We start from the raw sequence: 72,089 nt of genomic DNA on the forward strand, positions 1-72,089 counted from the left end.
CGTACCGAGATGTTTATTCTCACCTTCTCCCACAATAACCTGACAAAAGGAAATGACAAGTCCAGAAAGATATCGTTAGTCAGCACACAGATTCTAAAAATGCTATTAGGAGCTCGGATGGGGCCAAGGGTGCACATGTAGAATAAAAGCCTACTATGCTGAAGGATGTACCAGTCCTCCCAGTAGATCCTAGGATGGGACTGAGCACCAAAACAAAATGGCTAGGCTTTCCTGGGCTGAAAGCGGTAAAGCACTTCAACCCAACCATGAACAAGCAATCCAAGCATTTCTACTACCTACATAGCTGACAGGCAGGCAGACTGAAGGGTCCAAGGAAAGAAAACACCTTAAATAGACTGAAATGCTCAACTGTTTTTGCTGAATAACAAGTACTGCCTGGAGGACATAGTCCTTACTAGCAGCTCTGGCTTGGTTTTGGTTACCATATAAAGAATCCCCCAGGGCTCAGAATGGTTTCAGGAACTCGCATGCTATACAAATGTGCAGTCTCCTTCCTTGAAGCCACGTCATCAGGCGCAAGAGATGAGCAGCCCAAAAATAATATTTTGGAAAGAGCGCTGCCAATCCACCCTTCATGTGAACACTTTTCTCACTGGCTTGCCTTGAGGTATTAAAAGTTATGATACAAAAGCCCTCCGGGCAATCTTCCCCTCCTGGTACCCTTAGCTTGTACTTTTACTAATTTTAGTCTGCTGCGACCACCTCTATCACTTACTAGGCAGGGTTTTGATTTCAATTAGTGCATTTGGCCATCTTATTCCTAGCCTGTAGCTTTTTCTAAATCTGCAGTTTTCTTATCGCACCCATTCAGAACAGGCTATTCTATTTCTTCTACTCCTCTTCCTCCCCCCAAAATGTATCTGTTTGTCAAAAAAATATTTCCCTTCCCCATGTCAATTATTTCTAAGTGAGTGCTTCCTCTTTTTTTTTGTTGTTGTTTTCATGAGGCATGGTCCAGAGGAGAAATGCTGGTTCCTGGCTGCAGGGAAAAAAAAAAAAAAGAAGAAAACAAAATCCAAAGCCACAAAGCCACAATTTGTCCTTCCCTCTCCTCATGCCCTGCTAGCCACCAGACCATGAGGCCATTTTCCATTTGTCTGCTGATAACCATGAAAAATGCCTCTTTGTGCTCCTACTCCAGAGTCAAATCCTGCACTAGGTGTGGAAACCCTCCCGCTGTGGGGACCACGCTCGCGGAGGAAAGCTGGGAGGCTGAGGGCGCTAGTTGAGGCCGTATAGTACTTTTTGCAAAGAAGAAGTAAAACCACCATCATCTCTATGCTTTTAGCGGAACATGCCTTGAGAAACATGTTAAATGTTAGACCTGGCTGGGTAGTGAAAGTACCTTCAGAGGTGAAGATTTAGGTTGCAGCTTCAGGCAGACATACTGGAACGGGTACGCGGAAGACGGAGTGTGTGTTACCGCTGAGTAAGTGAGCTAAAATAACCCTCAGCTCCAGCGGTGGCGAGCGGTAAGAGGACTGCTGAACTCACAGCGCTGAGAAAAAAAAAAATGTAACTGCTGAGACACTAAGTGCAAAGCAAGACAATAGAGTAACATTAGAGAGACAAGTTTTCACCTTTAAACTGCAGAATTGCCTTACTCTGAAAACATGCAGAAAAACTTTAACCCACCGCCATTTGGAACAGTAAGACCCAAGCGAGCCAGAATGCCAAGGTTTCCCAGAGCACCTCAGAGTGCCCACGTGCAGCCTTCAAACGCTATATGAGCATCACAGACTCAGGGCCTTTCAAACTAATACTACTGGTGGTACAGGTCTGGGATATCCTTAATCTTAAAAAAACAAAACAAAAAAAAAAGACACAACCAAAATACAGTAAGAAGAGGAGAGAGAAGAATGAGCTTTATTACATGTGAACACAGATCAAAACAATTTTCTATGCCTACAGGGGTTTGAGGAAAAAATACAACAAAACATAACTTTCAATGAGATGTAACTGACAAATGATTTATGGGCTATTCGTGTAGAAGTACTGAGCACGATAAAGCCTCATCTTGATAAATCAGCTCAAATTCCACTAGTGCCATTAATAAATCAAGAGCAGGTCAGGTCCATTCTTAATGTTATTATTATGGTGCCTTCTGTCTGCTAATGCAAGTTTTAACATCTTCTTCACACATTAGTATGAGACAAAGATACATCTATCTCCTTAGTGAATTAATTAGATAGCAGGATTTTGCATCCTTCGTTTAATAGGCAAGACATCTCCCCACTCCTTTAGCTTTCTGAAGGGGACATCTGTAATACACAGAAGGACAAATATATAACACTCTGGTAAAACTGAGCCAAATGAACATGCCGGCCCTGCTACAAATGGAAGGCTTCCCTCTCCCCTTCTGCAACATCTCTTCTCAACCCGTTCCCTTCCCTCCCGAGCTGCGCAGGTCACCCCCTCCCTTGTGCTGACACCAGCACTTGTCCAATTGCAAAGGTGGTTGATGCAATTTACTATCCCAGCAGAACTTAAAAAAAACAACAAAAAACAACAACAAACCACCCAACACCCCACCCCACGCTGTTTTGAAAGCAAGCCAGAATATCTGTGGGAACGTTCAGCGGAATAGAAAGGCATTTAAGTGCTTTAAATGGATTTAAATGCAGTCACGAACACCGAAGCCAGCTCAAGGTAAGAGGAGAGGACAGGATGATATCTGTCCCTTCTGATAGCAGCCAGTTGCTTATTTGGCTCATCCAGCTACGAAACTTTATCTTAAGACTCTAGAACACATTTGTGGGCTTAAGAATCATCAAAACTATCAATTAAGTCTGATTTGTAATTTGAGTTAGTCTGATCAGTTCCTACACACAAGTAATTCTCCACGTCTTCGCTATGCTGGTCAATGCTCACCTGCAGAAAGGGTTGGGCACTGTATTACATTTAATATTTATTATACTTCTTAAAAACATTCAACTCCTACTTGCAATATAAGGCATCTTTAAGATGACACAAGAATTAAATTTATTTCATAATATGTTGATAAGCTTATGTCTTCTGAAACAGAAGTGGGTTCTGGTCAGCATGCACACCCCACTCCTTACAGCTGATTTCTAAGGGTTTGTGACAGAGAGAGACAGAGTACAGTTAAAGACTGAGGAGAAATGGCTTCTACAGGCTCTTAGAGATCATTTGGAAAAGAAGGGGGACTGAGGAACATACTGAAAGATACACTGTGGAATTTAGAAACCTTAACACAAGTACTGGCATGCTATTCTGATTGGCTTTTTCTGTTTGTTTGTTTTTTAAAAAAAAACACAACACAGCAGTTTCAAAAAAAAAAAAAAGACAAACATTTTCCACAGAGCTATGAACTACTATTTAGTACTAATTTTGCCAATAACATGATTTTATGCACAGAAAATTCAGATCTAAAAACTACGCGTAAAGCTGTATTGGCCAGACACTGCCGTACACATGCCCCCTGCTCTGCAGAGTTTATGAGGAGCTCATAAGGCACCGCCCCCAAAATCAAACGACTTTCTATGTAAACTGCATATTTCAGCCCCAAATTTAAAAGCGCTTATTAAACCAAACATTCACCAACTTCCTATCTCTGCATTAATCAAATATTAAGCAGACTCAGGAATGAGATGATGTAGTACAAAGCTTTATTCCCATGTGTTTAATCTTCCCAGAGAATTCACAAATGGTTGAGGCATGACCAAGATTTGCAGGTGTTTATAGGCTTAGGTTCTCACTTGGCAGTCGCTGCCGCAGCCTCCGAGCACCTTGCAAGAGCTAAAAACAACACCATCAATCACCTCTCCTTCCTTCCTTCCAGTAGGTAGGCGTAAATTACCTGACTTGGACGGCTGGGCTGGAGGGGAGGGAAAGAGAAGCAGGGCAAACAAGGAAAGCTCACTGGAGGAGTTGAATGCTTCACGCCAAACCTTCAGAGCCTGTGGTCATTCTTGTACCTCTCTTGACGCACAGCTCCAAAGCCAAGGTCCAACTCGCACATAAATTCTGGCTCCTATATGCAAATCTTCTACGTTTACTGCACAGTGAAACACACCTGCTGCAGAAAGCCATACACGCAAAAGGACAACCATCTCAGGCTGCCAGGGCTAATCCCGCAGAGGGCTCGGAACAGCAAGACAGCCAACGTATGGGAAGAAGACCTTGTCAGCGTATGGGACATCAGTGTGATGATCTTACAGTGACCTGCATTGCTCAGCAGGCAATCTACAGCAGGTTTGGACCAGATGGGGCTTTTCAGGGTGTGATCTTGGTTCTTGCTAATGGAAATAGTCCCGCCTGGCTGTCTCAAGTGCATAGATCACTGCGGAGGATAGGATGAGATGCAAACTCCTAAGCAGAAGCAGATGGAAACATTTATTATTGTGGCTCTTCTGCACTCACAGAGCGGTGGGGGTCTAAAGGGTCTGAACGCTGGAGGCTGACAACATCCCTCTGCAGTGGGGGATGTTACAGAGCAGGCAACTTATCTCAAGCACACTCTTCTTTTCCGGCAAGAAATCGATCTCAGCTTTTGTCCACTGCTGTTACATCAAGAATTCCCAGTTAAACAGCAATAGGTAAACAGTTTTTGTCACATATTAGTCTTCCTTGGGATGGCACGAGGTAAAAAGAATATCTTATTCTGACTGCTTTATTTCATTACTATTACAACTCATAAAAATTTACTCCATGTTTTGTGACACAAAACCCTGTACGGCTTTGTCTTGTGACTATATATATATCTATGAACTGGGCATTTTGGTAATTATCTCTCACAGCCTTCCTCCCTCATTTACTTCTCCTCCCCAGAACAGATTCAAAACAGGAAAGATCTTATTTTATATCTGAACATGGGATAAAATGTTCACCAACTGTTTTCACTAAAGAACAAAGATAAAAATCATGAGATTACTTTATCATATAGGCTACACATTCTTCAGTGGCTGTGGAAATCACTTAACACTTCTTTACTCAATTATAAAGAGTGTTAATCTCTTTCACCCTTGCAAAGATTTCTGTTATTATTGAATGGAAGCTATCAGTAAAAACAATGCAATGGGAAAATACCAGGCTCAGTAGGAGTTGGCGAGCACCAGACATAACTGTGGGAGTGACTCCCATAGTGGGTTCTGCCTAAGATATGCCAGCTATGCGTTCTTATTTTATCTTCATTGTAAACTGTGTTTTTGACAAACAGCCTCCCCCCCCATACAAGGTTATTGAACTTATGAAGCGCACAAGGTATTTTCCAAATGAAAAAGGAGAAAAGACTGGCAAGGGAGGTTTTTCTTACTGATTTTTCTTAAGCTAATCAGTAAGGGCTAATCTTATTTTGTATCTTTAGGCCAATGCTTATTGGGAAATGGGAACTCAAGTGCTTGATACATATGAAGGCACTCTCCCTCGCCACAGGTGCCTGGGTGGTGACCCCACTTCAAGGAGAGGTGATGCTCTGGAGAAGGAAGAACACCACATCAGCAGCTGAACTGGAAGCCCAGCACACCCGCCTGGCCCCCGCTCTCTTTCAGCCACTCACCCCCTCCCTCACCACTTGGTCAGCTCGCTCACAACAACAGAAGTAATAAATCCTTGCTTACTTTACAGCTGCATTTTTAAAATTCAGCACAATGTTTCTGACTCATCAGAAACTGCAATCTCTATAAGCATCCCAAGTGAATAGAATCACACCTGAGACTGATCTGGCCTCTCTTTTTCACTTGCTATAGGAGAGATAGATTGAAACGAGTAAGTTTAGCTCCCTAACATCTGCTCAGCAAATGCTCACATAAATCAGGATGCAGAATATAGTATATTTGCCACACCCTGAATAGCAATAGTCATGCAAGATGAAGAGCAGAGTGAAATCCTGGACTTGCCAAAGTCCATGGCAAGACTCCCATTAATTTCAGGCAGGCCACTATTTTAATGCAGATTGTTACCACATGGTAGATTTTAGGACCAATTGACAAATGCAATTAAAAGCAAAAGAGAAATAACTGATGTGATAGCTGCATTAATGAATTGCATCAAAATTGCACTGGTATCAAAAACCAATACACAAAATTCATGTATCTACTAGCAACAACTATGACTGCCCTCTTAAAAGCACCCATTTTCACTTAGAAAAACCTGAAATTCTTCTAACCAATAAACATTCTCCCCCAAGCAAGCAGATTTTCCATACCAGTTTGACTTATATCATTAAAAAATAGCATTTTTCTATGTTTAGAAGTCACAAAGTTTACTTAGATAAATACACTATCTCACTCATGCTTAGATCTTTTTCTCCACATGTTGTATAAAATCTTATATATTGAAGTAAAGTAGCGAGGATAAAAGTTGAGAGTTGTTTCCGAGATAATACTGCAGTCTCTAAACCGAACTCAAACAAAACATCAGCCAATACAAGAAGCCTAGAGGTAATACTACAAGTTCATGCTCAGCTTCATAGTGTGTCTGTTGCTTTTTTTTTTTCCTTTAAGTCCTTACAAATAGTGTAATAAAGATATTGCCTCCAGACAGTTATTCCTAAATTCATGCAAGACTGAGATGAATTACTATAACTCATGCTTCTCTCAGTGTGATTGTTTCAGATCACCTGTATATTTAGGAAGATTAATTTACACTGGTCACATTATTAAAATTCTTCTATAACCCTAAGGGAGAATTAAAACACCTTTTTCTCCTACAGGCAGCATCTTCATGCTCCAGAAGTACGGTTAGTAGTTCACTCAGCTATTATGAGCAAAAGCAGTTGGACTGCTGGGCAGCGTGGTGAGAGACATTTTGCCCAGGACACACATTTAAGATACTCTCCCAGTTATTTTGAAACTTTTTTTTATGGGTTTGTTTATGATTCCTCATTGGCTCCATCTAACTTCCTCACAAAGTGAATAAAGGGATTGTTATTTTTAAACTGCTGGCCACAAACTCAATTTGACATCTCAAATGCAAGTTAGTCTTTCTCACTCATGCTACATCAACCATGAGGACTCGAGAATTTCAGCTTCAGTAAGCTATCTCATGTCCAGCTTTGCTGTCTTGGCTCTAAAGTAAAGGCAGACACTAAAAGATTATTAATATAAATGTCTGGGGTTTTTTTTAGCCACCGCTGTTAAGATTTTGCCTACATACAAAGAGGCAGAAACTACCTTGATTATACCATTGGCTTCCCTGAGACCTTTAAGATACTTGCAGCACCAGCAGTCAGGCATTTACCCTGACAATCCTGGCACGAGCCGCTCGAAGAGGGATGCTGATCAGCTTCCTCATTAAAGGCCTTCACTTAGCTATTCAATGCAAAGGAGAGACTGGAGTATTGCTGCGACTCCAAACTGTGGGTAAACATTAGTTTAGCATCTCCTGCAGACTCCTGCTTTACAGTCTTCTCTCCCAAACTACTTCCAGCAGAGCATCAGCCATGCACTGATCTAGAGAAAAATTTACAGTCCCAACCCCAGCCCAGTGCTCCACAGCACAAAATTGTAAGACAACAATGAATAATTTGACAGGAATGTCAACTAAAAGATAGTAGTGTCATTAGTGCTCTCTACTGGATAAACATGTAATTACTCCAAAATTAATATAGCACATCAGGGACCTCAGTAACAAAAGGGTGTAAAACCACTTACATTTAAGTTATAATACTTGGACTACATTTATAAAAGCTTATGCTACTCAAAGCAAGTTAAAACCCGACATCGTGATGTAACAAAGGATGTACAGAAGTCCTTGAAAATAAATCACAGCTGAAGGTGCAACTCTGATATCTGAAGTAGGTCAACTACAGAAAAAAAACAACACAGGCAAGACAGTGCAAGAATACTTGAGTCAGTAGTTTTAATCAGAAATATTCCTTCCCATTCTTCACATACTATATCCATATGCACAGATTAATTTACAGCTAACAACTGTGGAATTCAATTTCAGAAATTCCTCTGCCCTCAAAAGTAGTAATGCATTTGGAAGTCACGAAACAATTTTCGTCATCACTTTTCATAGCCTGCAAATACAGGGCAAGCTTCTACTTAGCAGTTGGACCAAGTGGTGTCACTTCGCTGACTGTGACTTCCAGGTGAAGAAAACAAAGTCAACATTTCTGTTACCCCCCCCCCCCCCCATCACCACCAGTACCTATGGCTCCATCTGAACAAAGAGCCATAATTTGCCATTCCCTCCAACCAACACCAAATCACCAAACCCCACCACCAGCAGAATGGACATGCTGCCCTGTGGTTCAGCGTTATTCAGAGCCAAATATAAAACACCTAATTTGGCATCGAAGTGTTCATGGTTTGAGCACCTGCAACCACAAGCCTTTGCATAAAAAGTGAGTAGTGATTGGCTTTTGTGAGAACCCCTTAATAACGCAATTCCCTACAAATACCTGATGCACACCTATTACTACGCTACTTCCTTCTACCAGTGGGCATACAGACGTCTTAGCAGGAGTTCTTAAAGGGTTGAAGAAACACAAAACCTTTTATGCAACTGCCACTTGCCTGAGTTTTCACATGCAAAACAGAGGCTTTACAGAAAGTCACATGAGGTTATGCAGATGCAATAGTAAATTTTAAGTTCTTTAATTGCATTTTTGTTATCACACATTTGATACATTTAGGAAGTAAGTTTATCACAGTAGCATTTAAAAGCTAACCAAAAAAGAAAGACTATTACATACAGCCTTGTACCGACATACATGCAGTGTAGAAGATAAAGTCTGCGTCCCAGAGAGGTGAACATCAGTTGACAAGGCAGCAGCAAGGGGCATGAGGGGGAGAGTGGATGCGAAGAGGGAAAACACCACAATACTCATGAAGCCATAGCAGGAAGCATTTCGTAAGTATCATGACAATTTATTCCACTGAATTTATTTAGTGGAGAATACACGAAGATGGGGCAGAACTGGTGAAAGCCATCACTAAACACAGAGCTGCGAGAAAGCTGTCTAAATTACTATTTTCCCTGCTTAGTGATATTGCAGTTTCTCTTACCCAGTGAGCCTCTGGCTGCATCCCCTTAGTTTTTCATGAAGGCACTTAAAGTAGGAGGGGAGTAAAGAGAATAACCTTGCTGGGTCCCAATGATCTGAAGAATACCCATCCTAAAAAATTCTGGGGTTAAGGAGGTTTCAGGGGTGAGGCATCTACGACCTAAAATAAGATACCTATCACATCAGATTGGACTAATTCTTATTATACACACCCCCCCCCCTTTTTCTCTAAGAGAATGTGCATCATCCTTTCAAAAAGTGGGGAGAATATTCAGGCAGAAGAATTATGTGGAAAAAAGCAAATAGCTATTTCCAAAGGAGATTAAGTTAGACAAAACCTCAAATATTTATTTTTGTCCAAAAAAAATCTGCTTGAATATAATGCAGACAGATAAGAGGCTGGGCATTAGTTTAGCTCAAATACTAATGAAAACACAAATAGGTCACAATTACCCTGACCAAATGATTGCTATACTTTTTCCCCACATGGTTTTTCTTTGTGTACACATGGCATGTGAAAGTTGGTAAGATTTTACTTAAACATCTCTTCTTTGGTCTCAAAAAGAGTAGGAAATCCACAGCTTTGCATACCCACACACTCTGAAGCTCTTGCTCACATTTCTTCCCAGATTCTCCCTGGCCCCCCTCAACTTTTTTTTTTTTTAAATCCTCTAGTTAAGTTCCTTTCATTAAATCCTCTCCAAATCTGAGCATTCCTGCCCATTCCCAGAATGTGAGCTGGAGAACACGAAAGAGCTGCTACTCTACATCCTTAGGACCAAAGGGGAGCAAGCAAGACGGAGATGAGCTGACTTCGAGTTTAAAAGCAGCCTTATCAAATCAGCAGTTACAAACTTACTCACTTGAAGTTTCTGCCAACTTGTGGCTTACGCTACTCATTCACAACTGGAGAAGAACTATTAACCACAATGTACAAATGTTAAGATTTGCTCCCAGGAAAATGAGAGGTTTCAGAAAGAAACACTCTGCTCCTCCATACCTGCGACAAAGGAAATGCTCTTTCTTCGTCTATGACTACACTGAAGTGTGTGGTCAATGACCAGAGGGTGCATTTCAGGCCCAGTGTACTAATCACATTTGTCTTTCCATACATGCCTTCCACCTTAACACACCCTGTGAAAGCATGGGAGCAGCAGTATTCTTGGAGGCTGCCATGCAAGATCACACTGACACTACCTAGGATCCCATTCCAGGAACCCATCCTTCTTCCACAAAAATGTTAGCAACTGCTTTTAAGAAATTAAAAAATTAACTACTTGAGGCCTGCTTGCTTTCTATTCCACATCCTCAGATTCATATTACTTATTGTCCTCACACGTCTTCATTCACATCAATCCCCAATGCAAAATACAGCCAACAAACCCAAAATGATGAAATCATCCACCTAGTTGCTTGTTTATACTGCAGCCAATTCCCTTCCCTGCGGAATTCTGTGTAGCTGCTGTTTTCTTGGTCTCATCAGCAAGAAACACCTCTTGCAGCCCTGGGACTTTAAAGCACAGCAGAGAACTAGCAGCTCCTACTGGAGCCAAAGCATTTATTTTTTTCCAAAAAAAAAAAATTATGATTAGGTCCTTTATTATGGTAAAGCTCGATCTGTCCTCTACCTTGACAGTTAGCAGGTTCAAGTTACTTAATGCAAAACTGAAATAGCTCAGGTTGAGATTAATTCTTCAATTAGCCTGAATAGGTCTTGGATGAAGGGGAGGTTCCCACGATTTTCTCCTCACAGGCAGCACCAAGCTTAATCCTGAGACCACATAAAGGCAGCTGTTTCTAATGCCAGAGGGAAGTGTGGGCAGCCAACTACAGGAGACTCAACTTCAAACTACACGTTCTAAGGGCAACCCAAACCTTTCCCTTCCCTCTCACACAATTCACCACCCAGGAGTAATTTACGGATTATTATCTGGCTGTTAATTGGTTTGAGTTTCCTAGGTATTTTTGTAGTCAAGAAAAACAACCAAACCCAGAAAAAAATCCTTTCAACTTTTAGTCTGAGGAAATTTGAGGAGAAACACACAAAAGTTGAAAACGGCCTTTGAGAACCTTGTCTTTATTTACAGGAGGGCTGAATGTTTCTGTGCCATAAGTTCCATGTTCATTGAGACAGCTACATTTTAACCACTGATGATGTTCTTTATTAATTCAACAAGCTGAAGGTAATTTCATCATCTTTGAAAATTTAAGTAACACCGATTGAGAAGACAACTCAAATGAAACACTGTCATATCACTGCAACTGAAATAATGAGTCAGCTACTGCCTAGACTTGGTTCTCCAGATCTAGTTGGCCCATTAGGAGTTCTCTGCTCTGACTATTTTCCATGTTTTTGCGTGAGATCCTTCAAGCTGATATTTACAGATATAATTTACAATTCCAATAAAGAAAACCCCACCACTGTTATATTTACTAGAACATCTATCATTCAACTCAAGTCAAACACATAATGACTTAGGTACTTTCAGACAGCTTCTGAGGCATTCAAAAATATATATTTTGACTTCTTTATGTAGCCCAACATGTGTACAATAAAACACCCATTTGCCCCATCCATTTTTAAAAATTGATATGAAATACTATTAAACATTTATGCCAGTTTACAACAACAAGATTTAAGAACAGGCATACTGCAAAAATTGTTTCAACCTTAGTTCAATAAATAAACACCATGAAACATACAGCAAGACAATTAAGTAACTTTCTCTTAAGGAGCTGAGCACTAAATACTGCAATTCTTTAGAGAACACTTGAAGAAGGGCGAGTCAGTTGAAAAATGGTACTAACCTTTAAAGCCAAGTACTAACACATTCCTGCGTTTGGCAAGGGATATGGCCTCCTCTCAGAACTGGAATGGCTTTGCATCTCTGCAAACCACCTAAGGCTGTTATTTAGTGCACACAGTAGGAAAACAAGTGGTAAAACAGTTCACAGCCCTTGCATCAAATTTTATAAGAACTTAGAATAACCACAGATAAAAACATGGTCATGCAGCATAAAGTAATGACAACAGCCTATATTCACCAAGTAAAAGAAACCACTATTATCAACAGGTCAATTCTGATACCTGTTCCCATCAAGTTAAAACTCTTTTCAAGACTATAGCCCAGAGAAATGGTCTCCAAAGTGAGGTGCATGCACCCCAGGGGGTGTGCAAGACAATCCATTTGGGTGCAAGAAGAAAGCATTTTTTGTACCATTAATAAATAGAATTTTAAATAATTTAAAAAGTGTTTATTTCATCTTCATCTCACACTTTTCCTATTTCTACTCTTGTGTATGTATATAATATATTAGGACAGTAGTACATATATAATTTATAAATAAATATAGATATATTGGGTGCACACTTGAAGTTCTTCCTGATAGGGCATGCAATAAAAAAAAAGTTTGGAGACCACTGGCCTCGAGGATGCTGTGTGACACTATAGCTGCTAGCACAATCACATATTCTGTTGCTCAATTAATTTTTTAATGTCAATCTGAAATATTCCCCTCAGCAGCATATTTTCAGTGTGGCCCCTGAGAGGCTTTTTTTCTGCTCAAGCACGCTGATATAATTGAAATTTTAGAAGGATTAGGCTTGGGTATAAAGCATTGTTGACAGAGTATCCTTTGGTGGAATTACACTACAGTTACAACTTTATAGCAGATACATGTAAAACTACCATTAAAACAGCCAACCTCTAAATCAGATTCAAGCCATGCTTTCCTTTTTGCAGTTCGGTAGTCTCATATCATTCTTGCACCAGCATCTCTCCTTCACCACTCCCCTGCCCATCCTTCCCACTCCACATGTTGCTTGCCACAGGTGCCGGTCTCTGTCAGGGCTGCAAGGGGTCCCCAAGTTACCTGCTCTGGGACTTGAGGTGTCACTGAAGGGGTTGGGGACTCTGCCCCACTTAAGCTAGCGCCTGAGCAGTGGGGCTGGCTGTTACACCTCAGACTCCTCTTGCAGCCCCCATGGCAGACACATGCTGAGGCAGCACCCCAGGGTGGCTGTCTCTGGCCACCCACAGATGATGGTGAAGGTCCTGAATGGCCACCCAGTAAGGCACAGTTCACAGGCGCCAGCTGCTCTTCCCAGTTAGCATCTGGGGAAGCCAGCCAGAAAGAATCCCAGCATTTCTGTGCATGTGGTAGCAGGCTGTTTACCAAGGCAGCAGTGGCAGGTTGTGTGTTTTGACATTCCTATTCCAGCACTTTTTCAACTGATTCCTAAAAATATTATCCACACTGAAAAAAAGGAACAAGAAGTGTGTGCCCTGAATCAACGTACCTGACTAGAATCCAGCAGACTTTGAAAAAAAAATACTTGTGTTTTAAATAAGAAAGCAGCATCTTGTATTTAAAGAGTGTTCACCTCTGCTTCACTCTGTCTAGGTTTAAGTTTGTTTGTTTTCCCTTTGATCTAGATACTTTCATTCAAGCAGAAGCAAGACTCACAGTTGAATGGGGGGGATGCATGTACATTTAAAAAAAATAAAAAGCACATGTGGTAAGCAAATGCCACCCTACACATCACAGCCAGCATACTGACCACAGCCAGAGCTCACCTTATGGGCCATGTCCCTTTAAACCACCTGCTGAAACAGGGGTACTCACTAGTTCTTAAGTCCATGCAGAACATAGTGTTATACACAAGCCAAACAGCATCACAAGTTTTCGGTTCTCAACTATTACATTTGACCTGGCACCTATATGATTTAAGAGCATATTACTCATAGTTGTGAATTCAGGTTAAGGTAGACCTATGATGACTGGCTGTAGGGAACATGGAAATTTTTAAGATCACCTGTTCTGATCTCATTTAGATTACAGATCATTTGCTCACCCACTGAAAAAGACCAAAAGTTTACATTTGATTACAGCCTACTGAGGATATCAAGTGCTACAACCCATTATATCCCATAGTAGGTTGTTAACTAGGGAATGGTCCTTGTGTTAGAAACTGAGCACGTTTCTTTGGATCACAAGTCTTCGTATCTTCTACTTTCTATTGCTTCATAATTCTTATGCCCCACACGCCTAAATCAGAGGCCAAGAGCACCCAAAATTGAGCAGTCAATCTTTGTTGTTATTATGTCACAGTTTAGTGTTCCCTTCATTTACACTTTCATCTTTGAGCCTCAAAAACAAAACTGGCAATGTGTCAAGCTGGGGAGCCCAACAGAAGTGCAAAACTCTAGGAAGAGACTAGAAGAGACCTCTGGTTTATCAAGTCTAGTTGCCTACTATTCAGACACCATTTTGCATTTAATTTCTTTCATAGACATACTTGGCTCTTCCTTCAAAGCAGGTCTCTGCCTGGAAGGCTGTTCCAGAATTAGTTCTGGTAATGAGGAACTTCATTTCTAATCTAAATCTTATTTACAGAGAGTTTATACCCACTTGCTTTTGTTCTGATGCTCCTTTAGCTCACAGTGCTTCCACCCTTCACCTGTCATTTGTTAAAAAAAAAAAAAGTAGCATTCTGACTCCATAAACAATCTTCCTGCTACAGGAAAAAAAAAAAAAGAAAGGCTTACCCATGGAATTAAACTTCCAAAGCATACAGAAGATAAGATATTTAACTTTCTAGAGTAGGGAACAAGGTGGAACAGGGGGAAAGGAAGGAAAAAGAGCGAGCCAGAAGGCATGATTTGTGTGGTTATCCAAAGCAGCCTTTTCTCTCCTCATCCTGGATAAATGGGCTTGTAGACATAGTAATCACTTTTTATAGGGGTGACATTCACAGTAATCTACTGTAATGCTCCAGATGGAAAAAAAGTGTACAAAATGAACTACAGGGACAAAAGTTAGTACAACTCCACTGAAACAAAGCCAAAACACAATTTGTCTTGTTAAAAGGAAACGTGATTTTAAAAGTCAAAAGTCTTTGAGTTTGGTATCTTTCATGAGAGGAAACAACAAAAACACCTAAGCTTCAGAAACAGTGTTATGTATTTTGTATCTTTCTACCAATTCAACTTAGAAAACAAATCAAGAATGGAGCCAAAAACATCAATAAACAAACCATCCAGCATTCATTCACAGGCAACAGAAATCAAAGTACCATATGTACATTGTTCTCTCACATTATGTCCAAAAGATAGGAGCATGCAACACCATTACTGTAAACAATGAAAAAAGTGTACATTTTAGAGTGTGAGATACTTCTCCACTTTCACTAGTTTTATTGAAACCTTCCAAGCTAGGTATGAATTGGCCTGTGACGGTTGTCAGGTCAGCAAGCAGACTTGTAAATAGTTATTTTGAATTTTAAAATCTATTTGTAAAACCCAAAGTAACTGAGTCAACAGAAGTCAACAAGGGGAAAGAAAGAAGTTATTTTCAGTTTGAGACATACCATCATTTTATACCTAAGGAGATCCAACCCTATTGGCATTACTCTCATAAAATCTCCATATTTAACACCTAATTTAGAACAGGCAAACAAGGGTGTATAAAGCCTTCTAAGAGCTCATGAAATATAGTACAATAGGTATACAAAACTCATACTGCACATTATTTTTAGGTAGGCTACATAATTTGTATTTTTACTGTGAGAACATAAAAACAAGACTGACCTTTACAAAATTATGATTTCATATAGAGTAAAAACACTTGCCCCTTCTTCTACTTACTAGTGCTTTAAAATGAATAGTAAATTCATACAGAGAGACAAAATACTCCCATTGTAATGCAAACAGTAGGCAGCTTTTTAGTGTGTCCTCAATTTCAGAGAGAAAAGACAAATTAACCTGTCATATAAAACATTTTAAAACCAGAGCTAACTGGCAGAGAAGCCTAAAAGGAAATAAAAAACCCTCTTAGACTGAAAGTTACAGAATTTCAAGGCGAAGTGAGTTTTCAAGAAAACCTCGTCCAAGGACAATGAAATGAGAACGTTCCTCACACTAGTCTCATAACATTCCACATTTCCACAGCTGAACCCCAGTTCAGAGACCTACAACTGAGATAGCAATGGAAGTGTAGGTCAAAGCCAAGGTACTACAGTCAAAACAAAGCTTGGAAACTATTAAAGAATGAAAGTGAGCTGCTCCAGCTTTCTTGAGCAGTAACATACAAACCTATAGCAGAGCAAATAGCATAGTTTTAGTGATAATATAAAAATAGCTTGCAAGCTAAGTTACCTTTCAGACTAAATTCCATATATTTGATACCATATGAACAAGGTTTAATTTTTTCAACTTACTTTATGCTTTTTAAAGGCATTTTCTAAGAAATTTATTTTGCACAGATAACTATCACCTGCCAGGTTCGCATGCTTTTTAAGGATGCACTTTGTCACCTAGTAGAATATAAAACCACAGTAAAACAGTGCAGAATTTTGTAAAAATACTTTAAATAAATTTACACTTCACTATAAGATTATTCAAGTTAAGAATTAATCACCAGATTAAACAGTGTAACTCCTTTACTTGTTATCCTCATTGCACATCAAAAAGAAAAGTTGCTATTCCTGCCAAGACTAAAAGAGGGGATCCTCAACCTCTGCTGGCCCAACGAGCAAACGCTGCTCCATATACAGCATCATTTTGGTCTTCCACAGACAGTTAAAATCTGAACTCACCAGAAACCTCTCACTACGAGCAAAATCAGAAGGCAAAACTTCAAAGGACTCTTAGAAGCACAGATCCTCAGCAAGGATTAATACAGATAGCCTCTCTGCGATTTCACAAGCAGTATTTATGACCGGCTTTTTCTTAGCCATGCAGGCCATGAAAGTTATAGATCACTAGGTATGTATTTTTTAATCAAAAAATAATGGGCAACACACTGCATTTCAAACTACCAGACTTTTTACTTCTGGAAACCTAATAGCTTTCTATAAACGCATTGATTTCTAATACTGACAAAAGAAATAATTCACTACTAACACATTTTTCCCCTTTTCTGCAGCCTCAGAAAGTTTGTTTTAAATTACAGTACTGCAAGGCACATACAGAATCTCTTCCTTTCCAATACAGAGCAGATATATTCCCTGAAATAATTTTAAAATCCTTAAAACAAATCAGAAATGCTACAAAGTTAATAATTTCTATTTAAAAACATTGTTCCTACAGAACATGCACTTTTTTGGAAAACAACTTAGCAAATATTTATAAATTATTTTTCCTCTTTGCATTTACACTGGAAATATATTGAATAATTTTTAATCTGGAAAGTACTGTCTCATGTCACATTTAAGTTATTGCCTTCATTATAAATTGCATCACCTCTGGAAATCCATAAAGGTACCAGATTTGAAAATAAGGTGGGGGTGAGAGACTATGTATGCAGTTTAGCCCATCTGAAAAGGATTTCTACATAAGACAATACCATCAGGAGTAAAAAAAAAAAAAAAAAAAAAGAGCTTTCTTCATTCAGTGGATGAGGACAATAGAAACTGATCCAAGTGCATTTGTTCAGTTTAATGCAGTGTCATTAGCAACTACTTAAAAAAAAATCTCCATTTTCTGTCTTTTGGGCAAGCATATCTTACTATAAAAGCAACTGAATTTTTAAGAGGTAGTTTTTTTTCCATTATGCACTTATTTATTTCAAATAAAACATAACCAGAAACACCCCAACATTTGCTTTTGAACAAGGATCAAGTCTCAAAGCTTGGTACAATGTCTGACAAAGTTCAGTATTTTAGTTGTCCTCAGCAGTACCGGGCTGCTTCGGAACCAGTGTATTCCAGGTTGTCTTCGTAGTCAAAAGACTAATCTACCAACAGTACTGAACCCACCCCCTCCTCCTCCACCTGTCGGTCCACAACTTCCCGGGGGGTCGTTGTCATCAAATCCATTGGGTCGGAAAGAGCACGAGGCTGAGGCAGCTTGAAGTGCTTGTGTTCGAGCACTAAGCTCTTGCTCCTGAAACGAAAGAATAAAGACAATTAAAAAAAAAAAGACTCAAGTCCTTGAAGCAGCTTATTTCTAGTAAATTTTGAAACAGCTTTTAAAGCATCATCACTAACTTCCAGACTCCTAAGTCTGAATGGCTTTGTTGAACTTCAAGTTGAACATCCACAGCCAGAGATGTACAGTTTCGTTGAACATCAGCAAGTATATGTGAATCATAATTAAATCCATTTACATTTATGCTAAAATTGTATTTTATAGCAACGTGGGATGTTACTGCTGATTCACAAGCTAACAAAACATTACTCTGATATATGTTTTACATGCATTTTCGTCCTAGCAATTTTAAGAGGCCCTTGTTCTTGGTTGCCAAATAGAAAGGTAAGACCATTAAAATCAATGTTAATTATTTAAATAAGAGACTTTTATTCCACTCAACCAACCACATAGAGTAACAACATACCCAGATAAAAGGCAAGAAGATGGACAAGCTAGTCAGTGTCCATGCAGTGCAGCTTTTTAACTTTCAAATGTTATTGCTACTCTAACTCTGTTTTAACATTAGTAAGTCAAGGGAACTCTCAAGCACTCCATAAAATCAGAGTCAGCTCCTGGAAAAAGTACCTGCACAAGTAGCAGGAAGAAGAAAGCACAGCCTCCTGCCAGCTGCTTTTTCAGCTAAATGCCTCTGTGGCTTCTTAGATATCTAAGAAGATGAGCACAGGCTTCTCCCTCATTAGAGATATATACTATTTTGTCTCTGGCCATCTAGTTTCGTAAACCTTGTGGCAATTTCTTTAGCATTCCTTCCTCAAATTGACTGAGAGTTTCAGAAATTGAGAGAGGGAAGGCAGGTGCTGGGCTCTGGAAAACTGACAAAAAAAAGACAGACCTTTACAAGCTTGCTTGCTTTAGGAAACAAAATGAAAGCATTCAGGTGCTAAGGCACCATCATGCTGATAGCCTCCTTCACATGACACTTCGTCACTACATACCTCCCTAAAGGCACTGGGAGGAAATTTTAACAGGGTTTTAGTAATTACATGGGTCACCTTGAATTGTTCCTTTTCTTCTCCACCTCCCAGTAAAAGCAAGGAACAGAGCCAGGAACCTGGAAGACTGTTCGTATTATACTACCGTGAAAGCACTAAACTTAGGCTTGTCCATGTACTTTCACAGGTGCTAAAAATGGTACTTGTGGGTTTAAATTACTCTGCCCTTTTTGAAAAACACAGCCCAAGTTTGAAACTATTTTACTCTACTAAGGACTGAAATGCATATTCATTTCCAAAATTATATAAAAGATATTTGAAGGACATTGTCTACACAGATATGCTGCCATATTCCTGAAGGGCACTATTATGCAATCTCCAGCAATATATGGATTGTTGTGTATCTGCTATCTATAAAACACATCAAAATCTAAGTAAGTGTACTAGGAATAACAAGGGAATATGAAGAACTCTCACTTCCAGTACCCAGGAATCAACAGAAAAATTTGATTAAAATAGCAGGCCTTGTATAAATGGCTTGTTTAGTTGAAAAACTACACTGCAAAACTGCTTAGCTTAGAACATAATTTCTTCTCAAAACCAAACAGTGGGAGACTAGCTTAGGACAAAATTTCTTCACAAAAACAAACAGCAGGAGACTTGCTATGCTGCACCTGGGCTGGTTTTTCTTTTTTGGGGTAAAATATTTCAGAAAGAAGTTTGTTTTAATATAGCACAGTACCAAACCAAAAATGGAGTTTTCCTTACTCCCTCCTTCACTTTCATCCCTCCAAAGAACTGTTTTCTGGCAACTTTATACCTCTTAAACCCCAGTAGTCGAGCTTTACCTAACAAACTGTACCACAAAAGAATATACGCACCAACAATAATTTTGCGGATTATGCTATATTAAAACAAAATTCTTAAAACTGTAGACAAGAAGAACACTAGAAATTAACAGCTAAGAGTTTTTTGCCAGACTTAGCTAGAAACATGATTTATTTTCGTTTGCTTTACTGAATAGCACAAGGTTTTGGCATGGCTATGCAGCTAAGTTACTTTATGTATGTCTTCTATTACGTACCTTTCACAATACCATTAGCAGCAGTCTGATTGTTCTACTGTCACTAGGCTTCCTTACAGAGAGGGGACAAGCCGAGAGAAGAAGCACTACTACGAAGAGCAGCACCACAGCACCTTGCACATGACTTGCTCTGGAGACGTGCATCACATTTGGTACAGAGTGTAAATAAGCTGCAACCGCAACTTTTGTCAACCACTGAAATACTGTTCAGAAGCAGCCATAATGCATTGAGAATAGGATAAGCTTCAGTCGTGATCTTAGCTTCATTGCTACTGGGCACAAAACATTTTCTATAATGGATGGGAGGTATCTCTCCATATACGCACACACAAGAGAAATATAGAGCAGTGATTGAATTATCAGTTTTTAAGTTTCTTGACAGAGTATTAGTAATAAAAAAAAACCCCACAATTTGTGTTTTCAATGTTAAAAGTGAAACTATTTAGCAGTTTAAGATCTTTCATGCTTTATTCCTGTGCAGTAGTTTGTGCTAAATGAGCACATTTCTTTCTGCTCTCAAGGCATATATTAATATTAACCTACATTAGATTGTTCTAATATAACATACACCACTGGCATTTTTGCAAGAAATATCCTTGTTTCTAAAAAAAAAAGTCTTCAATATTTTTGGACTGATTATATTTATCCCAGCAAATACTAAATCAGATAAGTAAAACTTCATAGTCAATACAGTTCTCTGGACTGAGAATAACGCAAAGCATCCCCCCTGCCTTCCACTTGTTCTCAGAATGGGATTTTTAATTTGTTTTAACTGGAGTGGGAGCTACCCATATTGCATGTTTTGTTATTTAAAGTGAAAACATTTTAGTTTACTATGTGGTAAACTGGTATGCAATAGTAAAACAAAAGCAGTAAGCTAGAAATTTTTTGGAACATTTCTTCCAAAAAGTAAAGGCTTTCTGAGGACAGAAGAATATATTCTTAATTTAACAGGAAAATACTAATTCAGAACTCAAAACAATTAAATGCAACTTCTCAAAGATACAATAATCTCATTCAGTGAATCACAATAGTAGTATTAATTTGAGAAAAACAATAACTGAGCATTTCTGATCAGCCTCATTTCAATTGAGAAAAGGACAGGATCTCAACAACTCTGAGATTAGTAAAGCACTACAAAGAAAGCCAATACTAAACAACCCAAAACTGAGAAGTGGGTAAAAGATCATAAATTTTAAAAATCCTAAACAAAAACTATATACTTAGAAAATACTTTTTTCTTTTGAGCGGATTTCTGGTTTTTTTATTTAATTGTAAAGGTAAGGTTTTCAAGAAACTACAAACTTGGCTTTCACTTGTAAGCTATAAGAGAAAACGACGGCACACTTCGTATAATTTCAGCTACATATTCTGTAGAGAAAACTTTAGCATGGAATATTATCAAAAAGCAATTTTTGTATATATGCACCAAGTGACTAAGTTTGATCAGTTCACATTGATTTTTCACTGGTTCTAGACATACAGCAGTTCTCAAAAAGCTTAAACTGACTAACATCTTAACCAATTCCAGAAATTACATCAAAATGGTCTTGAAAACATTAAGAATAACTTCATTATTTAAAAAATTGTTTTCTCAACATCCTGATAATGTTGCTTATTCCATATGGCTAAAGCATATTTTCAGATTTGAAAAAAAGCCTGTTATTCATACTCAGGTGATCACCTATCCTGTTGATAACACTGAAATGTGCGACTGCAAGCACTGAATTCAATAGGACAAGCTGTGGGATGACATGCCAAGGTTACACGGACAGGGAGCTAGCGAGGCCCCTCAACCTGTTGCTCTGAGGCATGCTGGCTACACTACAGCACACTTGAAGTCTTAAGGAGATGAGCCAGGGGCTCCTGAGGTAATAGGAGCCAACAGGAAAACACCAGTGAAATACTTCAACAGAATAAGGGGTGTTCCTCTAAGAGGCAACACTGCCAACAGCCCAGCTAAAGTGCCTCTACAACAATGCATGCAGCACAGGCAACAAACAGGAGCAGCTGGAAGCCACCCTGCTCCTAGAAAGCTATGACATAGTTGCCATTACTGAAACTCGATGTGATGAATCCTATGACTGGAGTGGGGCTATCAATGGCTACAGGCTGTTCAGAAGGGACAGGTGAGGAAGGAGGGGTTGCTCTCTACATCACGAAATGGACGGAGTGTTATGAGCTATCTCTGAAGAATAGCCACAAGCAGGGTGAAAGCTTATGCGAAAGAATTAGACACAGGCAACAAAGGGAACCTTGTGGTTGGTGTCTACTACAGGTTGCTCATCAAGGGGAGCCTACTGACAAAGCCTTCTTACTCCAGCTACAGGAGGCATTCACACTCACAGGCTCTTGTCCTGCTGGGGGACTTCAGCCACCCCGACATCTGCTGGATAAGTAGCACAGTGAGCTGTAGGCAATCCAGGAGACTCCTGGAATGCATTGAAGATAGCTTCTTAAGCCAGGTAATGGACACCATCCCCAGAGGGGATGCGATACTAGACCTGATTGTCACCAACACAAGTGAGCTAATCGGGGATGTCAAGACTGGAGGCAGCCTCAGCTGCGGTGGTCATGCACTGGTGCAGTCTGCAGTCCTGAGCGATATGACTCAGGTGAAAAGTAAAGTCAGGACCCTAAATTTTATGAAAGCAAAATTCCAGCTCTTCAAGGACAAGGGACAAGTTCTCAGGGACAAGGGAACAGAACAGAGGTGGCAGATCATTAAGGACTCTTTCCAAACAGCACAAGAGCTCTCAATCCCCAGGTGTAAGAAATCAGGAAAGGAAGGCAACAGACCTGGACAAGCTCATGAATTGGGCCCATGTGGACCGTATGAGGTTCAACAAGACCAAGTGCAGGGTCCTGCACCTGGGTCAGGGCAACCACTGGCATCAATACAGGGTGGGGGATGAGGGGCTTGAGAGCAGTCCTGCCAAGAAGGACCTGGGGGTACTGGTGGATAAAAAACTGGACATGAGCTGACAATGTCCACTCGCAGCCCAGAAAGCCAACCATACCCTGGGATGCATCAAAAGAAGCATGGCCAGCAGCTTGAGGGAGGTGATTCTACCCCTCTACTCCACTCTGGTGAGACCCCACCTGGAGTACTGTGTCCAGCTCTGCAGCCCTCAGCACAAGACATGGACCTGTTGGAGTGGGTCCAGACAAGGGTCACAAAAACAAACAGAGGGCTGGAGCACCCCTCCTATGATGACTGGCTGAGAGAGTTGGGGTTGTTCAGCTTGGAGAAGACTCCAGGGACACCTTATTTTGACCTTTCAGTACTTCACGTAAGAAAGAGGGGGACAAACTTTTTAGCAGGGCCTGTTGCAATAGGACAAAGGGTAATGGTGTTAAACTAAAAAAGGGTAGGATTTAGACTAGATAGAAGGAAGAAATTTTTTTTTACAGTGAGGGTGGTGAAACACTGGAACAGGTTGCGCACAGAGGTAGTAGATGCACCATCCCTAGAAACACTCAAGGTTATGCTGGATGGGGAGGTGTCCCTGCTCATTGCAGGGGGGTTAGACCAGATGACTTTTAAAAGTCCCTTCCACCCCAAACTATTCTACAATTCTATGATCTGAGATTGATGATAAAGAAGCCATGTTTTGTGCCATCCTGTACAGTCAAAAAGAGGGGTGGCGTATCAACAAAGACAGTTAGGACACAAACGCTTTAACCACACAGTCTGAAAATAGCAGCAGAGTTGCAATTTAAACTGTTAGTTCTCTTGGTTATGTTTTTAAAATACCTGCAGCTATTATAACAGATTTACCAGTAAGATTTTGCTGTTCTTTCCTAATTTGAATTTGCCTAGTTTTTCTATTTTGAGTAGGCCTTGAGCTCTTACAGGAACAGCTTAACCCATCAAAGAGCATACAGTAAAACACAGGATTTTACTGTTACACCGTCCAAACACAGCAGCAATGCTCAAAGTAAACAATACTGAAGTGTAGAGAACAGTGTTTTTTTTGTAACCGCAATCAGAGAGGCAACTACAGCTACGTGAAGTTCTCGGAGCACAGGGAATGTGCAGCTGGCAGTGGCGGTCCTACAGAGGGAGGCAGAGGCAGCGAAGGGAAAGAGTGATCTAATCAATAGCATCCGGTCTTCAATTATAGTCTAGCATTCGGGTACAAAATTTTACAAGTAACCTTCTCTTCAAATGAAAACACACTAGTAAGAACACTGCTAAGAAGTTTAAACATACTTAACTACTCTTGTAATTTATTAAAGGCAATAAAAATTAGAACTGTTCGAAAAGCTTCTTCTGCATAGAATTATAAGCGCTGAACGACCTATACGAGCATCTTGACTAAAAAATTTAAACTGAGTTTAAGCCATTTTCCTTGACGCTTCCCATCTAATGGTGACAACCTTGCTACAAAACCTGTCTAAGCAGCATGAAGATGGAAGTGAGAGTGGCGATTTATACGGTTACTACACCAGAATATTTAAAAGCTAACTTTTTCTTTCTTTTAGACTGTCTCCTGTGAGTTTTAAGGGGACCACTCTTCACATACAATTTCCGTCTTACCTGCAAGTACAGTTTGTTATCTTTCGTAATTGCATCCATGAGGTCTTTTTGTAGGGGAGGGTCTCCATTTACCCAGAGTCCATTTGCTGTATTGGTGTTGAAGCCACAGGTGCTGTTTTGTTTTTTGTAAAACAGAACATAAGCAGTGTCCTTTGGAAATCTACTGGTAATTTTCTGGACTGACTGAAATGAGGTAAATGTCACTCTGCTGTCATTGAACAGAAACCATTCTCTTGGCATCTCAGTGTCCAGCTCATTTTCTACGACAGTACAAGGACTCTCCTCTGTCAACAACTTATCCTGAGGAGAAACTAAAGAAAGAGCTGTAGACTGGTGGCAGAGTCCTGAAGGCCCTGACCCAGTAACATTTCTAGCGTATGAATAATAATGTCCACTTTCAGAGGATACACCAGAATGTACCACCACAGAACTTAACATGTAGGGCACCAACTGTGGGCAGGCCACTTCATCAGCACCTGAGGGCTTCAGTTTTTTAGCAAGATTTTCTCCAATATCAGAAATCTCAACACCAACAGACCAACCTCCCGAAACTACAGATAGATGGGACGTTGCTCTTTTGACTGGCAGTTCCAAAACAAGTGGCAGAGACACATTGTCCAAGATCTTGCGCCTTATATGATACTTTGGATCGTATGAAAATCTCAAAAGAGTGAGAATGAGGTATTCAGGTTCCTCAATGATTTGCATAGTTTTCTCAGCATTCTGTAGAGAGGCACACTTTTCACAATAATACTTATTGTCTCCACTAAGGATCTCAGGTGCCAGAAAATAATTCAGTAAGTCTGTAACGGACAGGGTGTTTTTACCTACTAGCCTCTGAGACATATCCCTATTATCTTCAACTTTGTTGAGTTCAGAGTTTGTAGTATTCTCAGAGCTTGGCTCAGTAGAAAACTCTTTTATGGTTCCTTCATTCATTATTGTGTCACATCCACCATTTGCTTCCAAATTACTGGGAGGTGTTTCTCCAGCAAGACTAGTTGCTGAAGTATTAGTTTGCACCATGTAGTCGTCTTTCACTTCAGAACGCTCCGCGCATTTTGGGCCAACACTCTCCAGGGAAGTTGGAGGACAGAAAGCCAGAGAGAGATCTGTGAAAGCTTCTTCCTTTTGAGACATACTTTTGCAGTTCAAACAGCATATAGTAGTCTTCAATTTTCCTCCAAACATCTTCTCTATCAGAGTTCTTTCTTCACTTCCCATACAAGGCGCTTCAGCAAATACTTGTGCTTTACGAACAGCTTCTTGTGTCTGGGACTCTTCATTTATTATACTTTCAGAAGTCTTTGTTGAAGACAATGCTTTCAAGGTTCTCTCTTCTTCATGCAGCCTGAAGACAAAGAAAAATAAATCCAAGTAGCTATGCTATTTTCCAAACAAATATCGCTGCACAATTTCAGACTTTTTTCCAGTTATGCTAAAAAATATAGATAGTTAAGTGGATGGAAGTGTCTTACATTAAAAAAAGCTATTTGTTATTTTTTTTATATAAGCAAGCTGAACCATACTGGTCAGTACTGTCAAAAACAGATTATGAGAGAAGCACAAATGTATTTAATGTGGGTTTCATTATATGTAACAGAACACAACAGATATACTGAGAGAACTGGCAAGTATTAAAAAAACCCCTAACAAACAATGTTTTTATTATTTAGCATTACATTATCTTAATAAATCAGTTCTCCATTTGACTGGTTCTGTATGTCAGATTTTGTAAGAGAACAAGTAGCTATTTATCTAGTGCCAGACTATTTCCAAAGAAGAGAAAAGGTCAGGATTTTGTAGCCAAGAAAGTTAAGAAACTACAGCAAGAAAAAGCAAACCAAAAAAGAAACCCAAGACGGGCGGGAGGGGGAAGAGAGAACACTATTTCACTATTGAGATAAACTTCTCCAGAAGCGGAATGTGTCAAAGCAATATTGCTTAAGCCACATCTCAGCAAGCAAAATTAAAGAGGGCTACTAATAAATTTAAGTATTTTTGTTTTATCTGTCCCACAGATAATTTGCTTGTTTATTAAACTGGTTATAAATGCATGTACATCTCTTCATGACTTATCTGACCCGTAAGAAATATAGCTGTCACCAAGTTCCAGATGCACCACTAAGCTGCTTTCAGCAACCACATTAATTTACAACAAGACCATGACTCTAACACCCAAGTTTAGATTTGCAAAAATGGAACATTACTACCACCATAACCTGCTTTAAACAACGGGGATACAAAATAGCATGCTGACTTTACTGCAGATTAAGCCCATGAAGAGAAGTGTTTCATAGACCATACAGAAAGTCAGACACAGCCAGGAACGAGGCCCAGAATTCCTGGTCTGATATCAGGCAGTGGAACTGCTACATGACTGCTCCTACGAGTTCAACGTTATGTGGTAAGACTGTAGTTTCATTCCCATTAATAGCACAATAACTGTACCTGTCTAGCAGGAATCTGAGATATTCTGAGCAATCCTGCTGGGATCGAGGGGTAAACCATGGCGGTCTGGAAGCCTCAAAGAAAATTCGAGGAGCATATGCCTCCCTCTGTTCACATAAGAGAGGGACAGACAAGGTTACATAAGAACTACTTAAAAAATTGGTTATATTATTTTGCTATTGACCACTGAACTTTGGACTATATTATTCTGGAGGAACTGTATGAAACACATGGTATGCAAATATTTAAATCACTTAATCGTAGGAAGAGAGAGACATTATTTTTTGGAGTAATCACCTCTAGTACAAAGATAAAAGTAGTGGATCCTGCAGGCAAATATTAAATGTGTAGCGAGTGTAAACCAGATGTTTTGCGTAATAGCAGTTACTGTTCTTGCTGGCAAGCTTAAAAAAAATGTTTTGTTTCTTCAGAACAACACCGGTATTTCACAAGTACCAATTTATTTTTAAGGTGATCCAGCCTTGTGCTCTTCACAACAGATTTATTGTTATTAATCAAAGAGAACAAAAGTGTCTTATGTCTTTCAAGCACTAGCAAAATATTCAGAACATTTAATAAAGTTCACTTTAGAATTTGAACTACAATAAAATTTAGTGTAAAAATCATGGCAGAAAGTCAGTTTGTCATAGAAAGTTACATGAAGTCAACTTGTATATCAATTTCGATTTTTTCATTTTGGCTTCTCAAAGAAAGCCTGTTACTGCTCTTTTATAAAAACAACCCAGCAACAAGATGTTCTACTTATGAAATACAGATTTCTCTAAGTCCATCCACACCATCTGACAATTTGGAGGCAGATTCATTCCCCTACAAATATATCATATTTGTATCTTAAATATGCTCAAGAGGACACCCATGGCATCATGTTTGTTCCTAAGTTTTGGTATATAGATCTCAGCTTAAAAGGCAGCAGATGCGATAAACTGACATACCTGGGTATGGGCCAAAAATGCAAAAAGATGCTGTAATTTTCTCATTAGTGAATTGCACCCATTTAGATTCAGAGATAAAACATGTCTTCTGAAACTGGAAAAAAAATAAATTAGTTTCCTTGCTGGATTTCTAAGAAGAACACAGTCATCATTCCAGCTCAGATAATTACTTCACTTTGAAAGAAAGCAAAACAGTTATCACTTCGCTTCAATACCTGGATTCTGCTCTAGTGCAGATGCAAAACAACTGTACAGTAAAAACTAACACTGCAAAAACCCGATTTCTTAAAGCATTTAAGTGTGTAAGAGTGGGCTATAGACAGACAAATATTTTTTTTCCCCCATCAAAAGCTTCCAGACTATAAGAGAAGCATCACCATAAACTTTTACAATCCCGAAGACAGCAAGAACAATACGGAAAATGGGACTTGTCTTTTGACACTGGACAGAAGGATCAGGATTTTTTAATGGCTAAAACTGCAGTTTCACAGAGCAGGACTTTAACAAAGCAATCGGCAAGCTGAGAGACCCCAGAACGTGTTAATATTCTGTGAAAAGTAGAAATGCAACAACTGCAATAGTTAATTTGCAATGAAAAGAGCTGTTCAAAAGGACTTACTCTGTAGCCATAAAAAGTGCCTGAATAACACTGTTCATGTAGCAAGTATTTCCTAGATTAATTAGACCTGTCTTCCCAGTTTCAGATTTTCCAGAAAGTCTAGATAAACAAGATGGCAAGGAACTGGATTGAGAAGTCCAGGCACTCTGACTGAGAATCATCTTAATCTTCTCTTCAGTGGGTTTGGGCATATCCTACAAGAGAAGCATTTAACACACTTAATAGGCTTTTGTATTTATTCTTATAATAGGTCCCACCATTCAGCAGTCTTGTATCTTCACTTGCTCCTATATTCTCCTTCAGGGTCTTGCTATCCCTGAGAACCTAAAAGGTACAACCACCACCCCCAAGCCCACTTCTTCAAAGCTTTCTTTATTTAACTCTCAAATTGCAGGAATAAGGAGCTGGTGGTCACCTTTGACTTGCATATTCACAGAATCCTTTCTGCCACCAAAAACTACCTTTCAAATTTCAAGCTTTAACAGACCCCTAAAGCATCCTCTATTCTGCTAGAAATACATTTTCATTTGACACAGCGTGAATGTAAAAATGAAAGAATAAAGTCCACAATACCTGGAATTAAATTGACAGGGGCTTTTTAAGCGTTAAAACATTTAACTGCAATACTACTGCTATAAAATCAAAAATCAGGCAGTAATACCCAAGTGAGTTTTTTGGTTTTCCTATTCTATTTGGTTTGGGGGGGTGTTTTGCATTTTTTTAATTTTTCTTTTTATTTGAAGTGCATTATCTCTTAAATATTCATCTAAAAAAGCCAAATTTTGCTTTGGAACAGCATAGGCCAGCATCCTTTACCGCAACAGGCATGCAATTCTGACTGCAGCATTAAGTCGTAGTGCTTAATAATGGCGTTTTGGAGCTAGCCAAAGATTAACACCATGCCAAGTACTCTTCAGAACCTACTTCTCTTCAGTCCTATCAGTGCTCTGAACTCGTACTCGAAGAGTTACAGCTCCTAGCTTGGGTTGAAATGAATTGCCTAGAACAAACCTCACAAAATTATGTTAATAGTTACATAAGTCTTAAGAAATGAGATTGTACTTTTAATAAAGGACCTAACTTCAGGCTTTTATTAAAGCCTGCTATAATCATATGGACACTCAGGACAATTTTTCTAGCGTATTCCAAGCAGTTAGAATTGACATTAGATCATGTGGTTAGCTCTCTCCTTAAAGAATTTAGATCTATGGGATTATAGCTTTCATATTTGAGAAAAACCAAAAACATTCCACCCTCTTACTATACCTTAACAGCTTCGAGTATGGGTTCATAGAGCTCTGGAAATCCTGAATAATGATACATCATACAGTGTATCAACTCAGTCAACTGCATCAAAAAGGCTGTACTGGAAGGTAAACCATCTCTTTTGAAGGAGTGAACCAAGCTGACCACATGTGGGACAATCTGAATGGGAAAAACAAACAAACAAAGGGTGTTAATGGCATTTTTCCATTTTTTTAGTTCTACAAACAACTTCACTCTTTTACACATGGCAAATGACAGGGGATCTTGTGTTCATAAATAAGAATTGGTTGAGAAACAATGACTTGAAAAAACATGCATTATTCTTTACTCATGACAATTTTCCAACAGCACAATTTATTATTCAATGCTCTTTTTAGCTCACTTACTGAGTCTTAGAACTTCATGAACTTATAAAATGCATTTTAAGATTTTAAATGGTTAAGTGTTCCAGGCACTCATAAGGATATTAACAGCAAACATTTTGCTTTTGTGCCATCACTAACAGTACAGTATCCTGTTCTAATTTCAAAGGTACATTTTTTAGAACAAACCTCTCAATTTTCCTTAAACTGAATCTAATGCTCAGGGTCTGAAGCCAATGAATACATTCATGCTATTTCAGTTTACAGGACTGTCACTGGCTCACAGCTCCACCTAGTGAGAGAGAGAAGCTCAATAAACCAAACCAGTAACTTACTGTGAGCTAAAAAGAGCTTACCATATAGATGGTAATCTATTTGAGTTCAGATTCATTACCATTTTAAATTGGGTATAAATCAGAAATGTTTACTCCTTCACCACAGCTCTGTCTTTATTTTTTAATGCATGAGACTTCTTTTATATTGGTCTTAAAACACCAAGTAGAAAGTTATTTCAATGCAGTCCCAAAGGATAGGGACTTCTGACTGTGAACCTAAAACATTTTAGACGCCTCTGTCAGTTTCCAAGTGATCAAAATGGATTAACTGTGAAAGTGGATGGAATCACGTATCACAGATTAGCTTACCAATTGTTTGGTAGTAAAAACATGAAACGCAGAACAGAAATTATAAGAACATCATAATTTTAGGAAAATATACCAATTACAATTAACAATATACTTCAAAATACCGAAGTAAAAGGGGCCAGGTGCAAAATACTTGTTTGCCATTTTTTTTAAAGTATCAGTTGTTCCCTAAGTATAAGGAATATTTTTACATCTCAGAGAAACAAACCCTACTCTTTTGGTAAGCAAGATATCCACTGTTTAAAAATGAAACCAACAAGATTAAGTGTTCAACATACTACAGAGTCAATAGTGAAAGTCACAAGGAAAAATTTCTCTTTCACTTTATAAATGTGGGTACATAGTAATGAAAAAGTAACTATTGAGCTCCAAGAATGAGATTTGTATAAAGTACATCTGAGATAGGCAATTTTGCAGAGACAAAGCAGATGGGAAGAACAGAAAAGTACAGGTTGTCAGCTCTCTCAAATTGAAAGCGATATTCTTCCTTACAGCATGCTGCATAATACTGAAAATTACACTTTGAATACATACAGAAGTATCACTTCTGGCTTGAGGTTGAATTAAAATATTATATGTCAGTAGATTTTAGAATTCCCTAGTACACATCACAATAAGCTCTACACCATAAATGAAAGACAGAGTGTTTTTCTTCTATAAAAACCCCAAGTCATATATGCTGATGATGCTCAAGCACAGGGAAGTGTTAACTCAGATGCATTGCAAAATAAATTCATTTATATTTATCAAACGTGCATTTAACAATTTTACATTCAGACCACTTATTATAAAAAGTAAACAAGTAGCTTAAGTGCAGGAAAAGATTCTAGGATACTAAATGGCAGCAGTAGCTCAAAAAATGATAGTGAAGAAGGTTATTTAAAATGGAGGGAAAACGGTCATGATGAAGTCCCAAAGACAGATGTTTATGCAGTACTGCATGCAGCCTGTGGTAGAAATTTTCCTTGTCAAAGTAAACGCCTATTTCTAGCATAAGTCTTCTCACATTTTACATTTTTCTCATGAACGTTTTGTCTCTCTCAGGAAGAAAGAAGAAATGCAAGGCTGTAAATATACGAAATATTTACATTTTGAACATATTCAAAGCTACTTAGCTCTTTCATTTGTGACTCAAATTTCTACCCTATACCAAGATTAGAGCATTGATGGGAAAAGAGAGAAACTTTAGACTTCTGTCATTAAAAAAAACAATGTAACAGGCATAAGGCAATTACCCTGACACCATCAAAGGGTTTGTGAACCCTTCAGGCCTAAGCGACTTAGGGACAACTTAGAGAAACAGCATGCCAGGCTGTTACTAAGTTTAAGTCTGAAAGATCCATATTTCACTTAAACTTTAAGCTAAACGCTGAGTATAAGAACAGCAAAGTCACTATACATCTTGCTGTACTAATACGAACAGTCATCATCATACCCTAGTATCTACCACTTCAACTGGTGAACTTGCATTTTAAAGAGTGGCCATTAAAAATAGCATCCTTCAGTTTGCCCAAATGTCCATTGAAATATAGATAGCGTTGCTTTCTTAAAGTGAAGTACTTCTCAGTCTCATGCACCTATCCAGGGTGACTAGGCTACATGCAGCAGATAATTGGTTATCTGTTTTCCCAAAATAGTTGTGCTTGAAAGTCTACTTGCAGCCCAACTTTATCAGTAGACTTCACACCACGTAAAATGGATTTCCAGAAGTATATGGTCAAAGACAGAATGCAGTGCCCAGATACTACTGCCAGAAATAGGTATGTACCAGGAAGATCAATGCTTATTTCTAGTTACAGATTAAGTGGTTGAACTTGCAAGTTGGAAAACCTAGTGTCTGAGCCACAGAAATCTGATTCTAGAACTCTGAAACAGAGCGGAAATCCAAGCGCATGAATTCTGTTACTCTTTACACCTACCTTAGAAATCACATACGAATGACATTTCAAAGAATTGAAAACTATTTATTTAGTAACTTACCAAATGAAAAGCTTCTGGAGAATGCTGAAAGCTAAGTAACATGTGGGAAAGGACAGCAAGAGCACCAGGCCTCACTAGAGGAAACCAAAGTCGATTAAAGACCTAAAAAAAACCCCACATTTATGTCAGTAAATCTAGAAGTGAATTTTCAGTAACAATGTAAACAGATCTCCAAATAGTCATTATGTGCAACATCGTCTTTGCAGAATAAGTTAACATCTCTCACAATACAAAAGATGCTACACAGTCACGTAGCTGTTACAAATTCCTTGTGAATGTTCTTTTCCAACATACCAATTCAATCTTGAGCAGAGTGACATCGATGAGGATGGTAAATTTCTGGACTGCAGCCAGTCCTTTCAGCAGTGCAATCACCCATGTTTCCACATGCTGTGCCAGAGGCCAGGACAACCAGTCAATCATTCTGAAATATTAATGAAAAAAATCAAAAGTAGAATATAGCAAGAAAAAAAACCCCAATACGCCACTAATTTTAATCTCAACAAAGAGATTCTACAGGTTACCCAGACAGTTACATGCTTACACAGAGACTCACAAGAAGTAATGCAAGAATGTTAGGCAAGTAGTAAAATAATTTTTATTGTATCTCAAGTCATTGAACTCTGCAATTAATAACGACCTAGTAAATACAATCTCCCCAAAATATATAAGCATATAAAATGAAATATTATGTATAATAATGTTACTTGTAATTTAAGAATATGAACCCTGGTTTTATAGACATTAACATTTTTATTTTATGTCAAAAACTTACTATGATGGTGAAAGAGCACCTCTACCTGGGAACCTGCCCTCCTACACCTTTTATCCCAAACCAGACCAAAACCAACTATTAAGTTTAAATTTGAAAAGGAAGCCTCTTCAACTCAGAACTACGTTCCTGGAAGCCAGCTCAAACACTCTCAGTTAAAAAGGTAAAATCTAGTCATTTTAAATACATTGCAGCAGGTGTTATAAGGATCTTATAATAACTATCAGCAGCCTGGAGTCTACATGTGTCCCAAAAGGAAGAATTTCACTACAGCTAAGAAAAAGGAAAAGTGAAGGGACTTTATCTGTGCCTAGAAAATATAGTGAAACATCAGCAACAGAAGATAAGGGTATTCCAGCCTTCTAAATTAACAGGCAGTTTATACTGATACTTAAGGCAGACAGGCAGATTAGGTGAAACAATTCTCGGACACAGACAATAACGTAAGGACATACCAGCTAAAACATAGAATTTAGACTTTGTTCTTTGAGATTTTACTTGGCAATATTTTGGATTTTCTGTAATTGTCCACAAGATCCCCTTCTTCAAACCAGATGAGGCACCACTAACTAAGTGGAAGGAAAAATTTTTCACCACAAGGGTGGTCAGACATTGAAACAAGCTATACAGTAAGGCCGAGGCCCCTCCATCCATGCAGAAAGCTCTTAACTAGACTGGACAAGGCCCTTAGCAAAAACATCTTGATTTTGAGGCTGGCCCTGCTTCGAGCAGGATGAGACCAGATGACTTCCAAAGGCTCCACTCAATCTATGTAACACAAGACTATGATTCTATTCTATAATTCAATGGAAACAGGAAGTTAGAAGTATATTTCTTTATTTCTGTTCTGAAAAAGCTTCTCATAAAGATTGAGAGGCTAAATTCTACACAGAACTGAGCAGGTTATAAGTAATCAGTCCAATAAATAGTCACTATCACTACAAATAGGCATATTTAGTGATTATTGAACTGAAGGAAAAGTATCTGCCCCTATGTTCTTCCTGGAGATTAAAAGAGCTCTAAACAGACTGAAATCAAGGTTTCAGTCTTCAGATTCCAAACTAAAAAGAAAATCACAGTCTTTAGCAACACCAGACGTGCATTCTGGGCATATCGTATTACCAAAACACCCTAAAATTTACATAGAGTTTATAATTTGGATCTGAAGAATGTATAGTTCACACACTCCAAAATTTATGTATCTTAGAATTACGTACTATCTTCACACATAACATTCAAAGGTTTCTCTAAAATAAGGAATCATTAGGACTGCCTTTTGAACAATCACGCACAGATCCTACCGGGTTTCTTCCATATTACTACAAAAACCAAACACGACATAATAATCATTGCTCTGAATTTACTCAAAGCTCTCATTACCTCAAGACGTTAAACACAAACATGGTCATTCTGAGCACCCTTTCCATATACTTTCTAAAAGGGGGAAATCAAAGAAGTAGGCCCAAACTGCATTTGCCTACAAAGAATTAACCTTAACCTAAAAAAAAGCTCCCAAACCTCATAGCCCTATCATCTTTAAACCTCCCCTCACTGCCGCCCCCGCCGCCGCCATTTTGTAGGCTTGCTGTTTTTCAGCAGTGGCACAAACACCTGCGGTTAATTTAAGCCTAATGACAATATATTCAGTTTTCTTAATTAACTTTTTAGTAAAGTGTATTCTGTAGAGCCCTACATTAGAACCATTGTTCTAAAATATCTGATTACCATCTTTATAGTACATGCACTTTCAACCACACTGATCAACAAGCTCCAAATGAAAAATAGTGCTTTTGGGTGGGAGCTGGGTCTTCCCACGTTCCACCCCATTGCTCTGGTTACACGATGGGCCATCCCATGTCATCTCTAGTCAGTATAATTAACTACTAAACTATTCAACATTGTTACTAATAGGCCAACAGCTATCATTTCAGTATGATTAACCTTGTGAAGAGAAGACTCAGTCTCTGGATAATTGATAAAATGGAATTACCATCATTAAAATGTGTTTCTGCTCTTAAAAGCAGAAACAAAAGCCAGAAGAAGAAACAGAAGTAACCTTGCAGACATGCTTTAAACTGTCTGAAAAAGCATCAAATCTGGGACATGGTAGGTGAAGATTAGACATTTTGGTCACTAAATCGTCTGCATTGCATTTACTTGGCTCCTGCTCTGTTGGCAATCAATGATCACATTTGTAATACAAAGGCAGATATTAATATGGGACATGATGATCATGAATAAAACCCAGAAGATGTTTTTTTGTGTTTGGCCAGATTAAGAGAACATTAAAGGCCTCAAGAGGACTTTCTGCCTCATATCACCCTAAAATGAGGTCTGCTATCCATATATGTGCCTAATAAGGACCATATTTCTCATATCTCTGGATAGAAAAAAATTTAACTGTGCAACCTCAGACAGTAACTTCTTTCACAAAAATATCTTCTTAGCCACATCTGACAAAGAATCTGGCAGCTCAGGTGCAAATCCCTAAGATTAGAAAAAACCAAAACAACAACAGATGATCCTCAGACTACCAGGCACCCCACCCTCCCCCAAATTAACATATTTTACAACATTTTACATTTTTATCAACAGGGCAGAGGGCCTGGTCACATATGGATTTTTTTTCTTTGCAAAATTTTCAGTTTCTCTGATCAAAGATACTTGGGTTAAAGCAAAACAAGCATTATACCTGTAAAGAGACTGAGTATAGGCAGTCAGCTTCCTCAAGACCTCTGAAGTAGACCCTTAGTCATATATCCCAGAATAGATTCAACAATTTTCTGATTTTCCTCACTGATGCTTCACATAAGGTTTCATGAAACAGCTGAGCCAATTAAGAACAGCTCAATGATGCCAAAAAGCAAGCATCCTTTCTTACATGAACCTGTGCCTAATATAACCCCCCACTGAACAGATTCAATTTATTAGTCTTCTAATTACAGATTATTTACTAATCTGTGTTCTACTTTAGACAGACTCTGCAGCATCATGAAAGTTACCCTTAGGAAGTGAACAACAAGATCTCTAATTTGCAGTCACCAAAGCTCTGCTGGCTCTTGTCAGGAGACCTTGTTGTGCCTGGAGTTCTGCATCTCCAGGGAATGATGCAAGCCTGATGACAACATTGTCACTTGGTGCTCCAGACATTCCAGCTGCATTATCCTCTCTACAATTACTCCTCTAAGCCAGAAGAGGGTAATTACTGCAAAGGGTTGACAGATGAACAAAAAGAAACTGGATACGGTGTTGACATAATAGTATCTACAAACAAAAATAACAAGGGGTACCTAAATGTAAGTTCCATAGAACAGAACTAGGGGGTCTTAAAATCAAGTATTACTTCAAAGAATGAACAAGGCAAGCAAGATTGCACTCCCCTTTCAAAAACAACAGGAAAAATCCCACCACACAGCTACTATTAAGAAAGAGCACTTATTTGATAACAACAGCTCCTGTTATACCCAAAGCTCATCACTGCATTACTTCCCTAGCAGAGGCATACAAAAAAGGCATTCTGAAGCTACAATTATACGATCACATCGTGTTGAAGCAGGTAATAACACAAATAGTAAAATTACACTAACACGAAAATTAATCACCAGCACATTACTGGCAAATTATTAGTATGCACAAATCCTTCTGAATTTCCCAGCTTTGAATTTTAGACTGGGCACACAGCTTTGTTAAAATCTGTTCAGTCAAGCACATTCTTTTAAAGTCCCTGAACAACACGTCTTAGCCCAAATTACAATATTAATGCTGCTGCTTCTCATTAATTATGTTTTCAAATTAAATATGGCCTCTCAATTTAATGTAAATACAAGGAATGCTTTCAGTGAGAAAAAAACCTCAGTATTTCACCAAGATATGCAAGTGCTACACTACATGAATGTGTAAGTATTACACTACACTCAAATGGATGTGGTTAAAAAAATAATATAGCAGATATTAAATTTTTAGTTGCAAGACTTTTTTAAATTTTTTTTTAAACAATACAAATTTCTAACAGCCTCCTGTTTAACTGCTTTACTTATTCTTCTACCCTTCAGTTCTCAATAACAGCTTCCACCACAGGCATTAAAAAATAATTCAAAAAACTTCAAGGTCTTCATCTTTATCCCACTGACATCTTTCTGCACCTCTATTATTCATATATCTGAAGATACTAACGAAGATTGTAATTCCAAATTGGTGTTCTGTTAACAGTGCTACTAATCTCAATGTTTACTCATGTTTAGATTAGTGAAAAGAAGCATAATATCCAATTGTTTTTACATCATTCCTATTATTCTATTATTCAAAGAACATCCAAAGAACCTCTGGAGGCTTGAGTGAAGATGGAAATAGAGGCTGTCCCCTGTGACTACTACTAAGAATCCATGAAGATATCTAAGCAGGAAAAAACCCCCTCAAAACTAAGCAGTAAAACTCATTTCTAAGCATCTCCTCTCTTCAGAGGAGATGATGGGTAAGACAATCATGAGAGAGCCCCTCTGCTTCTTGGAAAAGCAGAAAGGCTGATCTTCTAAAAACAAGGCCTTATTTCTCAGCTTGATCATAAACCCCATGAAGTTTCCTATTTATGCCACCTCCCATAAGATAGGGGATCTAAACATAAGATGTCATGTAAAAGGAACACACCTGTCTTCCTCTTAGTTTTTATTTAACCCTCTTCATTCACCCAACAAAGCATGAGAAAGAAGCCACATTAGCAATGAAGGCAGCAGCCTTAAACTAAAACCATACCAGTAACATCCATAGCATCATAAATATATATAACCTTCATATGCTAAAGAACATATCTTAGAATACCATTTTAAAAGGAAGTAGTTTTGTTTGTTTTTAATGGAACCTAAGTGACAAATAACCTCAAAAAAGGCAAAAATAAGAAAAAGACTTTTCCCCCCCTTTTACAATGAAATACGATACCTGCACAGAGCTTGAGTCATACTTGCATCTTTCACATTTGGATCTGTAGTAAGGCTCCTGATGAGTACTGTAATCATCTGTAATGGTATGTGCTGCACAAGACTTGCCAGTGCAACAGAAGGTTCAAATGAAGTATCTGTAACAGTTGAACACAACATAACATAAGAACGTAAAAAAAAACCCCACAGAGAAAATAAGCTTTATTTTCTATTTTACAGTTTCACTCTAGCTGTAAAGTTCGGCAACAATGAGTCTATCCTACAACTAACATCACAGCATCACTAACCAAAACAAAAAAGTTTCAATGGATTAAGTACAATGAATAGTGCTGAATTACAAACTCCTGTCGTTCATTTAATACCCATACAAGAAAGTGACAATCTGCGAACTTCCTCCTCCACCCTCACTGGAACAGAGGTGGGTTTTTTTTTTTTCTAAAAAGGAGTACCATGCAATTGTTTATCATACTTGATGTTAAGCCTAATGCAGCTGATATTTCCCATGTCCTTAACAACCCAACAACTGTCTGCTAACCACACCAGTTAAGGCAAGATATAATGTTAAGTTTCCCAGGTGCCCCAACAGCAAAGGCACTTTCCAATGTGAGATAATACAGTACTTCATAGATCTTTGAGGTCAGAAAGGACCTATTTACAATTGCATCTGAATTACTCAGGCAGTGAATCCTCCCTACAATACCCAAGTTTTAGATGTTCCTTACATAAACCCCAGCTTTATAGACTAAACAGGTCCAAGACCTATGGTACCCCTCTGGAGGGAGCAAGGAGGATGATTAGCTTTTGATACCGAGAGTTTTAGTTTTTTCTAACAGGACACCCAGAACTCTGTTCCAGTGTGTGATTTAAAGTGTTGCAACAGAAGTTTTTCTAAAAAACATGCTGTTTTACAGCTAAATAAATCTCCATTTCCCCTCTAGCTTTTCTTTGCAGGAAAAAAAATAAATAAAAATAAAGGCTTTGCTTTCTTGGCGGCCAAAAAGTTACATTTTAGTATCTGGGCGAGGAAGCGATGGTTCCAAGGCAACATCTGCAAAACGACCGACACTGGCGGCAGAGCTTTTCCTGCGGCTCTCCTCATTTGCCCGCGTTACTCCACATCCCTCCCGTTTTCCCTCCCGGCGCTCACCGGCAGCGGAGATGACGGCGAAAAGCTCCTGCAAGGAGGGCAGCAGGGTGTCGGGCTCGGCCTTCCAGACGCTCCGCAGCAGCCCGCTGACCTGAGTCACCTGCGAGACGTAGAGTCGCAGCTCGGCCTCCCGGCTGCCCTGGCTCTGGAAGTGGGCGATGCTGCGGACCAGCTGCTGGCAGAAGGCGAGGGAGAGTTTTCTGCCGCGGGGCAGGCACTGGGGGAAGTCGCCCAGCAGCTGGCAGAGGCGGGCGCAGAGCGGCGGGGCCGGCCGCTCGCACACCAGCCGCAGGGCCTCCACCTGCAGCAGCTCGAAGAGCTCCAGCACCGAGGGGCAGCTCATGATGAGGCGCAGCCCCGCCTGGATGTAGTCGAGGATGGCGGGATCGCGGTTGCTCAGCTCGCCGTAGCCGCGCTGCAGGAGGCCGAGGACGAGCCCGCGGTTGAAGAAGGCCTCAAACTCGTCCCGGTGATAGCGGCCGTAGGCCTCCAGCACCTGCCGCCCCACCTGCCGCTGGAAGGGGTCGGGGCCCTGCAGCACCAGCCGGGTGCTGAGGGCGAACATGGCGCGGCACTGCGCCTGGCTCAGCGGCGTCTCGGCCGACTCCACCACCCGCCGCACGATCACCCGCTTCAGCGGCAGCGGGTGCGACGAGCTCACCAGCCCCTCCAGGATCTTGTCCATGGCGGGCGCTCCGGGCGCATCGGCCGAGCGGCGGCGGCGGCGGGCCGGCCCAGGCCTCGGCGGAGGAGGCCGCCGCCGCCGCCGCCTCCCCGCGGCCCTCCCCCCGCCCCGCCGCGCTATGCCGCCTGGGCGGCGGCGGCCACCCCTCCCTGCCGCCCCTCGCCCGGGCGGCGGCGGCAGCAGCGGCGGCCCCGCTCCCCCGGCTCAGGCAGCGCCGCGGCCCGAACGGCGGTCACCGAACGCTCCCCGGCCGACCCGGAAGTGGAGCGGCGCAAACAGGAAACCGGCACCGGGGAGGCTACTACGCATGCGCTGGGGGGTCGAGGGAGGAACGCCCGCCTTTTCACTGAGGCGCCGGCCAATGGGGAGCCAGGGCGGGGCAAGGGGCGGGGCGACGGGCGGCCGCGAGGGGCGGGCGGCGGGCGGCCGTCAGGGAGTGCGGGCCGTGAGGGAATGGCGGCGGCTCGGTCACGGTGAAGGGTTCCCAGGAGCCGCACGGTTTGAAACTAGTGTGTGCCGGTCAGCTTTTACGAGCGTGTAAGGTCTGGCCGGCCCCCAGATCACGCAGTCTGCAGTCGCGGGGGTACCCCTCCCTGTGGTGAGGTAGCGGCCAGGCCTGTCCCGCCGTTAGTCTGCGTGCGCAGCCCGTCCTCTCCGCTTGGGACTGGCGTTTGTTGCTTCGTCAGTCATGCTCGCCTGTAAGCGCACTTGTAACCAGCAGCGCTTCTGAAGAGAAGCCTTTGCTGTTTAACAGGTGGAGTAGCAGTCACTGTCAATTGTCAATGTATGTGTGTACATACTGTCAGAGTGTTCCCAGCCTTATTTAAGCCTGCTTATCCCTCATTTTAAACCAGTTTAGCTCCGGTTTCGAACACACAAATTTTCTTAGTATACCTTGCATTTTCATACCAGAATACGTTTCCAGCATGAGAAAAAAAAAGAGTTCTGCAGTTTCCAAGGACTGAGTATTATCTCTTGAGAAGTAGGTAACAGGAAAGGTCACAAAATTGAATCAAAACCATCACTGGCTGTAAGCACACTGGAAGCCAAACTCGACTTCCTTGATCAAATAAAATCCTTTAGGCCAGCTCACTGGTCACATAAACTGGGTGTGGTGGCAGCGCCTTCTTGGTCCTCTCAGTACAAACACCTTTGTCCTATGTGGTTCACTAATACCTGTAATTCAACATCAGGAAAGTATGGAAAATGAGCCTAAGTAATACCCGATTTTATTTGATGTGTAACAGGTGCAGAACCTGAGCTGGAGTTTAGGTTGCCAACAGATACTATTAACTTAAGGGTAACAAAAGATACCCACAAACCCTACAGGGACAGCTGTAAGATAATACAGCTGTCAGAAAGCAAAACATGAAACCAAGAAGTTCAGAGTTAACTTGAAAATTGAGTCCACTGTTTATAAAGTGTTTCAAAGGTTCAGTTAAAGTGCTCAGATAACTTTAACTTTGCTCCGCTGTGCTCCAGTTTTCTGTTTGCTCTTTACATATGTAAAGCCTAGTTCCAGAAATCAGTGTGCACAAAAAAAAATTGCAAGTGCTGAGTCATTACCTTCCAGCATAAATTGTGTTGATCAAGGGCTTTTTTTCTGAGAAGTTTACAAAGGTCAGAGACCGTTGCCACCAATATATTAATTATCTAAATTATCTTTGTAAAGTGTACTGTATTGGAATGATATCTAAATTAACTTTTTTTTTTCCCAAAAGGACTTTGTAGTTAATATCCATAAAAAAATTAACCTTGAAGAAGGTGCTGAATTATGTACCTTGTATACCTGTGGAGCTTAATGCTTTGCCTTTTATGACCTGTACCAGGAATGTTTTAATTTTCTTAAGTTCACTAGTACAAACTCTCTTTTTTAATTTATTTTTTTTTATAGCACTATTCATGGTATCTTCTGAAGCCAGAAGGGGAGAGGAGTCCACTCAGGAGCCCAACCAGAACTCTGAAAGTAAAGGGAAGGGCTGAAATCAAGATGCCAGAGACACGTATATGGAAAGGGGTAAAGTGAGACCTTAACTGGAGAGAGGATCATGTGGATAATGGAAGGAGAAATAAAGCTCGGAGGCGTCAGAAGCTGCAAAGGTGCTCAGGTATGTCAGGGTGCATGAGAAAGAGAATAAAGGACGAGAAATGGAGAAAGGCAGGTGGTATGTCAGGCTCATGGGGCATACAATGGCGTAGGAAAAACACAGGGATGACGAGAGGAGCAGTTGCCATGAATAGCAGAGAAGCAAATGTGAAAGAGCTGGAATGGCCGTCTGAAAATCTGGAGACATACGGATGGCTTGCAGGCACATGAAGATATGGGGAATGCAGAAAGCACGAGCAGCTGCAGATTAGCAGGATCAGAGGCTCCGGTGAGCTAAGAGGTCAAAGGTCTGAGCGGATTTTCAGTGCTCTGTCCTTTGTTTACATAGCATTGTGGATAGTAGGGGAAGCAGTGCCTGCTGCTTGGGGTGAGGGAACAGTCTTCCTGACAGTCCAGGAGCATTTTGCCTAGCAGCCTGGTCACAGCAATCGCTGCATAGATGAGGCCATTTCTCAAAAAATGCCACAGAAAGGTCTGAAAATCTATAGCCCTGAGAAAACCCAAAAGTGATGGTTGGAGCTGTATAGTTGGAAGGAGGGTAGGGTACCTCTAGCATAGGAGCTTGGAAATAGTATTCTTACTTGCATCCAGATGACCATCTATGCATACTCCTTATTTAATGAACTTATTTCAAGTAATAGAACTAGCAATGAAAACAAAGTGGTTAAGAGTTACGATTGGTTGATTGAGTCACTGACTATGATTATGACCTCAGAGCTAAGAATAACCTGATCTGTGGGGATGATACTAATTACCACCTTACTATTAGATATGCAATTATTAATATATGCTTATGAGCTAAATTTTCGAACACAGACTGTTCCTCTGTTTTCTGTGAAATACAACTTCTATATATAAATATATTACTAAGTTGTGACAAAATGAAAAATAAGTGAATTCTTCACTGAATAAAATATATCTCAAAATATTTTCTCTGAAAAAGAAAAAAACCCAGTTGTGTTTCATGAAAACCAAAGATTATTGGCAAACCTGAATGATAATTACTCTTACTGTGAAACAGCACAAATAGCAGCAGAAGGTTAACCATGGTGGCATCTTCTTAACAACTCAGAAATGTTAAAAACAGTAAGGCAGAAAGGAAACTTTTTATTAAGAACCCTGGATTAAAGATACCCTGTCAGCCTACAGACATTTTATACCTTACGCACAAGATGACTGCTTTCCAGCAGAACATTTTGTAGGTAAGGGGGACATCCTGCAGGGCCATCCTAAGGGCTGGTGAGGCTCCAGATGCAACATCTGCCCATTCCTTATGCCACCCACAGGAACAGGTCTAACATGCTGGACTTCCTGTTGATGTACAGAGATATCCAGATTAAGTGTAGAGTGAATTCACGCTCCCTAAGAGGTAGGATCCCCATATATATATATATATGTAGACAGTCTGGGAGAGTTGGGGTTGTTCAGCCTGGAGATGAGAAGGCTCTGCGGAGACCTTATTGCAGCCTTCCAGTACCTAAAGGGGGCTACAGGAAAGATGGGGAGGGACTGTTTGTCAGGGAGTGTAGTGATAGGACGAGGGGTAACAGCTTTAAACTGGAAGAGGGTCAATTTAGACTAGATATTTGGAAGAAATTTTTCACTATGAGGGTGGTGAGGCACTGGAACAGGTTGCCCAGGGAAGTTGTCAATGCCCCATCCCTGGGTGTGTTCAAGGCCAGGCTGGATGGGGCTTTGAGCAGCCTGGACTAGTGGGAGGTGTCCCTGCCCAGGGCAGGGGGTTGGAACTATATGATCTTTAAGGTCCCTTCCAACTCTAACCATTCTATGATTCTATGTTTCTATATCTGCAGTAGGTTCAGGGTGGCTGACACTGAGTGTCACGTGGCTTGGCTGTCCGATTGCATGACTGCTAAATCTAGTGTAAGACGGGCAACAGGAGCCTGAAAGAGATGGCGAGCAGGACTCCCTTTTCAGTCACGACTTGCTGTTAGATCAGTTTCACCGTAACATGAAACTGCACCATGAGTCAGGAGCTTCTGAGCGCTAATCATGGCTCTGATATCAACTCCATCAGTGGCTGCAAGCAGCTTATTTAACTGCAGGGTCGATATTTGTCAAGTTTAAATAGTAATAGCTAGGTACTTGAGAGTACTCTAAGGTTCAATTAGATAATGTTTACCAGGTATTAATTATTTTAATTTTCAAAGTATTGATTAAAAATGCCCGAATGTTGAGTCATCATGTTCTAGTTGTACAGTCACGTGTCGCAAAGGTTTATTCATCCAGTAAACAACAGGGCACAGGTTTATTTATCCAAAAATCAAGACAGCACAGCATGTGGCCCTGATGTCTTACTGAAACTGGTTATCACGATGCAATTATTTATTTTTGAGGAGAGAAGCTTTGATTTGAAAGAGCTGTTTTGTCTCCTGTGGATACAATTTGTCATGATTCAGTTTTGCATATCTAATATATATATTTGCCATGTCAAGGAGTAGCAGCTGACTGAATGTGACTTTATTACTAATTCTGTATTAGTTTTCTTGTTGTAAGAGAAAGGCATTGCAGAGATTGCATTTGGTATTCAGAAGACCTGTGTAGTAATTGCCTTGAAAACGAGGGGTATCTGTAGCTACAGCCAAGTAACAGACTTAACAACTGTGAATAAAGGCAGCAGTCCAGCAGTGGTATGAGATCCAGGTAGCTCCTCAGCATTCATGTGGCAATAAGCCGCCTGGGTGCTAGGTTGAGACACTAAAAGTTTGAGGAGGCTCAGGCCTCTGTTGGGATTAAAAGACATGCAGTGTGGACTGGGGGACCAAAAAGTTGATGTCTTCAAAGGCAGGCACATCCACATGAGATAAACTGATAGACTGCATCTGCCACTGGAAATTTCCAGGAATAAGAAGCATCTCTGTGGTTCAGCATGGCTCAGATTTAGTTTGGCTGAAATACTGTGTTTAGACTTAGGTTTCTTTGCTAGATACATCTGCCTTCTTTACTAAGTACTCTGTCTCAGTAAGGGGTTCAGCCGGTCCACTGTGATGAGTGTATTTTGTATTAAGTTCCTTTACTCAAAAGGATAACTGGCAATTTTTGTACAAGATCTTTCTTTCAAATCTCCGTTACATGAATAAACAAAAATTGCTTGTTACGAAATATACTGTTCTCACTGATGTCTATCTCATTGCACACCCTGAAGAAAGTGAATGTACACAGTTGAAACAATGGTGGTTAATTGATATTTTGACAACTGGAAACTTAGCTGTGTATTGGACTCTACTTGATGGTTCTTCACTGATGTCTTTGTGAAATTTAGAATTACATCAGTGAAGACCCACAGTGGTCAGGAAGGTTTAAGGTACCTAGACATTCACAGCAACTACCCAGAGGCAATGTATATCCCAACAGCTTATGTTTCACCGGTAAGATGCACATAACTTTTCAAAGCCCTGACAGTCTAAAAAGTGAACTTTTGGGGACTCTGTGTCTCTTCTCTTGCACGACACAAAATGTTCAAAGTAAATGTCCCAGATTTTAAAGTTGACATAAACTGCATAATGTTTAGAATGTGTAAGGCTAGATGTTTAAATATGAAGAATCAGACTAAGTTATGCCAAAACCCCTTGAATTTGTGCAATCCTTTATCTATTTTGCTTGTGCAAATGCCTATTTCTCATGCATACATTTGCAATACAAATGCAACTTGAGTGTGTTCGTATGAAAATGTGGCATTATGTAGGAATTTATATGCAATGATACATACTATTTTCAGGAACAGAATTTGTAATGGTGATTGTGTCTTTCAAATACTGTGCCTATATGAAGAGCTTCCATTGAGAAATGATACATTTGATAAAATTCAGATACCTGCTGAGGAAATAGCCTGTTTGTAGAAATGGAGTTATACATCAGCCCAGATATCTGACAGAAAGTAATAAAAGTAGATTCCCTGCAAGGTCATCTGTGACTCAGAAATTAGACAGAATATGGACTGCAGAAGTCAGCTGTGAGGCTATGTCAGAGATGCATACTTCATTGAATCTGCCCCAAAAGGTGTGTCAGATATCACACCTTTCTCTAGAAAGAAAAGATTCAGTAGGTGAAGAAAATATTAAGCCTCGTACTGCACTGCATCTTATGCAGAACTGACTTAACAGGTTTTTCACTCTGTGATATTTCTAAAATTTTAGTGAAGTGTTCAGTAGCTGCACATGCATCCAAATAAATATATATTCAAATTTGTAAAAATATGACAGCACACTTCATTTGGGAAAGTAGCGGGTTTAGCTTAAGTTAGACTGCTATTTCTTTTATCAGTTTTTAATGAGACACTAGGCAGAACCAGTACTGAAATCCTTAGAGCCATTGGCTGACACTTAGAATGTCTGCTGCTTAATGAAGGAGTAAATTGTTTCATAAATCTCCTATTTTTATTGCCATTTCTTCATATGAGGAGTGCAAATCACCTTTCAGACTTACGGGTTTCTGCTGTCTCCTTCTTCATATATTATCCATGTGCATTGTAAAGGATACTGTGAAAGAATGTAATTTGTCCAAGACCAAATATCAAAGATGTTCATGCTATCAGATTTTCTGGATATACATTTTGTGGATGATATTTGAAGGAATAACTGAAGACCAAATGCTCATTATCATTAAAAGCAAATCCAAAAATACGTGGGGGATCCAGAAAAAAAAAAAAAAAAGTAGGAAGTTAAGTATCACAGAACAAAAAGTTTATCCCTGAGAGATATGACCATTGCTTGATTGGTGTGTACCTTAAAAGAGGTGCGTCACCTTATTGGAGCCTGGGGATTTGCCAGTATTAAGAGATGTATACATCCTGTGAGGAATCAGGCACCTCTGTGTACCTTTTCTAGTTGTTACCTAACATTTATAACATTTTTTTCACTAACCCAGCATTGTGGCTTGTATGAAATCCTTTGCCGTGAGCTAACAAAGCAAAGTGTTTCAGTATATGCCTGATAATGTGGCACAAAAGAAGTCTTACAGTTTTCAGTGGGACTGCTGTAATGCTCAACGGTCATCATTGCCTGGGTCTTTACTGACATGTACAGACTCCTTCTAAGTGAAGTAATCCACTGTGTTTTGCATCTTGGTTTGTGTCTTCGTTTGCCTTGCGTTTGCTACAGCATATAAGATCTGCGCACCACTTTTAAACTCTGAGGTCTTGGTGCTTTTCTTCTTTTTTTTTTTTTTTTTTTGGGGGGGGGGGTTGTTGTTTGTTTGGTTTTTTTATAGCATACATAGAATCTAAATTTTCTCTTACTTGCATAGTGCTGTCAATACCATTGGTCAGGCTTAATACAATTCATGGACTGTATGACTTGCTTTGTTCTAATTGTTTTGCCAAAGATTAAGTGTTGATTTTCCCAGGGTCTGAGAATTTTGTCGCTGGTCGTAACCACGATTTTTCTTTCTCCATGAGAAGCCATGAAAAATCCAAGATGGGCTCATCAGCTGTAAATCTGTCATAAACTTCTCTTACCATCTTTTTTTGGGTCTCTATTTAAAAATATACTTCTTGGACCTTAAGGCAAACTTCAGATGTCTACAGTTTCTTTCTACAGTCCCTTCTGACTCTTGCCTCTTTCCTGGCGGCTGTTGCTTACAGTTTTGAAGAGAATCATTGTTTAATTTATTCATGTTTCATTTTTAAAAGAATGTCAGTGCCGATAACCAACTCAATATTTCCTTGGTTATGCTCACAATACTCTGAATTATTCAGTAAACACCCTGTGTCAAAAATGTCTGACAGAGGTCCCTTTCATCCTCAGTCATCATTCTGACTGCATCTAACCTACATTGCATGGTGGAGATACCCAGCTTAGTTTCAGCCTGAGCAGGTGTGTCTGCACCCCGCCTCAAATAATAAGCAATGCAGTCTTTTCATTCATAGGGGCACAGCTGGGCTACTGCTGCTTCTGACACTGCACAATGCTTTGTTGTGGGGTAGATAGGTCCTTCATTGCCCGGAGAAAGTCTATGTGATCAGGTCAAATTGGCTTTCAGAGTCCACCTGCAGTGTTAAAGCATTACATCTCTGACATCTCTACCTCCTGTCAAATTCAAGTGAAATCAGCCCTTCTATTCTAGTGCTTATGATGAGCAAGAGGAGGGCAGACACATGGACGTGGCCACGTACGCCTTGTTTCCTTGCAACACTAAGCAAAGGTGTTTGACTTCCAGCTCAAGGAATCCTGAAACACTGCAGATATACACATTGGGTACACTGAATTAGTTCACCCAGAAATGAAGTACTGTGAAACAAGGAGCTCGGTAGCTCTGGACAATAACAAGGGACAGAAAATAAAGACTATTTTGTGCAAACGTGAAAGCATGTTTAATGAAAGTCAGATGCAGACCCAGTAGCATAGATCCTCCAAAATCAGGGACAGCATAAGAAGTGCATTATGTTGGTCTTGTACAGACATCCTCAAAGATTTCACACTTAAGTGAGCAGATCACAAGGAGTAATTTAGCCCTAAGACACAGTCTAGTCACACTGGTAATCAGAATGTACAATTAGTTTCTATCTTCTGCCAGAAATGTCAATGCAGTTTAGTGATTTTTTAGAAGAGTTTGCACAGCTGCTATTTCATTTACCTATTAGATTGTGGGTTTTTTTGCTTTTTGAATTCAGCTCCAATATTCAAATCCCCAGAAGAATTTTTCGCCACGAAGTAATATATCTCATTCAGAGTATTTTGGTTTGGAGTCTGTGATAATCTTCCAAAATAAGCCAGCCTGTCCATATTTTGACACTTTGTGCAGTGTTGCATGCACTAATTCAAATGTGTAACAACAAAAGGGATCATAACCATTTTTTGGAATTGCTGAATTCTTTAGTAAAAATTTGGATCACTAAGAAAATTTTCTTTACCTCAGGCTTACTTAAGATCCATGAAAAAAAGAATTGTGGGGTATAGAAAAACAATGCAGGGTCAGATGTATACTCTGAAATGTGAAATTGTGTAAACACATTTTAATTTGGATTCCGTTTTAAATTTCGGCACAGATGGAGCCTGTGATAATTCAACAGCGGTGGTATTTTGTCTTCATCTTAAACCAGGATCTGACATGTTCTTTGCTTACAGTAGCTAGTGAGGGGAGCTTAGGTTAATGTGTGAAATAATTGGTTCTCTGAACAGTTGGGCGCAGTCTCAATCAGTTCCAGCTTCAGTGTCAGATTTCTTTTAATCAGAGGGAAGTACAGATTTTTTTCTGGTGCTCTGTATGCACTGAAATTGGTTGGAAAGAAAATGCTTTGAACAGTGCAGCGTAGAAGCAAATGTTCAATGTTATAAATAACATATGATTGGGAAAATATACTAAGCTTGTAGAACTTATTTATGTTGAATCATGTGTCAGGGTGTACTATGGACTTTTCTGCCCTGATTTCAATGATCTCATTCTTCTGGGAGAGGACCCATTTAAAGTAGAAGTTCATTTAATGCAAAGCATAAATACATCTACAAAAATAATATTTTTTTTTAAATGAAGACAAAATTCTCTACTACCTATTATCTACATTATGAAAAAAAGAAAACACATCACGGTGGCCCAAAACATTTTAAAAAATGAGGCAGATCCAGCCCCATCTTTTTAAAAATTACATTGTGTATACTGACAGCTTTATATAGAACTTATCCAAATAAAAAGAAGATGCATCCTTTTTTTTTTCCTGTAGTTGTTACATGTGTTTGAGTATTCCTAGAATGATTTAAAGGCAATAAGAGAATCACAGAAGGTTTATAGTGTCATAAACTACTGTAGGAAAATCTGGATAACAGAGAGGAAAATTAATTTTTATTTAAGTGACTATAAATTGCTTTTGGTTTGTTAATGCTTATTTAGCTTAATATAAATCAGACACCTAACAAATACATGGAGCATTCTTTCTGATAAAAAGAATTGCCATTTCAGTTTTTCAACAAAGATCTGGCTTAGGTCGGTCCCCTGGGGAGAGCTCAAAGGTACTTCCTACCCTCGTTGTTCCCTTAGGCCAGTCACTTTCCAGTCCAGCATCTCACCAGTCAGAGCCTTGGTTCTGACATAAGGATTTGTGTCTCGTGTTGTTTCTTGCACTGCTTGTTATCACTGTAAGAGTAACAGCTTCCTAGCTCATGCTTCGCTTCACGAGTTTCCTGCTAGTATTTACTTGCTGTGCATTCATATTTCTGCTAGTGCTGGAGAAGTATCTTCCTCTCAGAGTAGATCAAGGCAGGTTGGAAGGGATTGCCAAGACACCCCTTCCTCTGAGGCAACATCTGATTGCACAGAGCACTCAAATTCTTGTTTCCTATCAGTATTAGACAGGTCTCCTTCAAAACTGAACCATGACCCATGAACATCCTCTTGCCTTCAACCCACCATGATAAGGGAATGGTTAAGGCCAGCTGACCTTTACCTGTGTTCAAGCAGTGCTGCCAAACCAGACATCCATGCCTGAATGTGCACTACTGGGTACTTGTGAGTCCTGCTTTGTACCAATACTCCACAAATCCCAATGCTTTTGAACATAAAAGCCCTTGCGAAAGATTCATTGTGGCCCACAACTTGCTTGTGAAATAGGCATCACTGTAGACGGTTTAAATGATTCACCAAAGGCTGCAAAATAATTTTACAACACCTGGGACTCTCAGAGATTTATGCTTGACATTATCTGGCAAAGCAATTTGATTTTGTTTATATTATAATTTATCTGTATTTTAAAAGTGTATCAGGAGAACAAGAAATTACACCCTGCACTTTCAAAGTGCTTTATGAGTATCAGGCTTACTAAAAGCCAATAGGGTGCACGTTCTAAAATGACTTAGGTGCTTTTGAAAATCCTCCTGTGTAAACACACTTTTCCTGATGAAGCTCCATCTGACACACCCTCATAAATATCTGCAAAACCACCTCATTCTCTTTTTGTGACTCTCTGTCAAACTACCTCTTGATCTAATACCTACAGAAGAGCTCCAGTGTGCTCTCTGTGATTGTTCTTTGTTTTACTGGCCTTGATTGTCTTTTATTACCTCCACGGTCCATGTATTTGTTATCTCTTCTCTCTTGGCTCATATTCACATTTTCGGTGTTCAAGAACTGGACTACTCTTTCCATTTTGTGTTTTTACAGCATGTACTAGGGCATGGCTTGCTTCACAGTGCAGTGACAAAATAATTATGCACCAACTTTGCATGACAGGGAAAAAGTAAGTGAACACTACGAGTATAGGTGCGTCTGGCAACATGTAAGTACGCCACCCACACAGCGACTGTTTGCTACTGTGGTGCTAAGAAGAGCTTCTGAATGGGGTGGAGATTACCAAATCATAGTGTTCCTAGTTTTGCTGTAGTATGCAGGCTTATGTCCTGATGGATTGCGGAGGACATGCCATGAAAAGATGTTTCATTACAGTGGAATAGTGTAGCATTGGAAATAAGTATAAATAGGGATGTTTAAATAAAAGGAGTTGGGATTCATCTGGAAAGAATGAAATGAAACTGATTTTTGCTTCATTTGGATAGTTAAAATAGGAAGAAGATAGCCATTATAGGGCCAGTGACACACTTGCTAGCACAATAGAAATAATCAGGATTCCAGTTTAATGAGATATTGTAGAACGTGTGAATATTTTGAAGTGCTAATGAAAAAGAAAGAAGTGTTATGAGTGGTAAAAAATGGTAATTGGTAGATAGTAACATATTTAAGGAATAGTGACAGTTTCATATGAAAAAGCATTGTAAGAATGTTGCTTAGCTTAACTGGGACAGGAAAGATTTACAGAAAGAAGGGATTCAAAAGAAGAGCAGCTTTACTCCTGTCCTTGCAAAGCATTGGTTAATATTAATTAAAACTGAGACAGGACAAAGCTTAGGGCATGCATAATGGCACAACTGCTTTTATGTGCAACATAATTCCTTTCATGTCCATGTAGCCAACCAAATATCCTCTGAATGGCATTGACCAACACAGGTGAGTGGTAGGTGAGCGTAATATTGCAGAATATTTGGAAGAATTACTAATTGCAGAGCACTTTGCGTTGTACCTAAGACATTGCATGGGTAAAGTGTTTGTATCCCAGCTGTTGTCCTCTCTGCGTGTTAGGTGACATGGGGCAGGAGCTCACTGCCCATAGGAAATGCACGTTCAATTCTCATTTTGTGTAACCACTAGCATAACATTTAAGCCCTCTGTACCTTATTTTTTCACATGAAATTGAGAATTATGTCATATGATGTTTCTGGCATAGCTTTGTGCGTCACATTTATCTAGATAATGAGACAGTCCTACTGGCAGGAGCTTTCAGTAACTAACACAACTGGATCCTAGTCTGGGTGATCGAGTGCGATCCAGGTCTCAAGCTGCCTGTTACAACCTGCCCTCTGCTTTGAGCAGCTGCTGTGCCTTGCCCAGTTTCAGCTGGATTAAATTAATGTGTTTCTTGAGGGAGCTCTTCAATCTCACTTCTGGATCTGGAGCAATAGCAATAACCCACTTTCTCAAAAAGCCCCAAACAAGTGTACCAATAACCTTGAAACCAGCTTTACCTTTTGGGGAAGACAATAGGAATCCAGCCGTCCTGGCTTTAGGTGCAAACCAGGGAAACAGCAAGTGATAACCTGAGCTTCTCTCTGGGTGTATTTAGTAAGATCTGTCTTGTTCACACTAATCACTGGCAAAATTCATACCTTCTTCAGGAATCAGACTTAGCTCCACTTTTTCCTATAATGTCCACAGGCGTCTCCATTAATGTGACAAATTTATAATTCTGCAGATTCTGGATCTGCACGTTTACTATGAATTTTGTGTCCCTAATTGCTTTTGGCTAAGTAGGAATTCCATTTCATCTCAAAATACTCCACTAGTGGGAGTAGTGGGAGTAGTAGACTATTGGGACTAGTGGGAAATGTGGTGGTCAGAGGTCGTCTTGGGTTTAGTGATCATGAAATGTTCAAGTTTTCAATTCGTAGTGATGTCAGGAGGGGGGTTAGCAAAACCTCCACCTTGGACTTCCAGAGGGTGGACTTTGGCTTGTTCAGGACACTGGTTGAGAGAGTCCCTTGGGAGACAGTCCTGAAGGGCAAAGGGGTCCAGGAAGGCTGGACACTCTTCAAGAAGGAAATCTTAAAGGCTCAGGAGCAGGCTGTCTTAAAGTGTTGCAAGTCTAAAGGGCGGGGAAAATGGCCAGTCTGGATGAATAAGGAACTTCTGATGGGATTTAGGAATAAAAGGAGGGTTTACTACCTTTGGAAGAAGGGACAGGCAACTCAGGAGGAGTACAGAGATCTTGTTAGGTTATACAGAGAGAAAATTAGGAAAAGTCCAGCTGGAGCTCAACTTGGCCACTAACATAATGGACAACAAAAAAAGTTTTTATAAATACATCAACAAAAAGAGAGCCAGGGAGAATCTCCATCCCTTACTGGATGCCGGGGGGAAAGTTGCAACTAAAGACGAGGAGAAGGCTGAGATACTTAATGCCTTCTTTGTCTCCGTCTTCAATAGTCAGACCAGCTATCCCCAGGGTGCTCAGCCTCCTGAGCTGGAAGATAAGGATGGAGAGCAGAACAACCCACCCATAATCCAGGAGAAAGTAGTCAATGATCTGCTTCTGCACCTAGACGCACACAAGTCTATGGGGCCAGATGGGATTCACCCAAGAGTACTCAGGGAGCTGGCGGGAGAGCTCACCAAGCCTCTCTCCATCATTTATCAACAGTCTTGGTCAACAGGGGAGGTACCAGATGGCTGGAGGGTGGCTAATGTGACGCCCATCTACAAGAAGGGTCGGAAGGAGGGTCCAGGAAACTACAGGCCTGTCAGCCTGACCTCGGTACCGGGAAAGATCATGGAGAGGATCATCTTGAGTGAGCTCTCACAGCAAGTGCAGGGCAGCCAAGGGATCAGGGCCAGCCAGCATGGGTTTAGGAAGGGGAGGTCCTGCTTAACCAACCTGATCTCTTTCTATGACCATGTGACCCACCTTCTGGATGCGGGGAAGGCTGTGGACGTTGTCTATCTGGACTTTGGTAAGGCCTTTGACACCGTCCCCCACGGCATTCTCCTGGAGAAGCTGGCGAATCATGGCGTAGACAAGTGTACTCTTTGCTGAGTTAAAAACTGCTGGATGGCTGTGGGCAGAGAGTTGTGATTAATGGGGTGAAATCGTCTTGGTGGCCCGTCACCAGTGGTGTCCCTCAGGGCTCAGTTTTGGGGCCAGTTTAGTTTAGTATCTTTATCAATGATCTGGATGAGGGGATTGAGTGCACCCTCAGTAAATTTGCAGATGACACCAAACTAGGTGGGAGTGTTGATCTGCTTGAGGGTAGGAAGGCTCTACAGAGGGACCTGGACAGGCTGGATCGATGGGCCAAGGCCAACTGTATGAGGTTTAATAAGGCCAAGTGCCAAGCCCTGCATTTCAGTCACAACAATCCCAAGCAACACTGTAGGCTTGGGGAAGAGTGGCTGGAAAGCTGCCCGGCAGAAAAGGACCTGGGGGTGCTGGTGGACGGCCAGCTTAACATGAGCCAGCAGTGTGCCCAGGTGGCCAAGAAGGCCAACAGCATTCTGGCTTGTATCAGGAATAGCATGGCCAGCAGGAGTAGGGAAGCGATCGTGCCTCTGTACTCGACACTGGTGAGGCCTCACCTCGAGTGCTGTGTTCAGTTCTGGGCCCCTCTGTACAAGAGGGACATTGAAGCGCTGGAGCGTGTCCAGAGGAGAGCTACCAGGCTGGTGAGGGGTCTGGAGACCAGGTCATATGAGGAGAGGCTGAGGGAGCTGGGCATGTTTAGCTTGGAGAAGAGGAGGCTGAGGGGAGACCTCATTGCCCTCTACAGCTACCTGAAAGGAGGTTGCAGAGAGGTGGGTGTTGGCCTCTTCTCCCAGGTGAATAATGACAGGACCAGAGGAAATGGCCTGAAGCTGCAGCAGGGGAGGTTTAGGTTAGGTATTAGGAAGAATTACTTTACTGAAAGAGTGGTCAGGCACTGGAACAGCCTGCCCAGGGAGATGGTTGAGTCACCATCCCTAGAGGTATTTAAGAAATGTCTAGATGTGGTACTTCAGGGCATGCTCTAGTGGCAGAGATTGTAGGTTGTTTGTTTGTGGGTTTTTTTTTGTTTTGTTTTGTTTCTTTGGGGTTTTTTTTGGTGTGTGTATGGTTGGACTTGATGATCTCAAAGGTCCCTTCCAACCATGAAGATTCTATGATTCTATGATACTACCAATTCAGAAGACTCCGTGCAATGAGAACTTTTCCTCTTTTTTTGGTTTTTATTTTACCTTACTTATTTATGGTACTGAAAATAATTTTTGGAAATATATTTGACATAAAATGAAGATTTTTTTTTATCCAGAACCACCTAATGCCATTGTCCGAATACCTTGCCTTGCTTGTCATTAGCATAATTAATCTCTTAAAACTGAAATAAATTACCAGATCCATCCTAATCATTATTCTCTGACTTGTCAGCTGAAGTTAGACCACATTTAATGCTAATGCTATGTAAAATCTGACATGCTGGGAATATATAACATATTTCTGAAGGGCATGATGATAATCAGATTTGTCTAGACATGTAAAACACATTTTTGAGGCTGTAAATTCCTCCAATTAATTTCACGAGTTTTTGAGACTCATGATAATTTAACTCAGATATAGTGTGGGAATTAGAAATTGTAATAGTCACAAAGTTTTTAGCAGAAAAGCCACTACTGTCTTAAAATAATAAGGCCACATCACCATGTGTTGTAAATAATATTAGTGTTTTATTTCCAGTATTTAATGTATTCACTAAGCTTTTTACTTAATGCAGGTACTTGTCCGTTTGAGTAGGAATAAATTTAGACATTAGCCGATAAAGCGTATCAACTTGTTACTTAATGGCATACTTTCTTCTGCTGATGCCCATGCAGCTGTGAGCTTTTTCAGTTCGTTACGCTTCTCTCGTTCCAATGCAGCATGTGCTGGCTGTAGTGGGAACCGGTGCTTACATGCAATCCCTCTCCAGTGTGGCTGAGGAGTAGTGGAGCAGGTTGGGGTATCCATGGTTTTCCATTGCAGGTCTGGTAGGAAAATAACATTGTCCAAAACAGCACCGGTAAGCTGGTTGCATGTTTTGAAGTTGCAGAATTAGAGGTACCACAATGCCAATTTTTAAGCTGATCAGTGGTGTGGCCAGTCCTGCGGTCACATGTCTGCATGTTGCTGCCACTGCAAAGCCATGGAAAAAACGCTATTTTTCATATCTGTCTCTTCAGTTCCCCTTGCTTTCCCCCAAAGTCTAGTGTACAAGCACCTGGCAGAAAAACACTTTTGCTGATGAATGTGTTCATCTGAAGCACTGATGACATTTAATTTGTCAAGCTGAGCCTTTTCCCATCTCAGGTTGAGTCTGGAGTGAGGATTCTGCATACCTCATTTCCCCAAGTGGAAGGAGAGGTTTGTCTTTCTCCCTTTCTTCCCCCCTGCAGGCTGTCCACAGACAATATAACAAAACATGAGCTGGCAGGGGAGACCCAGGTCTTCTGAGAATGTCCGCGGGGGGGCTGAGGGCAGTCTCCACTGTCTGCTTCTCTGTCTCCATCAGTCAGCTTGTCTGTCTCCACTATCAGTCTCCACAGGAGCAGTGGCTGACTGAGGAAGATGGGCTGTTTCATGGAAAGGACAGCCGCTGCCCCAGCAATACCCCAGCTAGGCTGGTCTCCAGCCCCCCACAGCTGCCCTGCTCCTGGCTGGGGTGGTGGGACAGGCCCTGGGTGACAGACCCTGCCCTGACAGACCCCCTGTGGGTAGCCCCCACTGCCCCCAGCTTCCTTTCCTAAGGGAGAAGCCAGGTCTTGCTGCACTCAAAAAAAGCCACCCAAAGAATAAAGGCTTGGAAATAACGGTGACATCTAAAAACCAAATATCTATCAATGAAAGATATACTCATGTCTTTTTTTTTCTCACAGGAGAAATATATAACAACCTGCCTATTCAGCTTGACTGTATTAAAGTAACTGCTCTTTGCTGCTAATAATAATTACAGGGAAAGAATATGTAAAGAAAATAAAATTTGTCTTCCTTTTAAAGGTGAGGCTTGAAAAGTTTTGATGTGTGAAATCCAGTTCTAGCTGGGAGCTGTCTGACTTCACTGAGTAAAATAAGCCCATCATGGAAGCGTGGTTAAAAATCAGGAGCAAAAAGCGTCACCTAGAAGCCATAGGGAAGACAATACAGGAATTAACTGGAGAAAGCTCCAAATGGTTTAATCTGCTGGACGTGACCATAGGCTTGTCTGCTTGGCAAGTTCATCACCAGGAGACCTCTGTAGGTGTCTAAATGCCAGCCTGTCAAGCATGAGTGCAGGAGCGGGAAAGACAAGACAGGAGGTGAAGAGGTTCCCGCTGTCTTTCCCCAGTTAAAAAGTAAACTGTACAAAGGGGGCAATTAATTTCTTGTAGAAAGGTAAAATATCTCTGTAGGATAAAGAAAGAGAGAATCTTTTGGGCAAGACTGGAATGATTGTTTCTCAAAGAACAGATGAAAATCCCAAAGAATGATGGAAAATATAATCCAAGGCTTTAACAGTCTGGACTTGAGCACTTGCAGTGCGTTGGGGGATAAACAAGTCTCTGAGACTCTGTGGACAGTCTCCAAGAACCTGCAAGACAGTTTGTTCTCTGCAAGGATGGAGAAGAGAGGGAGTGTTCCCACTGCATCTGGGGTTTCTCAGCATAGGGTCTATCTGTACCTCTGCTCGGGGATGATGGTAGAAGAGCCAGCATAGCCAAAGCTAAGGCACACAACGTGTCTTCCCCTTCCACCCCTGTGTCCACACATAGGTCTCAGTGTCATTGCACCTGGGGGAAGAAAACCTGACTGGAAACTTTTACTTGTCAACTGCCTTCCTTTGTTCACCTACCTGGCTGCTTGCTTGTGGGGTGCTACTAAAAATGGTAGTCCTGTCTACTCTGATGAATGTTGCAGCACAGAAGGTTTGAAGATAGAGCCATTTTTATTGTGAAGTTAGCATGTGCCTGCTTGAATGTATGGTGCCAAAATAGCAGTTCTCCACATCAGGCACCCTATGTGAGCCTGATTCTGAGAGTGGGGGTTAGAGCAGGGTGCAAATAGTTTTCCTTCAGTTTACAGGAAAACCTGAGGGTTTGAGGTAGCTCTCCGGGGCAGCTGAATATCATTCCCTGAGGAATACTAGTGGACCTTAGCATCATCATCAAGATCATTAAAAGTTGTTCCTCCTCTTTTGGCATTAGTCTGAAATGTGGGACTTAGCAGACCACTGAAAAAGTTTTCTGTGTTTCTGTAGGAGGTCCTGAGCTATGATATTCTTCATACTTGCTGGAAGCAGAATCGCCTCTGCAGTGTAAAAAGAAAATTAGGTTCTTTTTCCTTCAGTTGTATTGTTATAACTCCGTACTCCGGTGTTCGTAAAGGAATATATTAGTACTGGAAAGTACAATTATAAAATCTCTTGAGTTGGTGCATGAATAAAGCTGTCAAATAAGACAAAGTGCTAATAAAATCTTATACAACTTAGGCAATATTACCATAATAACACTGAATGAAGAATAAGTCATACATAACAAAAATACAGTAATACAATAAAAATAGTATAACTACTGTTAAGCGTTACTTAATTAAAGCCCTTTCCCTTAATGTCTTTTGATTATGCTCCCATTCCACCAGGGGTCAAATTCATCCCTGGTGTGACTTCGACAGAGTGCTAACAGATGGATTTTTGCCTTTGATTAGGGCTACTCAGAAGTTTATGTCATGCTGCTCCTGAAGAAGTTTTGAGCACCCTCTTTTGTCATTTGTGTAAACTGGAGCTACAGTTTTTCAGGCTTCTTAACATCACATTCCTGCTCCTTGTGCTCCTGTCCTTGAATTTCTTCTAATGATACCAGCACTCCTACAGAAACAGAAATGTTTGCTTAAACCCAGGCAGCAGAATCGTCCTGTTATCTAGGGAATACTCGCATCAGTAGATGGGGCTGTACCGCACAACAGGAGCTGTTTAGATACACTGAGTACATCCACATTAGCACAAGCATTACATTAGCACAGATCAGGGGAGCGCATTTGAAGAAAATCTCCTGCCAGTTGTCCCTGCACACTGTACTTTGGTCCAAACGACAGAACGGAGGGGACAGCAGTCCTGTGTAATCCTGGAGGACAGGACCTTTCTACTGGCAGGGCAGAGCGTTACTTTAAGGAGCCACTAGCAAGAAAGCCTGCTTGCTGAATGTGCCTGAGATAAAACTGATGAGAGGTTGGTCAGAATCAATAAGCCAATCTTTGTTTAAATACAATCTTTGTCTCCTACTAATCAGCTTGCTGACTATTTCATAACTATGAAATTGAGCATTTTCAGTGCTGCCCCAGGATGTGTTAGCTACAGTCAGAGGTCTGCATGTGCAGATTACTTTTTTATTAGGTGTGTTTTCTGCCTTCTCACCAAAATAAACAAGCCATCACTTGCACTTATTGAATTCATTTTATGTTTGCTTTAGGTTACTTGGTAATTTATTCTGTATGACTGCTGGTGTTTGAATGGAATAGCTGTCTGAGTTCATTAGTCAAACAATGAGTAGGCTACGTGGAGCTATCTCCCCTAGCTTGTAAATGTCTTGCTAGCATTAAAACTTTATTTATATCAGTTTTACTAGTCCCATTCACAACTTTTAGTTCTGTTAGGCCATGCTGAAGTCTTCTTTATTCATACATGTGTATCTTCAGCTCCACAGAAATTGCCTTATGGTGTTGAGACCTGGTATTATTTTTATTGCTATAGTAGCTCTCAAAAGTCATGATGCCCCATACAGCAACAAGTGGGACTTACACAGTATATCCTGTAAACTTTCTTGGTTTTATTCTGATCACACAGCAGAACATGTAGAAACATAATATTTCATTTGCCTCCTTCTTTATTGGACGGATGGATGTTTCGATGATTCTTCCACTATAATGGCAAAATCCTTCCTCTGTTCACTTTGCTGGATGACTGCTCCATTTAGCACATTCTTGAGCTTGATTCTTCACTTCCAGGCTAATTATTTTACAAGGTGCAATGGCTAATCTAAACTGTTACGTCAAACTGCCAATACCTAGAGCCTATTTTTTTTCCATTACAGAAACAGCAACCAAACATTCCATGGAAAATGTAGAGGACAACTCTCATTCAGATGTCATTCATATTGCTGTGTAAACCAGGTGACAAAGATCAGAGATCAATGAAGTAGCACACTGTGCGTCCCATGTCTTTTTGAGTTTTCCTTGACTCTTTCACTTAATTATCTAGGTGGTGCTTTGCCACAGTAACATCTGAGAAGATCTATAGTTACCCACTCTAAGCTATAATCTCAGTCGTGTGAAGTCCTGCGTCAGCAATGTTTTCTTTTAAAAACAGCCATTCCCTTCTGCCGCCATTCCAAATTCTCCCTTGGGCTATATGAGCTTTAGGCAGAAAATAACTTACCAACTCTCAACCAGTGTTTTTTCTTCTCGTCTTCTGAGATAGGCATTAACTTCTTTCATGAACTTCTTTCAAGGGACTTCAGACTGATTAAGTTATCTTAATCTTCTCTTTGCTAAAAAATTTAGACTAAATGATGTAGATCTCAGTATTAGCAATGAAAACTTGTTTCCCTGCCAACCAGGTATGTGTCTTGCAACAGGCTGATCAAAGATGCCACTATGCAGTCATGAAGTGTATGTCTCAGCAAAGCCTCAAGTGACTTAAAGCCCTTAAGATTATGTACTTGAAAAATATATTTTGTAAGAAATTCTGCATGCAAGTAGCAAGGACTATTGCAATGCCACGGTTGTCTAAAGCAACAAAAGTGGTCTTGTGTTGTACCCAGTTTTCACCTCAATCACTGTTAAAGGGAACTAAAAGAGTGTGTGGACTCAAGGAAGGAAAAACTTACAGCAAGGGGAATTACAGATAGATTCTAGGAAAAAAAATGAGGTTGGACAATCATTGAATCAGGCTGCCCAGGAAGGTTGTGGAGTCTTCATCCTTAGAGATATTCAACACTGGACTGGATGTGACCCTCAGTAACTTGGTCTAGTTTTGAAGCTGGGTGTGAATTTGAAGTTGGTGCTGCTTAGTGCAGTGGACCAAATGACCTCCAGAGGTCCCTTCTAACCTACATCATTCTGATTCTGTGGTTATAAAACATTTGACAAGTTGGGATGACAAAGTAGAAATTCTGTCTTGGGCTATTTCAGAAAGTTTAAGAAAATTATGCTATGTCCAGATGCCTCAGATACACAATGCTTACAGTAGTACAATGGAAGCACATTTCAAAAAGGAAGGTTTTTTTAAAGTATTTGGTCTTTTTAGCATGCATTTTCTTGAATCTCGTTGAATTTAGCATCATTAAGAGATAGATCTGTACAGAGCAATGCAATCTTGAAATGTAGCAGGAACATGCATAAAGATAAACCATTTATAATCTATCTTCCAAAGAGAGTTATCTATAAAACAACATCAAATGTGCTAATTACAATATCTGCTTTTGGCACGGTTGAATCTTTTCTGTGGAAGCAAAACTAGATGGGATTTTCAGTATCTTTGGTAGCCGGCTTATCCCTGATGACTTATACACATTCCTATTGATTTTTACATCCATCCATCCATCCATCGATCAGTTGTTTTGTAGCTGAATCTGAAATAGTTTCTGTCTTAAAACTCTAAATTTTGGGGTGGAATAGTGCTTTAAATGTAAAGTTGCAGCTCAGAGCAGAAGAGAAAGTCAGAAAGTACTGTGGTGATTATGCTGATTTCTCTTGTTTGATTGTCTCGTTTGTTTCTGAATCTTTGAAAACAGTACTTAAAATCCTTGGGCAAGGGTGGTAGGATGGTGGTCAGTGATCTAAAAATAGCAATGAGAGCATGCGCAGATTTAGCAATGACACTGGTGATTCATGATTTATCTGATTCTTCCACTTCAAAAAATATTTTCTTGCATCTCTGCATGGCATCATCTTACATCTTCTCTCCAAGATCTGCTGCATTAAAGAATCAGTAGAGCATAAAGTTGTTCCATTTTCAACATAACAGGAATCCTGTTTTTTCTGGATTTCATATTTTTAGGGACTCTGAATGAGATCTCTGCCTTATATTGTGCATTTGTAGCATTTCATTTTCCTTTCTACAATACTCTTATGCTGAACTAAGAGAGGCTATGTGAAAAGACCTGTAGTAGTAGAAATTGGAAATATTTATGCTCCAATCAGTATTTTTTCCTCAGAAATGCTGTGCAAACATAGCAGCACTTTACAGCTTTTCACATACACACAGACAAAGAATATATTGTCATTCAGTGATCAGCGTAAGGGAAACTTGCTGAAGTGACATTTCAGTGTAAATTTATGATTTATTAAAACATTTGAAATGCTCTGCTAAATCACTTTCCTCTTCCCTTTCCCTTGAGCGTTCACTATCTTATTCATGTATACTTCCTTTCTTCCTTATATGAAAACTCTCTATGCCATACAAACTGTGAAAGCATTACCATCAACGCCGTTACTACTTCTCTGATCCTGAATGAGGGACAAAGGCATTGGAAGCAATGGGAAATGACTACTGAAAAGTAATTTGCATCTACTTCATTGAACACAGCCAAACAGCAGTTACTAAAATGAAACTCCAGTGTAGTATTTCCAGCAGATATTTATGTTTATGGTTCTGTGTCTGTGATTATGGTTTAGTGGTTAAACCAGTGAATACCACCACCTCTGTAGAGGCAGTGAAACTGAGCTCTTTTTCACTCTTCGGGGTGATGCCCTATTTCCATTGCCAGCAGAAGAGTTTCTGAAAAGAAGGTGTATGCTCATCAAGGTCACTGCGCCATTGATCTTCCTGTGGGATGTAAAGGATTCTCCAGGGCAATCCTCCCCAGCCAGTACTTCCAGCAGGACTGGACTGCGCTGGACGCATGCTGAAGGAAAGGCCCCGAGTGTCATGCAGAAGCATTTATTTCCATGATTTTGTGCAGAAACAGAGGCTCCCATTTTCATTTGAGCCAGAGTATTGGTGGCTGACTCATGGTGACTCAAAAGCAAGTCAAGAGCTCTCCTGATTATTATGTTTTCAAAGTTGAATGGTTGGCTTCTGATCATCCTAAGACCAGATATTGAGATTTGCAATCAAAATTTAACCCTGATCCCATCAAAGACGGTGAGAGTTCTGCTGAGTATAGGAGGACTCAGATTTTACACATAATGGCAAATATTTTCCCTCACCTGACTAACCAACTGACAGAAGAATAAAGGGATTAGAGCCCAAGGGTGGGAAGGTTGGCTGTAGCTCTGTAACTTCTTTCGTTCTCCCGGAGTTTGTTAATTAAGGGAGTTTTGGAGGCTAAAAAGCTGTTAAATAAAGAGCTGCTATGGCTATTCTCCCTCCGGAGCTCCCTCTTGCCGAAGGGGATTCCCTCCTCCCTCACTGCTGAAGATCGTTTTAGGAAGGCCCCGCAGTCCTCTACTGTAATCATTAGCTTATTCAGTGAAGTTCTTACATAGCTTTTTTAGAAGCTACAAAAATGTGTGCATATGTAGCCCCGGAGCCCTAGTTCCCATCTTTGCATTTACGAGAGCTGCTGTGTTTAATTAACAGCTATGACTGGCACACTGAAAAATAATACATACAATCAGAGGTAAATAAGCATACTTTCATTCTGTGTCTGTGTGGAAAAGTAGCCTTTATAACTAATTAACAAAGTCTCTACTGCATATATCTCTGCTTGGTAACAAATGGCAGCCAGAGATGTCTAACGAGTGACACTCCTGCACTACTGGGCAGCCTGCACTGCCACTGCCATGAACTGGGAGCACAGGGCTCTCACTGCCCTACGGGCACCACTCTTTAGTAAGTATTGCTATTTCATTTAAAAATATATCAGACTTCTGTCCTTGGATTTCAGAGCACGTGCTCTTACCTGTTACAGCGCTAGGGTCTGACATGAAGAAAACTTGCTTTTATCACTAAAATTCAGCAGATGTGACTCTTCAGGAGTGAATTTGTTGCTGAAGTAGGAACTATTTTTGTAATCCCATTTTCAGAGAACCAAGCTAGAAATTATTTAACATTGGCAAAGTAGACGTATTTTTATGGTGGGAAAGAGCTCATGTTCCTATGGTTCTCGGTGCTAACATCCCAAAGATGTTAGATGTTTTTGTATATTTGATATAGAAAATGAATTCCCTTTAGCATATCTCTGCAAGTGAGTGCTGAATAAAATCGAAAGGGAATGTGTGCATTTTTATAAATACATGGATCGATTGGTATAATATCTTCCATTAAAAGGACATCAGATCAAACACTGCTTATGTCATCATCTGTTTCTAAGAGCGCAAATGACATATTATTTGAATCTCAATAGGAAAAAGTGCAGTACACCTGTTTCTCCCAGTTCAGTCATCTTTCCATGAAATGTAGCTTGGCCTTCAAAGCCCATATACTGGTCGTGGTGCAGAAGAAGAAGATAACCTAGCTAATGTTTCCTAAGCCTGTCCAAAGGGTCTTGTAATTCGGGTGGCAGGAGAGAAGGGGAGGTAGAGGAGAAGAAATATTTTTAATTTATAAACTAACAAACACATCTGATACAAACTTTTTTTGAGACAATAAGCCGGGTTCCTGTTGAAATCAGCTGGAGCTGTACATGTTTCAGAGGCTTTTGTGGATAATTGCCATGTTGAACCTTTCTTGAGGGCCTCCTTTATACTACAGAGCGGCTGGGTACTGATGTATTTAACTTTTGGGGTGTCATTTTAATTGATTCCTACTAACTTGGGCACAGACGTGATGCCTTATGACAGCAAGGTTCCCAGGTAACAGAACACAAGATGGGGATGGAAAGTTGTCCAGAAAGAAAATTCTGTTTTAATTCTTTTGAAACATAGGGTTCTGAGATTTTTTCCTTAGAAAATAGTAAGCGAAGATCTGTTATTTACCAAATCGGGATACAATGTACATAATTACAATTGGAAAATACCTTGGTCACAGTAATCTCTCCTCCAACAACAAAACCTTGACGCTGCGTCAGAAGCCTCCAAGCCAGTACTACCTGGCCCATCAGCAAGGTGTTGGGCTGAGACAACGGCTACTTTTTGTTCTGTTGTTGTAAATGTCTAGCAGAGTTAAGTCATAATCCTGCAGCAGTGTGATATTACCACATGATGTTGATAGAGTGCTTAGTGGCAAATAGCATACAGATGGAACAAATAATCTGTGATGCATTTTTTTTATCACCACAATCCTTTTTGTGTGATGTAGTTAGGTTTTCGTATATGAAGGCTAATTTTTATGACCTTTTGGGTTTTCTTAATTTCGTGACAGTTTATTTTTTCCTTTTGTCTCATGATCAACCATTGTATTAGTATTATGTAAACATTTTAAATTATAGTAATTTGAATGATTTTATTACAAATGCTATGTGTAGTTTCCCTTGTTCTTTCTATTTATTTGTCTGATGGAAGTCTATAGTAGAAGAGTGGTTTACTAAATGTGTCTGAGGATTATAAAATACTTATTAATCAATGTCCCGTGTTGCTGGTTTACCAGCAAAAAAATTCAGTATAAGGAAATATATTGAAATTTCCTTAAATTATACGGAGCATAGCTATAGTAGTCATAATAGATGATAGAACAGATGGATGAAAGAAACTGAGTTTACCTGCCAGCAGGCATGAGTCGATTAATCAAGGAAGTATGTTTACCATATTTCTATTTATGTTATCCAGAAATGAAAACCCTAGAAGGAAAAAAAAAACATATCTAATAAGAAAATGCTTCTTTTTATAGGCATTTTATTTCCCCTTTCACAAATCTCCGTAATCCTCTTCAGTGGTGTGTGTAGGTGTTTACAAATACACTGAAGGAGCACCTCCTGGAAGAGCTTCTGGCAGCTGGGAATTGGCTCCAGCGCACACAGCAATGTTATCAGTGCTGTAGGTTTAACTGCAGTACTTCATGCTTTCAGAGAGCAATATTCAAACGACTTGTCAGGATAAACTTTGTATTATGCATTAGCTGTTAGAAAAGCTGGTACTGGAGCAAGAATGCAGCCTTGGTACAAATATCCTTTTCTCCCTTTCCTGGCCTTCTCAGAAGGGTGGAGAAAGAAATACTTGCACATTTCCCAACAGATTTCAAGGGGTGAGAGACTGCAACGAAAACTCACTTTTTCTTCTTGTCCTTACATTTTTGAGTGACTCTAAAAATTAAAGTTTCATGAGGTAGTTTGTAAACCTTTTAGTACGACTGGATTAAATCTATTATTTTTGGAATCTGCCAGTAATTCTTAGTCCACGACCCATACAATCCAGCTTATCTGCAGTTGCCTACAATCACATTTTCCTACTTCCAATTCAGACCACTAAAACTCTACTGAATACTTCCCTAGGAACCCTCCTTCACATAACCAGGTGCTGCTGCTGTGACCACCTTTATGTGATGACTGATTGTAGGATTACAGCATGGGTGCTACAGATGTGTGCCCACAGCCCCATCTTTTGGAGCTCTACAGTGAGATAGAGTTGTCAATGTTCACTTAGGAAATGTTAACAGATACACATAATCCTGGTGAATACAAAGAATATCTCTCAAGTGTGACTCGTGAATGCAGTGCCCTTCTGAGGACGTGGAAAGGTGACTTCAGGTGGTACCAGCTGTCCCTTTCATTGTAAGTGGCTCCGTCTACTATGTTAACGGAAGTGCAGGAAGAGGTATGTGTAATGGCCATAAAGTGTGAGCGTGCAGGGAGAAACACTTTACAGATTCCAAATGGGGCCCAGAAAGACATAATTTTTGCTCTGGAAACACTTTAGGTACGACATGGAGACGTTCTGAGAGACACTTCGCTTGCAGGCTGCTGAGGCAGAATTGGTGGACTGAGGGCTGGTAATGGAAGAAATAGCTGGAATAATATGAAACCCTGAAGTACCGTAACAGGATGTATTTTCTAATGTAAAATTTTTACGATGGCTGTTTTTTGGAGTAGGATGAAATCCTGACTGAATTGCAATTGGCAGTTTGTTATGGCAGCTCATCCTGAATTTCTCGTAAACTGAGACAGGGTTGTTTTGGTTGAAGGTAAACAGTCCCCCAAAGGGGAGAATGGTACTAATGCACTCCTACCTCTAAATCAGAAAGAATTGCCTGTTGTCCTTCTTTAACTGGAATTTTATTCTGATATCATTCAATCCTTCTGACTTCCATCTTTTTTCTCCAGATAACTTCAAAGAAGCACGTGTACTTAAAGCTAATCAATCAAAAGCGTTTTATTGAAACAGTTTTTATAAAGAAACAAATTTCTATCTGGTAGTTCTTCTCCCCTCCTCATTATATCTTTTACTTTGAAGAAACTTTATTTTAAAGTGAGGAGAAATATTTTGGAAAACATCATGCTGGTTTTGTCTGGGGTAGAGTTAATTTTCTTCATAATAGCTAGTATGGGGCTATGTTTTGGATTTGGGCTGGAAACAGTGTTGATTGGTAACAGGATGTTTGAGTTATCGCTGAGCAGGGCTTGCTTACACAGAGTCAAGGCCTTTTCTGCTCCTCACACCACCCACACCACACAGTAGGTTGGGGGTGCACAAAAAGTTGTGAGGAGACACAGCCAGGACAGAGGAGCCCAGCTGATCCCAAAGGGATATGCTATACCATATGACATCATGCTCAGTATATAAAGCTGGGAGAAGAGGAAGGAAGGGGGGGGATGTTCGGACTTACGGTGTTTTGTCTTCCCAAGTAACCATTACGCGTGATGGAGCCCTGCTTTCCTGGAGATGGCTGAACACCTGCCTGCCCATGGGAAGCAGTGAATGAATTCCTTGTTTTGCTTTGCTTGTGTGTGCGGCTTTTCCTTTACTTATTAAACTTTTTCTTAACCAACAAGTTTTCTCACTTTTTGTCTTCTGATTCTCTCTCCCATCCTACCGGGCTGAAGTGAGCGAGCGGCTGCATGGTGCTTAGTTGCTGGCGGGGGTTAAACCACAACAAACATTTAAATGTTTTGTTTAACAGCTACAGAATTAAGTGTCTTGGGTTTTGCTCTTATTTAAAATGTCTTTGCAGGAATGAACAGAACTGAAACATTTATAATTTATTGACGTGTTTTGACTGTGAACTTCTGTTACAAAAATTTTGATTAATTAAAAAAATCACAATAATTTGCCTTTTTCTCCCAGCTTGGAATTAAACCACTTTATTTTCCAGTCACCACTATGTACTCTTACTTTAGAAAGAAGAAATATGGAAATGGATAGGCATAATAGCTACTGAAATTCTCCGGGATGCCTCTTTAAATTTATTTCCTTTTCTGTAGTTTCCATCAGTTGTGGTTACATTTGGGTTTGTTGTGCTTTGGGACAAAGGACATACTTGATTATGGCAGCTCGCTATTTTATACCACCAACAGCAGCAAAATGTTGGCTATCACAAAATTATACCAAAGCCCACAACACTAAACGATAATAATCCCTGTCTCTTTTGTCTGTCTGCTGCTCTGTGCACTCCCACCAGCCTGGCCCTGGGAGATCATTATAATTTTGCTAGTCTTTCCAAATTCAGACCGAATCGGTTGCAGCCCCCCACAGTGGGTTTACAACTGGGAGTTCTCCGGGGGCCTCTGCACTCTCTAGTGCTTGGCCCTGCACAAACACACAGTGAAAGTTTGTGCCTGACCTAAAAAACTACCTCAAAGCTGCACAGGCAAATACATGAAGCAGAAGCTGGAGCTGAGACTGATTAATCTAGTGCGGTGACTCCAAACATCAATTAGCTGGGAATAAATTTTAATCCTTTCTTGAGCCGGGCAGGATTTCATTTGGTATCAAGAGGTGACAGGCTGTATCATTCATTTGCCACACTTCGTGTCTTGGGAAGAGGCTTATTATATTAAGCCGTAATCTTTTTGGATTTTGCACAGACCCAGTCACCTTGTTTCTGGGAATACAAGTGAAGCTGCTTAGGACAAAGGGTGCTCAATGTTATTTCTTCCTTTTTGTTGCGTGCCACTCTTGTCAGTAGCACCAGTCTGCACGCCAGTTGGTGTACTGGTTTGAGGTGGTTGGCCTTCCTCTGCTGGAGTGCACACTGCAGCCTGAGAAGCACAGTCTCAGCTAAGCCTGGAGGGCACCACAACTCGTACTTAAAGGACTGGATGCTGTCAGTTGAAGTAAGAAATGTAGAGCAATAAAAGATATATTAGTACAAATTTTGAAGTCATATGTTAATTCAATATATAGGGAGCAAATTATTCTAGAAGCATCTGATTTGACTTCTCAACCTGTGCAAGATCCCTTACTGGCCTGTCAGTCCTAGTTTCAATGCTGTCTAAATGACTTTTAGACTTCCTTTTTCTGCAGAACTGGAGAATAATAGTTACTGTGCTATTGAATGTAATGTCTTGTGTTGTGAAGGGCAGAAAAATATTAACCACAGTTGGCAGAACAGCTGGGACTTGAACAATTAGCCTCTAGACACGTAGATAAAGCTCTCTTCCTCAAAGCCATAAGACATTTTGAGGGGGATTAGTTCCTTATTCTCATTTTGCTTTGCAAAAATTGTGTGAAAGTTGCAAGATTATATATAGCGACAAAACAGCCTATAGCAGTGACCAGAATTATGTTACCTGTGATTAATAAGAAATGACAACACTGCCTGTACGTGGCCTATTTCAGCATGAGGAATGCAAAAGTTGCAAACACAGAGTCTGATCTCCATTCCACTGATATCTATGGTGAAGGAGTCATCACTTTAGCTAATGTAAGAACAGGCTGCCTGTAGAACTAGCGTACAAACTACATGCGTAGCACAATTAATCTTCCACTGTACTGTAGCCATTGTAAAATCTAACAGTTCACAGCCTCACTGCATAACTGTGCAAGACAGAGGTGAGGAGCATCACAGCCACTTCAGTCTGCAGAGGGAACAGGCCCACCAGCTACAGCACATCAGGGTACCTGTGCTAGGCTGCTTACCCTTAATAAAATATAAAATAACGAACAGTAGTTGTTGGTTCAGGACTTTGGGGCAGATGTTTTCTCTTTCTTTCGTTACTATCTGACCCATCAGGGCCAGAGGAGCAAATACAATTTGTGGGGCACAGGCCCAAGGTAAGGGACCTGGCGGAGTGTCCCCATCAACATGTGCATGCCGAGGGAGTCAGAGGAGGTGGTCTAGGGAAAAAGTAAAGCCCTTGTGCATCACCTCACAGGGTTTCTGAGATGTACAGTAGTCTGCAGGTCACATGGGGTGATCTTCTGGAACTTGGAGTACTTTATAATTTGTCCTCATTTATTCTAGATTTAATTTTTAGCCTCCAAAATGATGTAGGCTCTGTAGGGCAAAAAATAAAAGCAACTATTAGCCATATAAATTTCTGTATCTTTTGGTTTTATGGGACCTTTCCAGCAAGTACAGCATGGCATCATATCTCTTAGTTGGTTTCTTTATAAATCAGGCACCTTCAGCAACTCGATGCCCCTTTCTCACGGCACTGAGGAAGTGATTAATTACTGACTGGGAGAGAGGACACTGTGCAGTCGGTATCTGTTATGACTTGATTTCTCTGTGCTGTTTTATTTGCTCTTTTTCTAAATAAGAAAAATTCCTGTGAAGTGAGGGTGGTGTCAGTTTTGTGATCAGATGTAGCTTGCAGCAAAATAAACACGGAAATGGTAAGGAAGACCTTATATTTACTCTCTGAAGCTTTTTGTTCAGTATAAGATAAAGGTCATTCTGGAGAAACATGTCAAGAATTCTAGTGAGGCTGGCAGACATCTAATGTAACCAGAGAAGCAAAAGATTTAAAAACAATTTAAAACAGTAAGGGGAAAAATTTCTAAAAATATTTTTAGAAATCTGAGGGTTTGCTATTTGAATGTAGGGACAATCATCTGGGTCATGTCTTCTCAACTGGGCAGCGCGCATGCTGCAGAAAGCTTCACACGTAAAATGATCTTTTCTGTTACTGTTTAGAGATGTGGCACTATAAACCACCCCTCTCCCCTTCCTTGTGTTTTCCAACCATGTTGGTAAAGTGAGATGATACTTAGCAGACACTTACATGCCAGAATGCAAAACCAAACATATAGCTGAAAGAACAAGCCTTTACAGATACAAGTGATAATACCAATTTCTGAATCACTTCCTGAAACCTCCTTTTCCTGTGAGGTGTCTCATTCCTGCTGAAACTGGGAGAACTGGAATGTAAGTTATTACGGAGGTAACTGTAATCGGGAAGTGTAAATGTAAAAAGAGCCCTTTAAACATTGACAGGAGTGTGCAAAATGTGCTTTTCATTTCATTTTTGAGATGAGTGCCTGAAATCAAGCTTGCTTATAGGAACTGCTGGAAAAACACAGGCTTATGTCAGACGCTCATTTCCCGATGCAATGGGTACTCTGCACCCTGGCCGCTGCGGTACACCCTCCTTCCCCCAACAGAAGACTAAAATGTTTCAAGTGTTAGTAATTTCTTATGGAAGAGCCAAAGCAGCTGAGCTTCCCGAGATAGCTGCTAGGTCAACTTTGGGCCCCATCTCCTCCACCGGTGCATCCCCCTGCCCTCGGGCACTGGGGCCAGGGTACAGCATGGCACCCTGCCCCCCCACCATGGCAGTGCCACGCATGTGCCATGGTCTTGTTGCCACATGGGCTCTTGCACGCATGCCCCTCAC

The 72,089-nt window shown here is 40.4% G+C and overlaps 1 protein-coding gene across 1 annotated transcript; it reads right to left on the reverse strand.

The window, feature by feature from the left end:
* Positions 1-11,056: 11,056 nt before the first annotated feature.
* On the reverse strand, positions 11,057-40,479 carry USP38 (ubiquitin specific peptidase 38). Its single transcript, XM_063337136.1, has 10 exons — positions 39,613-40,479; positions 38,467-38,602; positions 33,057-33,186; positions 32,763-32,864; positions 29,777-29,935; positions 28,511-28,704; positions 27,892-27,985; positions 26,939-27,045; positions 24,488-25,838; positions 11,057-17,880 (listed from the first exon to the last, which is right to left on the reverse strand). Exons 1-10 carry the CDS (start codon positions 40,295-40,297, stop codon positions 17,719-17,721), a joined length of 3,120 nt encoding a protein of 1,039 aa, XP_063193206.1. The 5' UTR covers positions 40,298-40,479; the 3' UTR covers positions 11,057-17,718.
* Positions 40,480-72,089: the final 31,610 nt, after the last annotated feature.

Source organism: Chroicocephalus ridibundus, chromosome 5 (genome assembly GCF_963924245.1).
Source record: "Chroicocephalus ridibundus chromosome 5, bChrRid1.1, whole genome shotgun sequence".
NCBI classification, from domain to species: domain Eukaryota; kingdom Metazoa; phylum Chordata; class Aves; order Charadriiformes; family Laridae; genus Chroicocephalus; species Chroicocephalus ridibundus.

Bases quoted from the DNA above. Each gene is read 5' to 3' on its own strand.
- USP38 (XM_063337136.1), bottom strand. From the start codon at position 40,297: ATGGACAAGATCCTGGAGGGGCTGGTGAGCTCGTCGCACCCGCTGCCG. The intron at 32,865-33,056 runs GTATGTTGGAAA...GGTTTTTTTTAG, and splicing joins CTCTGCTCAAGATTGAATTG to GTCTTTAATCGACTTTGGTT. The intron at 28,705-29,776 runs GTATAGTAAGAG...CTTCTCTTGTAG, and splicing joins CCATACTCGAAGCTGTTAAG to GATATGCCCAAACCCACTGA.